This window comes from Martes martes (genome assembly GCF_963455335.1).
Source record: "Martes martes genome assembly, chromosome: 5".
Lineage (NCBI taxonomy): Eukaryota > Metazoa > Chordata > Mammalia > Carnivora > Mustelidae > Martes > Martes martes.
In genome coordinates, this window is record NC_137892.1 from 28744921 (window position 1) to 28817009 (window position 72089).

General features: G+C 42.6%; 1 protein-coding gene across 1 annotated transcript; it reads left to right on the top strand.

Annotated features, from left to right (window-relative positions):
• Positions 1–24127: 24127 nt before the first annotated feature.
• LOC308343431 (zinc finger protein 474-like) lies at positions 24128–54374 on the top strand (the record flags this gene model as incomplete). The annotated part of the gene is made up of 3 exons (XM_080804447.1): positions 24128–25162; positions 51153–51333; positions 54223–54374. 3 exons carry the CDS (start codon positions 24128–24130, stop codon positions 54372–54374), a joined length of 1368 nt encoding a protein of 455 aa, XP_080660573.1.
• Positions 54375–72089: the final 17715 nt, after the last annotated feature.

Sequence of the window (72089 nt, forward strand, 5' to 3'; positions counted from 1 at the left end):
GGGGGGAAGCAGGATCACCATTGAGCAGAGAGCCCGATGCAGGACTCGATCCCAGGACCCTGGGATCATGACCCAAACCGAAGGCAGAGGCTTAACCCATGGAGCCACCCAGGTGCCCCTAAACAAAATATTTTTGAGTAGGATCACTGTATCAGAAGTTTGTTCATTTTTATTGTGGGGTACTATTCTATCCCATGAATATCCCATAATTCGCTTATGCATTTACTTGTTGAGATACGTTTGTGTTGTTTCTTAGATTTTTCACTGTTAAGAGTAAAATCTTTTGTAAACATTCATATACGTCTTTTGTGGACGTATGTTTTCACTTCTGTTGGATGATGATTTAGGGATAGAATGCCCATGTTAGTAGGTAGGTGTTGGTTTAAATTTGTGAGATTCTGCCAAACTGGTCTCCCGAGTGTTTATATATTTCACACTCCCACCAGGCATGTGTGGGAGTTCCGGTTTTCCCACATCCTCACTAACACTCGGTATTAGCAACCTTTCTAATTTTAGCCATCCTCATGTGTGGTATCTCTGGTTCTAGTTTGCATTTTGCTAATGACTAACAGCTAATGATGTTGAATTTTATTTCATGAACTTATTGACTATTTATACTTTTTCTGTTATGCATAATCTATTCAAAACTTTGGCCCATTTTTAAAAATTGGGTTGTTTGAATTATGACCATCTATATATACCTAGATAGATATAGATATATATAATAAATCCTTTCAAATATGTGTCTTCTAAACATTTCTTTCCAATCTATGACTTTGGCTTTTAATTTTCTTGATGGTGTTTTGTTTTTTTAAGATTTTATTTTTTTTATTTATTTGAGAGAGAGAGAAGGAGCAGAGGGAGAGGGACAAGCAGACTCCATGCTGAGTACAGAGCCTGACTGGGGACTTGATCTCATGAGCCTGATATTATGACCTAAGCTGAAATCAAGAGTCAGATGCTTTAACTGATTGAGCCACCCAGGCACTCCTTGATGGTGTTTTTTGTTTTATGGGGTTTTTTTTTTAAGGCTTTATTTATTTAAGAGAGAGAGAGAGATAGCAAGAGAGAGTATGAGTGGAGGAGGAGGGGCAGAGGCAGAGGGAGAAGCAGGCTCCCCACTGAGCAGGGAGCCAGAGGTGGGGTTCATCCCAGGATCCTGGGATCATGACCCAAGCAGAAGGCAGTTGCTTAACCAACCGAGTCACCCAGGTGCCCCTTGATGGTGGTTTTTAAAGAACAGAAGTTCCTAATTTATACAAAGGAAAATTTTTTAATTCTATTTTTTTAAGTTTAATGCTTTTTTGTGTTTTGTCTAAGAAGTCTTTGTATCTACTGAAGTCATAAAGATATTTTTCTTTGCTTTCTTCCTAAAGCTTTATAGTTTTTATACTTGTACGTTTTACATATTATAGTTTTTATATTTAGTTCTATGATCCACTTTGAATTAAGTTTCATGTGTGAAAGAAGAGAATTGATGTTAACTTTTCCCCTACATGTATCCATTTGTTTCACCATCATTTGTTTAAAAGATTTTCTTCCCTCCATTAAATTGTCTTAGCATCTGGGTCAAAAATGAATTGACTGCGTATGTGAACCAACCATATATTTCTGGATTCTATTCTGCTACATGAACCTATTTGTCTATCTTTACTGGCATTGTTAATTTTTAATAAAGCAGCTAGCTCGTCTTGGCTTATAAGTAGTGCAGCAAGTATTAAAAACAAATATACAAGTGGAGTCCTTCCACGATTTCTTGCCACTGGCACTATGCATAAGAGTTTGTATTAAGTTGGACATTTTTTTCTTGCATGTTGTCCAGATTTTTCCCTGGGCAATAATCTGATTTTAAGTGATTCTGTAACAAACAAAACCCAAAAATGTACAGTCATAAATGTATTCAAGAATGATAATCCCAGCAAGAGATGCATTTTTCAAATGTATTTATACAGAATGATATGTGAACTTAATTTTCATTTCTTCCTTCAGTAATTTTTGAGTGTCTCTTATTGCAGGCACGATTTTGGACAAAGCAAGAGGGAAGGAAACTATTTCTTGGTCCATAATTTTTGCAAGGAAACATTCCTTATAATCTCTGTTTCCTATTTAACAATGTATTCCTCACAATTATAGAGAAAAAAATCCGTATCTGATAAAATAAACATCAGGTTAATTGTCTTCATACATTCCTGTGAATTGACAGAAAATTATCGACACTCAAGTGTTTACTAAGGAACATTTCCTCAGGCTTTCCAAGTTTGCTATCCCTGTCAAAAGATATCCATTCCTTCTGAGTCTCAGGATGCAAACTGTCATTTCTTTCAGCTGCATTTTTCAGCTTATTTTAGAATTTGAATTTCATATATTATTTCTAAGAGAGATTTCTTCACAAACTTGGACTTTAATTTATTGTTCCTTCTGGATGCGTAGATAATTTAAATGAATATGCAATATCATCTTAAATAATTTTCCCAACTTCTCTGGTGAATGAAACATTTTCAAGAATACACGCAACTTAACTGACAACATTTGTATTTTTTTAAAAAAATTAGAGGGGCGCCTGGGTGACTCAGTAGGTTAAAGCCTCTGCCTTCGGCTCAGGTCATGATCCCAGGGTCCTGGGATCGAGCCCCGCATCGGGCTCTCTGCTCAGCGGGAAGCCTGCTTTCCTTCCTCTCTCTCTGCCTCCCTCTCTGCCTACTTGTGATCTCTCTCTCTCTCTGTGTCAAATAAATAAATAAAATCTTAAAAAAAAAAAAAGAATACACGCAATTCTTAAAAAACAAAAAACAAAACAAAACAAAACAAAAAACCCAAAACCGTAAATGGTGAAGAATGTGAACTGCTGTGGAACAGCCTTCCTGAGGAAGCGTGTGGTGATTCCCGTGGAGTCTTAAAAACACGGCAGCGTTTTCGGAACATCACAGCATACAAGTATGGCACCAGGCATAGCATGCACCATGTCGGGGCAGCAGGGAGGGAGAACGTATGGGAGGGAGGCAAGCCATTGAGAGATTCAGAGTGGCGACAAGCTGCAGAGAACGTCCCGAGTGCAATACAGCAAGAGATTCTGCTTGTTTTGTTGTTGTTTGAGGGAAGTCTCTGTGAGGAGCCTGACTGAGTCCTATGCAAGCAAGACCTGGTAGAATTCTGCTTACACCGAGCGCTACTTTATAATTCACGTTGATTCGTAATCGGATGTTTCACTGTTAAAATAAAACGGACTCTCCTCTGTAGGCTCTAATTCAGGAGCCATCAAACTTTGGCTGTTCAATGCCCAGATGGTAAATAATTGAGGCCTTGTAGGCCATGTGCTCTCCAGTTGTGGGGCAAGAGCAGCCAAAGCTAAACACAGAAACGAGTAAGTGCGACTTGGTCCAGTAAACCCTTATTTACAGAAAGCAGCAGACAGCTGGCCAGATTGGCTAGCGAGCCATAGTTTGCTAACACTTGTCCAATCTTCAGTTCTGATGAAATAGCTTCCCATCTCATACATGGACATTTAAAGGGCTGTGGCTACGGATCTCTTCTTTCTCTGAGCACCCAGTCCTTTGGGGTTCTCTTCAAAAGAGGTAACACTTTCAAGAAAGTATGAATAAGTTCAGCTCAGGAAAGCCAACTTCTTGGATATTTCTTCAGCTTTCTGCCTAGTCACACAGCACCCACTGCCTGAGCTAGCTAGTTCTGTGTCACCTCTGGTGTGCCTATCAATTATTCCCATTTTTGGAGGAAGCTCCAGGCCTTTGATGTCTGTTGCTTATCACTTGATAAAACTGTCTTTGTCATGAGGGTTTGGTCCAGTACTCAGTCCTTGGATGGATTCTCACTTCTCTCCGATTTGGTAGAGTTACACTTCTAAAGCTAGAATACTAATTCCTAATTTCCTGAGGATTACAAAGAGCAAGGTTAGATGCTCAGGGATCCCCAAGACTTGAGAAAATACTACAAAGCTGGCTGTTAACCCTTCCTGTCCAAAAGTCCTGTGTGTGCACATGTATTTCTATGCGCATGTATATGCCTGTGTGTGCACACATGGACCTTTGCACGTCGGTACGTGTGTGTGTATGTGCATCAGTATGTGTGTTTGAGAGAGAGAGAGAAAGTACTGAGAGAAGCATAGTCAGGATGGCTCTCTTTGAGTTGATGATATGTAAATAGAGAAAATATGAGAAAATTTGGCAAAGAACTAGGGGAAGATTCTAAGCAGTGTCATGAGCCTGAGCAAAGCCCCTTCCAATCCCTTCCCTGACCTACCCTGGAGTGAGAAGGACTTTAGGTTCTTTGAGGATCTGAAAAGTGAACATGGATAAAACTCAAGTGCAAGCAGGGGAGAGTAAAGAGGGACCAGGGCAGAGACTTAAAGAAAGAACCAGGTACAGAGGAACTCTGTGGCTAAGCATTTGGATTTTATTTCAGAGTGGAGGGACAACCATGGAACATTTAACCCAGGGAGGTGTAGGACCTGTTTTGGGATTTAAAGAGTTGAATATGCCTGCTCTGGAAAAGATTGGCACGTGGAAAGGGTTATTTATTCCCCTGCTACCGCTGAAGCAGCCTGTGGCCGGTGAGGCTGGTCCATCTACCTACCCGGTTGCAAACTTAGGCGGGCAGGCCAAACGTCTAGAAGGAATAACCAGACGCATCAACGATGTGGTGTGGTGATGTTTCTATGTGAATTAATGTAGTATCACATGGAGTTACCCAGTATCAAAGGGGTAGGACTGAGATAGGTGGGAAAGAATGGAGGAAAGAAGATGCATGAAGATAAAAATCAGAGATGACAAGAGATGAGAAGGTGAGCAGAAAGAAAGGAGAAGGTGGGTGGAGGGGGATATGAGGTTTACTTCTCTGGCAGATCATTAAGAGGTGATCATACAGAAAATGAAGAATGAAAAGCCAAGTGTTCTAGTGTCTACTAAAGTAGTGCCTTTTACCTCTCCTCTTGCTCTCTCCTCCTCACCCCTCCTCTCCCATGCCAGTCCCCGCTAGGATCAAGAACCTCGCTGGAGAGCCGGGGCAAAGGAAATCACCCTCATGATCATTTCAGCCTGAACTCACCATCGCTGTGACTTCTTCCCAGTCCAGAGATAGGGTCAGGGGCTGTTTTATTAAAATGACTGTGAAACGAATGGAGAGCAAAGTGAGAAGTAATGAGGATGGGAGAAGAAATAAACAATTGTGGATAGAGTCAGAATTCAATTTTCAGCCAATGATTGTCCTTATTAGTACCATCTGACCTGATTCCAATCCAACATATTGTTACCAAATGAGTGTTAGATGGATCCTGGCATCAATTCTTTGCTAAGTGATGATTATGACAATGATTCTCAATATATTCTCTGACCTAGAAAGAATATGTGAAGAGATGTCTGTGTGTTCTGGTGTGTGACCCCCAGTAACATGATAATAAATATAGCTAATAAAAATTCCAGCCTGTTGCTAAGGAACTATATATATATATATATATATATATATATATATATGTATGTATGTATAAATTCATTGGAAAGATAGATATACATACATTTAATTTGTGAAAAACTATGTTATGGATCATTTTAAAGTCATAAATGTGTAAAAAGAAATAAGGATTTACATTATTTGCATCAGTTCATGGCCTTTCCCTTCAAAAATACAAAATGATTGTGCAACATTAGAATAAGATAAATCTTGGATTACTTTGTCTATTTAGTTCCAAGTGAACCATCTTATATATGAAACACATGACATTTTGAGTAACAAAAATTAAAACCACATTTTCCTCTTCAGTTAGCGTATTTCTTATGTCAAAGACTATGTCAAGTGGTGTTTAATTATTTTAGTTATTAGCGTATTTATGGGTGATAAGAAACTTGCAAATGAATTTTCAGCAGACTCCCAGGACAAGCTTATTGATAAGCAGCACTGGAATGCTGCTGTAGCTAAAATGACTTAATTGGATACTATCCATTGGTTTCCTAAATAAAATAGGTCTGAGTGCTTCATGAATAATTTATCTTTTTTTTTAAGATTTTTTTTTAATTTATTTATTTGTTAGAGAGAGAGAGCGCGCGAGCGAGCACAGGCAGAGTGGCAGGGGCAGAGGCAAAGAGAGAAGCAGGCTCCCTGCCGAGCCAGGAGCCCCATGTGGGACTCTATCCCAGGACGCTGGGATCATGACCTGAGCCGAAGGCAGTGACTTAACCAACTGAGCCACCCAGGCGTCCCTGAATAATTTATCTTTAATGTGATGGCAACTCTTTCAATGTTAATTTTGTAACTGGAATTTTACAATTAACCAACAAGGATTGAGTTTGTAGCCTAAAATCATCGTTCCTCTGTACAGTATTTGCAGGATAGATTCTAAATCTATACATCTTCAAATATTGATTCCATAGCATCTCGAGATATGTCATCCTCTTCTCTCTATATATATTTTTAAATAGAAACATGGTATATAAGATCTTGGTGTTTGAAAACTAGGAACATGGTGGTATGAACAAATAAATGAAAACCAGCTTAAAACATTTAAATGAAAGCTTCTGGGGGGAAAGAACATTGGGGGGTGGGGGGCGGGGAGGAAGTAAAGCACTGAGAAATTGCCAAAGCTTGCTGAAAGCCAATGCAGATTTCACTAAGGGTTTCTCAACTGTAGTTGCCCACCCTGGGATCCAGGGTAACAGAATAGTTCTCAAGACAGAGAGGAAGGGAAAACCTTTTTAGGCAACTTAGGAGGCACATGAGAAATTTGACATATTTGTCTCCTAGCGGTACACCCTTTTGTAGATAGGACTTCCCAGCATGAAAACTCAGGAAAAGGAAAGGAAGAGAGAGGAAGAGGATGTTTGTGATGCCTTGTATTGGTGTCTCACAGACGTAGGTTGATGGAATTCTCAGAAATATTTACCTGGGAGCTGGGCCAACTGCGAACCATCGCAGAAAACCTACAGGAGAAGAGCTCAACTAGACCTTAGGACTGGGGATGCTAGGAGTGGCCTATCTGCTCTATAGAAAGACAAGAGAATGACAGTATTTAAAAAATACTGTAGCACTAGTACAGTAGTTACAACTGTGAGGGTAAAGCCAAGACCATCACTGAAGCACCAGGATTGTTGAGCCTCAGATGACTTCCGGACTTCTTACTTTGATAAAAAGATATGCCTCTATTTCATGAAGTGATGGGAGTAGGATTTTCTTTATTTGTAGTGACGCAAAATCTTAAGAATACATAATTGAGGTAAACATGTTGTAAAAACGAGCCTGTTAACTCATGGTTGGAAGGGTTGGACTTATGTCCAACCTTATGTCCAATAAGACTTATGTCCAATAACGTGTTGTTGTTTGTGGTGGCAAAGGGAACTCAAAAATTATGTCACAAAATATCTGTTCTGGACTCTACTGCCAGAGGCAGTATTCTGGGCTGAATGAATTATTAAATTAATCCAGGCAGGCCTTCTTACCAGATTCAAGTACCTCAAACAGTGGGGCATTTATTAGAAGGATACATGCATGGAAATGTAAGGGAATCTAAAAACTAGGCTTCCGGAACCACAAGACCTACCTGTTCCAGGGCACTCCTGAGCCAGAGAGTTGAGTAGACTCTGTTCTCTGTCCCAGACACCAAAATAATTAGTAGGCAGTTTTTCATAAAGTTTCAGAATTCTAGAGGAACATTGAAGGAAATTCTCAACCAGGTTCTTTCTATTTCTACTGAGTAGAGCATTAATAGCCAGATATTACCCCCATTGATTTTCAGACCTATGTTCATCAGGGCTCTTTCTTGAATTGCTGAAATATCTGAGGAGAACTAGAGACCACAGCCTGCTTCCCTTTTAAAGAGAAGTGGAGAAAGAGGCCTGTCCACAGTCAAGCTCCACGAACCCAACGTGGTCACTGCTTTTCCACCTCTGAGGTGAGTGCTTCCTCTTTCATACCTGACATGATTGGCAGTGATGACATCTGAACCTAGTTCTCATTTCTTAGTTGGAACATGGTGACAAAAGCTTCTTCTCATATCTGGTAGGAATGTCGTGATGTTCTGGGAGCACGGATATTCTATACACTCAGAGTGAGATGTAAAGATTGTGAAACATCACATGTCTTCTGTCCCCAAGTAACAATGCAGCTCCAGCTATCCTGTCATCAGCCTGTCATCACCCCCAGCCACTCCTGTGCCCTCTGTTCTGCCTTCCTCCAAGCATCACTTATTTGCTGGGACATGGCAGCTCTCTCTCACTGTCTTCCGGCTTGACCAACCATTACTATTTTTTTCCCCAAGACAGGAACGTGATTGGGCCAGTTCTTTTCCCGTCGATTCATGCATTGGAGCATTTTTTCTAGCACCCAGTTCTGATCCAATCTGCCCATACTGGGGAGGGGGAGTTAAGGGATGATTTCATACTAGTTAGACTTGCTAACTTCAAAAAAGTGCACTCCTTTATCTCCTAAATTTCAGTATTTCTTTCCTTTTTGGGACTACAGGTTAGAATGTCTTTTTTTTTTTTTTTAAAGATTTTATTTATTTATTTATTTGAGACTGAGTGAGAGAGAGACCATGAACAGGGAGGAGGAACAGAGGGACAAGCAGTCTCCCCGCTGAGTGCGGAGCCTGAGAAGGACTCATTCTCAGAACCCTGAGATCATGACCTGAGCCAAAGGCAGACGTCAACCAACTGAACCACCCAGACACCCCAGAATATCTTTTAATAAAATATGATTTGGGGAACCTGGGTGGCTCAGTCAGTTAAGTGTTTGACTCTGGATTTTGGCTCAGGTCGTGATCTCAGGGTTGTGAGACTGAGCCCCAGATGCATTAATAAATTAATAATAATAAATTAATAAAATCTTAAAATCTTAAAAACAAAATAAAATATGATTTCAGTTAGCCAACTCAACTTTGAAATTCCTCATAATATTTTAGCAAAAGGAGAATAATTTCAGAAATCTATAGTTAGTCTCCTAATTACATTTCCCACCTGCTGGGTTTATGAAAATATGGAGAAGCAGACAGACATTAAAGCCATATAGTGACAACGATGATAACATACTTACCACCTACCACACAGCATGCTAACCATTTTCTCTTACTTTTAAGGCTCACAATAACTATGCAAGGTATTATTATCCCACTGAACCTGAGATGAAACTGAGACACCTAGAAGTTACATATCCCAAGATTCCACAACTGATAAGCATTTTGGAGCTAGCACTTCAGGTAGGTCTGGATTTATAGGACTATGCAAAAAGTACTTTGGAATGGAGACCAATAAGAGTATTACTAGAGTCTTTGCTATAAGCTACTTTTTCTTAGTAAATTAGACCTTACCACAGGTTTCATGGTCAGCTTGAACTTGGACTTTTTTCTGAGATGTGATAGTATCAAACTTAAGATCTGAGTGACCTAATCCCAGGCCACACAGAAAGGGGAATGGGAATTGGTTTAGCATCCAAAGGAAAGATGCTTTTTAAAATAAATGCTTTCATTTTTAAAAGTTCTGTCTAAATACAGCAAAAATCTACAGCAGAAGTTCACTTTCTGGTCCAGAAGTATTTGTCAAGATTTTTAACAAAAATATTTAGATATGTGTCAGCTACTAGTAACATAAGATAGGACATGATGGTGACTGTTCGAAACAACATTCAACAGATTTTGAGAACTGGAAGAAACATATACGTCTGGTTTTGTGTAGTACACATGGTTTCAAGAAGTTAGGTACAAATTACATTTTGTCGATCCGGGTGATCTATTTTCCTACTAAATGTTTGCTTTTAGAGAAAATTCTGTAATGGATCCTTTTAGGAAACTAAAGAACTTCCTTTGTGTAGTCTTTAGATGTGAAATGTTGATATTCGCCAGATTTTATTACTCAAGACCTTTTTTCAATCATATGTTGCATGTGTTTAAGAAAAATCTGTAAAGGTTCCTCATTTCCTGTAAGGCAATCAGATTTCCTAAAAGTAGCTATACTACTTTTGATATTTTGTTTTCAAATTACTTTCCTTGTTACTTATCTCTTTTATTCTCCATTCTTTTCCTCCGCCATTTCACCCACATCTTACTACATGTTCACACACACACACACACAACCACTTATATCTGTTTACCAGCTCACATATACACAACCATTTACACACTCACAACCATCCACTCACACCTATCCATGCATCCCAGTCATACTCATCTAAATACAATTTACTCATATGCATACACATGCCACGCTTAATAATTCATATTGATTCACACGCTCACATCCATCTCTCCTTGCATCACACCTATCTCTTCCTATATCCTTACACACACATCTATTCACTCATATTCATATACGACCCACATTCATTCACCCATACCCATCTATACACTCACATACATACATTCTCTGTTATATACACTTGTAGACTCATACGTATTTCCACCCATAATACAGGCCTACCCATCTACTTGTACTGGTCCTCACATACCTACCAACTACTATCCATCTACACACTTACACTCATGTATACGCTCACCCATACATACACTCATCAACTTACATCCATCTACTCACATCTAATTACATCCCCATCTGCTTATAGGCATACACACACTCAGACCCCTCCTCCACAAACTTTCGCATACACCATACATACACCTGTCCTTCCTGCCACAAACCAAAGCCCCACAATTTTTCTAGCACATCATGTTCTTTTAGGTTCCCATTACCTTTGCTTATGGTGCTATCTGTGTCAGCTGGAAATGTCTTTCTCCCTTCGTAACTCCTATTTTTCTTTCACAAACCGGCCCAAATGACATTGTTATTTTACACACAAATGTGTAAAACTTTACTTGTAATAGCCAAACTGTAATCAGCCTGAATGTTCTTGAGCAAGTAAAACAAATTATGGTACATGCCTACCATAGAATAGTACTCGGCCATTAAAAACAGCTAATTGTTGAAACAAACAAAAACTAGATATATCAGCAGGGAATTAAGCTGGGAAAAAAGCCAATCCCAAAAGGTGGCTTACTGCATGATCCTATTTTGAAATGAAAAAAAAAATATATATATATATATATAGGAATAGAGGACATATTAGTGTGTTTAGGAATAAGAGATGGGGACTTGGGGGGGGCAGTGGGAGGGAGAGAGGTGGGTATAAATTAATAACATGAGACATCATATGGTATTGGATCTGTTCAGTATCTTGACTATAGTGGTGCTTATGTGTGTAGGTAGTAAAATTGTACAAAGCTTGATATGCACAGACATGAATACAGATAAAAGTGGATTGTATCAATATCAGTATTCTGATTAAAATACTATATTATAATTTTACACAGTGTTACAATTGAGAGAAATCAGACAAGGGGATAAGGGATCTCTATATTTTTTTCTTAGAAATGCATGTGTATCCACAATTATCTTAATAATAATTGCAATTAAGAATATAATCATATCATCTCCAGACCTAAGATATTAACATTAATTCTTAATATCTAGATAACAAGACACACTTTAAATGGGATAAAACCAAATGGGATGAGATGCACCTAGGAAAATGTAAACTTCTACAATTAGATCTGAATAGTCAATCACATCAGTGCTGACCAAGGGAGACCTAGCTCAGCAGCAGATCACATGGCCACGACTTGGGTTGGGGACACAATGATAATGTAGACCAACCATTCACCACAGCTTTAAACAGCACACTCTGACATTGAATTACCAAGTAGTTCTTTGTGAAGAGCACACAGACAGGGAAACATGAGAGGAAATTCCATATTTTGGGTAGCTACATCATGTTAATGCAGTGACTTATCCAGGGCAACCCTCTTCTACCTATGCAGCACTTCCAAATATGACTCAGTTACTGATCAAACAGTCTCACCTCTGTATTAAAATCAAATCTGCCTCTTTTTTCTGGGCACTACAGGCAATATCTCCAATGTTCCTGTGCTATTTTTACAGTATATTCCAAATTTTGTTTTTGCTTTTCTCGTGTTTATGTAGTGCATATACATGGGTATGAAATGCTGAACTGTAATTGACCATGAACTACTGATGCCATCTAATGGGGTTAAACAAAGTGACATTGGCGCAGCATGTTGGGGGATCATTTTTATCCTAGGGTTCTGTGGGGGAGGAAAAAGTTTCTATACCTTTTTTGGTTCAGTGGCTGGGCCTGCAGAATATTGCTAATAAAAGACAGATTAACAGGCGCCTGGGTGGCTCAGTGGGTTAAAGCCTCTGCCTTTAGCTCAGGTCATGATCCCAGGGTCCTGGGATCAAGCCCCGCATTGGGCTCTCTGTCCAGCAGGGAGCCTGCTTCCTCCTTTCTCTCTGCCTGCCTCTCTGCCTACTTGTGATCTCTGTCTGTCAAATAAATAAATAAAATCTTAAAAAAAAAAAAAAAAGAAAGAAATCCATTTAAAAAAAAAGACAGATTAACAAGAGAAAAATAGAGTCTATTAACTAGTGCCTCATACTTACACACAGGTTGAGAAACTCTTAGGGTGGTCAGAATTTGAGGTTTACATTGCACTTAACAAAAAACAATACATTTGTGGAGGAGTAACAAGGCAAAGGGATTTAGGCTTTTAGGGGTGGCAAAATATAGGAAGTAAATATATGGGGGAAACTAATAGAAAATACAGGCTATTTAGTGATGTTGTGTGTAGCTTTCTCTTGGTGCTTGGCTCTTAGCTGACAAGAGTCTAGAGTTGCCTTTGAGTTTCCCTTCCTGATTTGGGGAAGAGAGACATCTCTATAAATTTATGTCTTGCTTTTAGGCAAATAGAGTGAGAGCAGAGAGCTTTTCTGATATCTTCTTCTTCTCAATTGCCTTCAACTCAAAATAATCCTTATGCCAAAGTGGCATATCTGATGCCCTGCAATTCCAAGTAAGAAATCACTCTACAAAATGGTAATGGCCTTTCAGCTCCGAATCCAAACTGATAATGACCTTTCCACCTAAGAAGGGTTTAACCATCCAGCTCCATCATTTGAGAAGACTGCTTGTGGTCCTCACAACACAGTTGAAAAGAGAGAAGGGGACCCTTGTCATGCAGACTGCACAACCCTTAACACAAAATGGAGTCAGTCAATAAAGACTCTACCTTATGTAATCACGTAGATGCTAAGACAAAGAATACAGTCAAAGAGGAAAGGGGAATACAAGCTTGACATGTAGATGGGGAAGCTATATAGATCATACTGAGGAGAATGTCAAGTCTGAAAGAATTATTTCCCAAGTCACACTGGTTGAGGGTCCTCGCCATAGGTGGAAAGAGATAATGGACTCTCCTGTATAATATTATGTGAATATTAATGCCTTTGTTACCATAAGGTGAATTGTATTATAATTCTCATTCTAGTGGGCCACCTGATGTCCTGGGATAGAGTCCCCACAGTGGTGTTTCCAATGGAGACTAGAGCTGGGTGACTGTGAACTATTAAAATTCTGGAGTACAGTGTGGCCAAAACTAACTGAGTAACATTTTTGCAGAAGTCTGCATTCACAGTGTTGGTCTCTTTCTTTTGGGGTGCTTTAGTTTGCTATTACTGCCGTAGCAAAATATAATAACACTAGCAGCTTAAAACAACCCAAATTCATTATCTCATAGTTCTCTGTGTCATAGATCCAACATGGGTCTCTTGAGGCTAAAATCAGGGTCAGCAAAGCTGTGTTCATTTTTAGGAGCCCTTTTTGGAGGACCCATGTCTCCTTGGTCTTCCAAGCTTCTAGAGGCCATACACATTCCTTAGCACATAGTTCCTTTCCTCCATCTTCAAGTCAGCCATGGGTGGTTGGGCCTTCTTCTTCTTCGGTTGTCCTACCTCTTTCAGGGAAAGACTGTCCACTTTTGAGGACTTGTATCATTATATTAGGCTTATCATTTCTAATCCTCCTTCTTCCAGAAAATAACAGAGTTAAAATATAAGCCACACTTTTCTAGTGTGAGTGGTCAGCACTGTCTTATGGCTCTGGAGCAAATTGACAGTAGAATCAACCATAGGGTGCCCTTCCTAATGGCACCTTCTCTGTGTTGTGTTGGGTTGTCCTTCCACACCTAAAATGGAGACAGACAGACAGCAGAAACAATGAAAGCAAATGCAAGAGAGAGCACAGAAGGCGGTAAAACCATAAGAAAGTAGAAAAATCAATAGTCACACCGTTGATTTTATATTGTGTTCTTCTAATCAGATATCCTGATATTTCTTTTTTTTTTTGTAAGACAGTTTTCTTTTATTAATTTTTCCTAAACTCGTCTGTTTATTTAGAGTTTCCTGATATTTCTGATCCAAGGTATGACCTAAAATACACATGGATCTTTTTTGTGTTTACTAAAGGAAAACAGAACAAAGCAGTTTGACACTCTGACTGACTTCCTTGCTATCTGATAGTTACCAGGCGTGGGGTGGAAAGAGGCTTTCAGTAAATTTTAAACTACTAAGTAGTTTTAAATTTACCAAGTAAATTTAAAAATCAAACTACAAGCTAAGAAGGTTGAAAAATAAAGAGCTGTCACCATTATTTCCTGTTTGGCATGGGCTCTGGGGACAGAGAGGATGGGCAGGTTCCCCCAAGATCCCAGAAGACCCCTTCTAGTGGTTTTCTTCAGCAGGGGATAGCCTATGTAAGATTCCTGAGCAATGAAAGGATGTTGTATGGAGAACTCTGAACCATTAGGGACCTCAGACCATCTGGCCTGTGAAAGAGTGCTTTGTTCATGAGAGTCAGAGATGTCAAATGGAATGACAATAGCTTTTTGATGACTTATTTACATAGGAGGACCAGAGATGTGGGGGGAAGAGCAACAAAGAACCCACGTTCAGAAACAGCCTTCACTCCATGGCCATACATAAACTCCCAGGTCTCCAGAGCCACCACCAGGGAAGTCATGCTGAGCAGACCAGAAAATAGAGGCGCATTCATTACACACACAGTAGAAGCCCAGCCTCATGGGCTCGGCCCTGTTTTTGACTTTCTTCCCAGGGACTTTCCTGAGAAACAGCTTTGGGTGGAGAGAGCATTAACAAAGGGTGTTGATGTCTGCAATGAATGGTAATGACAATCAATTAAAGTGTCAGCCAGGCTCTGGGAGGCACAGACCTCCCGGAGGTGGGTCGCACTAAGGCACGATTTCGAGGCTGTTGTCTGGTAAGTGGGTGATGTGGTTAAGAAAAGGTTCCTCCAGGATACAGGGAGGCCCATCTCCCTTTGGCCAATCTCTCCCTTCAAAGGCAGCTGTATTCTTCTTTGTGCTTCTTTCCACCTGGACACACGAATCCAGTGACTGTCCTTCTGATACTACCACCCTGTGGTTTGCAAGTCTGTGCCAAAGATATCCCACTGGGTAACGCACTGAGATGATAAATCAGGAGCACGAAGACAGTGGGAACACTGTGCAAACATATCAGGTGATGGGGGCTAGGAAACACATGCACCTATTTACAGTTTTAAAATTCTAAAACGATATCTATCCTTTCCCCCACTATGTTTTATCATAATACATCAACTTTAGGCACTTGATGGATATCTGATACCTCATTCTACATTGAGAGGGAATTACTGGCTGTTCTTATACATTTTCAGTTCAAACTAATTTGTAAGTGGTACTTGACAAAATGGCTTGTTTGTCAGAAAGAAAAAGTGCACCAGATTCTGTAATCCATACAGGGAAGCGTAATTCTCTTAGGAAGTATTTCCAGCCCAAATCTTGGAAATCTAGCAATATATTGTTAATGGTTTGTTGATGTTCTTTTGACTGAATGATTCTTTCTTTAGATTAATAACTTAAGCAATCCAACATTCTTCATGTGAGGGATCATTTAATGGTAAATCAAGAACTGTTGGCTTAAGCGGACGAGTAGCTCTTGTTATATCATCGGTAACTAAATAATTATGGGAATGCTTCCAAAAAGTTCAGATGGTCTCCAAACACATTTCTTTTTGTGTTTGTCCTTTTTTCTTTTTTCCTTTCTTTGGTTCTATCATCTCTCTTGTGGCTGACCTAAACACTGGCTGCTTGATTTTTTTTTTTTTTTTTGTCTCTGAAATTAGATGCATCATTTCCTGTGACCCTCCATTAACGTATGAAAATTCCTCCTCAGATCACTGGTTCTTTCTTTTCCCTTTGGATATTTCCTTCCCTCCTAGAAATAAGTCTTTCAGCCTCACTCTGTTGTCATTATGAAGCTTTGTTTCTGAATTTTTACCAATAAATCTGTCATGCTTTTAGTAAATATTTCCCATAGAAAAGCCTTCAACTGGATTCCCAGTTGACTGAGGGCAAGTGCTCCTTAAAGTGGTATTCAAATATTTAATTGAGGAGAAAAATGGGGGAAAGGGATACTTTAAAATGAGGATATGGTCAGGAACTCAAATGCCTTTGAGAATCAAGGATGAATTACAAATAAATAAAGCAAAGGACTGATGAGAAACTTTGGAAGAATGAAGACTGGCTGTCTGACCCACAGGCACAGACTTTATTCAGTATCAGTTAATGTGGGTTGTTGCCACATTGGCATGTGGGCTCTGTATGGCCAGCTCTCCCACTTTCTCAAAAGAAACCAAAATCCTGATTTTATGTGACATCTCCCAACTTTAAAATAATGGCACCTAATTCAGACTTTTGTTAAAAAAAAGATAAACTTTTTTGTTTTAGATAGAGTGAGTGAGAGTGGGGAAGGGCAGAGGGAGGGAATCTTCAAGCAGACTCCCCACTAAATGTGGAACCTGATGTGGGGCTTGATCCCACAACCCCTGAGTTCACAACTTGAATTGAAATCAAGAGTCAGATACTTAAACTACTGAGGCACCCAGGCCTCCCTAAACTTTTTTTTAAAGTAAGTTCTGTGCCCACCGTGAAGCCCAATGTGGGGACTGAACTCACAACCCAAGATCAAGATCAGAGCTGAGATCACAAGTCAGATGCCCAACCGAGACACCCAGGCACCCAAAACCATTTTTAACTCTAGGAAGGTCAAAAAGAACTTACTAATGGGCCAGATTTGGCATATGACCTACTGCCTTAAAGTCTTGTGAAAGAGCTATTTGGAATAGAGCTATTTTTATTAGGATTTTTGCCCAATGCCAGAAAAGATGGTTTGTATGCTTGTTTATGATTCAACAGCTTGACTCCCCCACTGTTTTTTGTCTACACTTTGAATTTCTATACACGATAGGATTCTAATGTGATTGTACTGATGGTTTCCATAACCAGTTCTCCACCCCTCCAAATGTCAATGTTACAATTACGTGGTCATACCTGTGTGGCGTTCGTGACTCTCGAGTACTCTGTGATTTGGAAGCTCAATATAGAGTGAAAATTACAGGCTCGACCTAACAACAGCCTTCATAGAGTGATATTATGAGCTTTAACAACATAAAATGTCCTTACCGAAAGCTCTACTTAGAAGTGTAAAGAGTACATTTCTCCCATTTTCTGTTTGCATGGCTCTCCTAACACCATAGACTATTATGTCTACACACCTGACAATTAGATTGAATGAAGGTGAAGAAACTGACTTCTTGGTTTAAAATTCTTCGCAGTGAAGGAAAGACAAGGAACAGTAAATTTTCATTAGCTATTCAGAATCAGTCTGGAATTGCCAACAGGGACAGCCAGATTCCCTTGAAGCCATATGCCTCAGGGTCAGTGACTTTTCTGAACCATATGTTTTTATTTGTTTACCTTTCAGCGCTGCTCCTGTCTTTCCCAAACCAGTCCACCTCCAGTTCCTAGTTGCTCTCACCTGGTCTTTTGTCACTCTCATTAGAATTTTTGAGGACCACAGGTGCTATTGGCCTAGTCGCTATGCAAAGGGGAGTGCAGGGAATCAACCAGAGTGACCTGGACCACTCCCCTCCCCCGCCTTCCCCAGTCATCCGTGATCTAGGAATGGGATCATTTTGACTCCCTATGTGACAGTGGCGGCCTTATGGCCGGGCAGTCAGCTGCAGAAGACAATCATGTAAAATGAAAGAAAATATGAATATGCTTAAAAAGGTAGATTTCCTCTTTTGATTTCATTCAATTGGTCACAAAAGGAAAAGCAACATTTTCTAGTTCTCGAAGCATGATGATGATGTAAAATTAAAAATTTGTTTTCAGTGGTCTGAAAGTTGAGGATTGAATGTTAAGATAAGCACAGTATTTTCTTTTTTTTTTTATTTTATTTGTTTTTTTTTAAAGATTTTATTTATTTATTTGACAGAGAGAGATCACAAGTAGGCAGAGAGGCAGGCAGAGAGAAGGCCGGGGGATGGGGTGGGAGAAGCAGGCTCCCCGCTGAGCAGAGAGCCCGATGCGGGACTCAATCCCACGACCCTGAGATCATGACCTGAGCTAAAGGCAGCGGCTTAACCCACTGAGCCACCCAGGCGCCCAAGATTTTATTTGTTTATTTGACAGAGAGAGATATAGAGAGAGAGGGAACACAAGCAGGGGGCATGGGAGAGGGAGAAGAAGGCTTCCCACTGAGCAGGGAGCCCAATGTGGGCTTCAATCCCAGGACCCTGGGATCATGACCTGAGCTGAAGGTAGATGCTTCATGACTGAGCTACCTGGGTGCTCAGCACCATATGATTTTCTAAGCTGCTATGGAAGAACTCATTTGAGTTTATATTTATTGTAATACTGAGGAACTATGCAGCTTGAATATCACAGATTCTTATTACTTATTTTCTGAGGGTGGTTGTATCAGTCATAAGACAAGAAACCATGCCAATTATTTGATTACAAGGTCATATAAAGAGTTGTTAACCAGGAAGGAAGTCGTTACGGAGATAGTAACTCGCAGGATAAAAAAAAAAAAAACACAACCCTATGAAGGAGACAGATACCATTCCTAGGGCTCAAGTATCAAAGGGAAGAGGTAAGGATTAATCCTGTCTATTATGGAGCACGTGGAGTCCGAGAATGAGCATAGGGAAGCTGAATACAGAAAAGAGCATTTGGAATACACAGATAATGTTAATAATTGTCACAACAGATGCACTCTAGCTCCTACCAAAGCTTGTGGAAAAAATAAGTTTTTATTTCCCTGAAACAAAATATGTCATTCAAATTTGTTCCCCAAAAAAAGAATTCTAAGAAAGGAAGATCATGAATGAATTTCTTAAGGACCATTGGTTCATATTTATAGTTTCAATTTTTGTATTTCTGATTTTCAGGAAAAAGTATATGTTTAGTAAGTCAATTTTGCCCCAAGGTGTACTATCTCAAAAAAAATTTTTTTTCGCTTTTCATAAAAGTAGACCCTAAAGTTTGAAATATCGCTGTTAGAATTCATTTTATGCTAAGCCAATGGCAGCTATTAAATACAATGGTATCTCATTAGAATTAGGTTCTAGTTATAGTTTTCATGCAAGGAAAAGACTGTTTATAAGTGGCTACAATACTTAGATATTTACTTCTATCTAAATACTTAGATATTTACTTCTCTTATGTAAATAAAGGCCAAGGGTGACACTTGAGAGCTTGTATGGTGACTCCACCATTATTAGGGACTCAAGTCCATCCAGGTGTCTACTCCATCATGTTAAGAGTCACATGAATGTATTCTGGTCCTTAATGGCTGCTAGAGCTCCAGCCATCACATCCATGTTTTAAGTATCCGTTTGAAGGAAGGAAAGAGGAACACACTGTAGACATGTCTTATATAATTCTGCAAAGGTACCTGCACACTTGAAGTTGGGAAATCGTGTGCCCAGCTAAAAAATTGGGGCTCTCTAAATCTGAGGAAGTTGGGCAAAGTTACTACTGGTGGGGGACTAGTTGTCTTTGCCAGACTGTGGGAGGGATATTACCTCATCAGTCATAAGCCTTGGTGTGAATAAGTCTATCAGCTCCTTTTTGAAAAAGGGAAATTTCAAAAGTAAGGAAGACTAGTGAGCATATAAGGACACCAGGCAGGGGAGAATAGAGCCTGCTGAATGGGGTGGATGGAGGATATTGAAGACAAACCTCCTCTATTTTATAATTTTGCTCAGAGCCAGCACCAGTTTAACTGCTTCTTTCTTAATTATTCGTTTGTCCATTCAAAGAATTTGGATTCTATACTAACAGGGAAGGGGGCATGCATTGTTTACATTCATTTTGTTTCAAAAGACTAAATTTTTTTAAAAGATTTAATCCTTTGATTATGCTCTCCCTGCCCACCCAGCTTTTTTAATAGGGAAACACCTTCTATGCCAAGATGGGTTTGGATTTCCATGGTTATTATATTCATCCTTGTGAGTGTCTCTCCCTCCTCGTGAACCCCAAAGGGCATGGAAAAATGGCATCATATTGATAAAATGTGATGCCTTCCAAGACATTCTTTAAATATCCTATGTGCAAATATGGTCAAAATGGATAATTCAGACCAACTGGAGCGAACATTTCTCCACGGTTGCTTGGGGTAGAGCCGGCTGGCTTTGCAAAGTAGTTCTCTTTATAAACTCGCAATGTTGCTTTACGATGTGTCTGTGTGGCAAGCCAATTTCTTAAGTGATTTAACTGTATGTATTTAGTATTTTCCAGTACTTTTGCTTTTAGAACTAACATATAGGGGAGAGTGGCTGGCCATGCTAGGCCTTGCCAGAATCCTGGGTGGAAAGAAACAATGCAAGACTCTCCATTAGATGCTGCGGTTCCCAAAGATTTCACTTCTTCCAGCTACCTCCTCTTTCATACTTTGAAAACTTTAAGCACAGTAAGATAACAATTTTAGGAGGACATTGAGGGAGGAAAGAGATGGTGGAAAAATTTTTAAGATACAGTCAGGAATTTCATGCGCTCTCAGGTTTGTTGCAGAGAAAATATGTATAGCAGGAAAATGCCTGTATGCTGCAAGATCCATCCCTAATCGAAATGGTGAAGGGGCTATGAAGGGAGCAACCATCTGGCCTCTTGGGGCAGCTTTTGCTTTCACCCTGTGCTCATTATACCACCCCATGTCCCCCTGGCCCATCCCCACGTCTAGGTAATAACATAGACTTCTCTCAGGGATGTTGGTGCGATCCGGGATAGGATCTGTATTGCACAGGCTGCAGACGGACAACGTCATCGAGAAAACCACTTCCAGCAAACTAAAATGAGCCCTGTCGCTTCGGGGAAAATGCTGTCTCCAGGAACCCCAATCTTTCTTTCCTGCTTTTTCCGTCACAGGGGCTTGTCCCCCACACACCCATTCCCCGCCCCCTCCGTGCCCTGTTTTCCTCCTCCCTTTGACACTTCCTTCTCCTCAAGGGCAGCATAAAGGCTGGTGGGAGCTTAGTTGCCTTCCCATGAGATGTATGAATCCTACATTAAAACCGGGATTAAAAACTAAAGAGAAGAAGCTCTGTCGGTGGAATTTAAGGCAGAATGAATCATGGAAAGAGCCGACTACTAGAGCCAAAGAGAGCCGGAATGGGTTCCCAGTTCTGTCACTTAAAGATGGACCGTCGTGGGCAAGTTTCTTGTCTTTTCTGACTCATAGTGCCTTCTTTTTGAGAATTAACTGAAACACTGTATATAACAAATTTGTACAATATCTGATGCATAGTTGGTGTTCAGTAAATACTCGTCCTCTCACCTGATCCTAAGGGAGACAGGAGCTGCTGGAGTGAGTTATGGGATCTCCCCAGTATTCTGATCTGCTGGGAGCCGTGTGTGTGTTGTTTCTGTGTGTGTGTGGAGAGAGAGAGAGAGAGAGAGAAACTGTGAGTAAGTTTAGGGGGAGTAAGGTTATGTAATTGCATTGATTTCTCCTGTCTTCTTAAGTCCTTTTGTTATCTGCAGCGTTCTGGTATAAGAAAAATGGAAAACAAAACAAGGATCCTTGATAAACAAGATGTCCGAACCAAGGAAGCAGAGTGGTTTGGAGGTTCTTTCCCCCACGTGCTGATCAAAACCTCATGAAATCATCTTCCTAGGTTCCTTTTGTTTTTTAGACCCCCTTTCTCTTTTGGATGGTGCCAGGCAGGGGACACAGTTTGTTTCTGTGAGCTTCATTTTCTGTGCTGGCTATCCTGGGGCCAGCATTCTTCTGTCACATGTGTTAATATCACTGTCTTAGCATCTGTCAAAATGAAGAATCGCTTGCTTTCTGTGCCAGAGCTGATCCGATAGTCTGTCTTACTTGCAAAGATTCAGACCTTCCTCGGCACCAAAATACAGAAACGAGGCATAGGTCCTAGAGCTCTTTTTGTCCTTCATCAAACGCAATGCCCAGTGTTGTGATATTACCAGCAGCCTGAACTCAGGGGTCTCCTGTGGTCTGCAGGGTCCAGCCTCAGGTCAGGAGCTGCTCCCTTTGTGATGGGGGGTCGGTGATACAGAGCCACTCACCCAGACCCGAATCCCCCTTCAGGAAATGAAGGAGGCCCTAAGATGCCTAATGGTAATCTTTCTTGGGCCCTAGAGAATAATCTTCACCCTGGGTGAAACTGACTCTTGCCTCTCTCCAAGGTAAAAACTCCTTACCCTTCTGCCCATGATGAGATTTTATCACCCTGCCCTTCTGGTTTTTTGGGGAAAATCATGAGCCATATTTTTACAAAAATAATTTTGAAGATAGATAATATCTATCTTAATATCTAGTATGGAATATAATTATGTATGATTAAATATAATAATACATTAATGAATTATTATTGATAATTAACATAATTTAAATTTAAAATAATAAATAATAATTATAATAGATACCATAATAATAAATAATACATAAATATAAAGTATATTTATAGATAACAGATATTATATATATTATCTATCTTCCATATCATAGTTATTATATATTATATATGATAATATATTCTGTAATACATAACTATAATATAGAAATAGGTAATATTTATCCAATTGTATATTATTTGTGTTATCTAATATTAAATTAGTATCTATATTATCTATCAGTATAGCTATAGATACAGATAGAGATAGAGATAATACAAGGAATTAAGTACAATAGTTACATAAAGAACATCAAGCAAAATCTGAGCATCTTCAACCCCAGGAAAATCTACAGACAATTTACCAGGAAAGGTTGTAGGCCAGGGTTGCATTCTTGGCTTGACATCTATGGCCCCAATTTATTCACACTCCATTCCCATCATAAAGAAAAGTGGATACATGTTAGGTTATAAGAAGTTTACCCCCTCCGTGGGTTTTCCTGATAATATTCATAATATTCACTATTGAATTCCAGGTGTTCTTAAGCTTAGGCTAATGGGCATTCATTAAGTCGGGCCTGTTACCATATCTTGAATAAAATACATATTATGACCAAAGATATTTGATCAATTATTTCAATAAAATTAGTTTCACTTGAGATACTAAGATCTTTGCCTTTAATACCACAGGCTTCAGAGAACTGTCAAAAGGATCCATGACACTAAAAAGTTAAGAATGCTGGGGCACCTGGGTGGCTCAGTGGATTAAAGCCTCTGCCTTCGGCTCAGGTCATGATCCCAGGGTTCTGGGATCGAGCCCCACATCGGGCTCTCTGCTCCGTGGAGAGCCTGCTTTCTCCTCTCTCTCTGCCTGCCTCTCTGCCTACTTGTGATCTCTGTCTGTCAAATAAATAAAATCTTTAAAAAAAAAAAAGTTAAGAATGCTTAAGAGAGTAGAAAATGTCTTTCTACATCATCAGCAGTTTCATTAATTGAGTTGTCACAGGTCTTAGTTCTGTCTTCTGTGCTCTCACCATCACGCCTCTGTTGGATTGTGCCGTGTGTGATTGTTGATCTTTGGGCAGAACACTACTTTCAATACAGTAATAGTGCGATTCATAGTGGAAATTTTCTTCAAATTTATTTCAGCATTGACTGAACAGCTCTTATGTGCTAGTTACTATCTAGCCAAAGAGAACACTAGGTCAAAAAAATATATATATTACTGCTCTTTACCGACTTACGATCTAAGGGATGTGTGTGTGTGTGTGTGTGTGTGTATAATGAGTTCTTGATTTATGTTTCCCCCACAGATCTTGGAGGCATCTGAGGTTTAATGAGGACTTTCCAGCATTCCAGACTGCTGCCCTGCAATGAAGCTGTGAGTCAGAGTCTCTGGGTCTAAGAAGTTGGCAACAATGTGGAACCCCAGGACAGCCAACCTGACTAACCTTCAGTCCGAGCAGAATCCCAAAATGAGTCTGGCCTGAAATCAGAGCAAGCCTAGAGAAAGACTTGCTTGTTAATGGAAACAGGAAAGGAGAGAAGGGTTTGCAACAAGTTGCAGCAGACTTTCCACCATTCTAAAGAGCCCACCTTCCTTATCAACCAGGCCCTTCTCTGTGGTGACTCCCATTCTAGCTTTTTGCCAGACACAGAGAATGTCAGTCATGCAGGAAAAATAAAGACAGGACCTCAGAAAACGAGACCTGGAACGGTAATACTCTCAAAACTGTCCGGTAGGAGAATTATGTCGGAAAGTCAGCCCAGCCCCCCGGTGATCCCATCCCGCAGGCCTGGATTCCGGGTGTGCTATATCTGTGGCCGAGAATTTGGGTCCCAATCAATTGCCATCCATGAACCCCAGTGCTTGGAGAAGTGGCGGATTGAAAACAGCAAGTTGCCCAAGAACCTGAGGAGGCCAGAACCCTCCAAACCTCAGCCTCTCGGGGGCAGTGGGTCCTACGATCTTCAGGCACTGAACGAGGCAGCGTTCCAAAGTTCCCAGGCTCAGCTGCTGCCCTGCGAATACTGCGGCCGCACGTTCTTGCCAGATCGGCTTCCCGTTCACCAGAGAGGCTGCAAGTCCAAGGATGACCGGCCCAGAGCACCGACCCTCAGCAGTTCTGATGATCGTACTGGTCCCAGGAAGGCTGCTGGTGGCATCCCAGTCCGACCAAAGACTCTCATCTGCTACATTTGTGGTAGGGAGTTTGGCACTCTGTCCCTTCCCATTCACGAGCCCAAATGCCTGGAAAAGTGGAAAATAGAAAATGACCGGCTCCCCAGGGAGCTCCGCCGACCACTCCCACAGAAGCTGCAGCCACTTCCCACTGGACAGTCCAACCAAGAGGGGCCAAGTCAAACCCAGCTGGTGCCCTGTCCAAACTGTGGCCGGACCTTTGCCCCGGACCGCCTTCTGGTACACCAGAGGAGCTGTAAAGCTCAACCTAGTGGGCCAAAGATTCAGAATTTAACCTTAGGGAGTAAAGATGACCTAAAAGAGTCCGCTAATTCCAAACAGCAAAGGAACATGGCAGCACCCACGGTGACTGATAAGGTAATTCATGCCTCGTGAGATGCATTGGGTGGACCCATGGGTACATTGAGAGAAAACTATCCCCAGGAGATATGAAAGAAATGAGAGAATGAGAGAAAACTATCCCCAGAATCAGCTGCCTCAGCCCCTAGGATGGTTTCTTTCAATGCCTTGCCTCTGCCTCAGTGCAGCCTGTCCTGGTTGACCCCTGTCGGACCCTCTATCTTGGTCGGCAAAGTCGATCTAAGAACATCCCTGCCTGGTGGGTTTGTAGTCCTCTTCCACTCTGCGTCCTCAAAGAAAGAGAGATGGACGTCCTTCTTCCCTGATTCCTCATACCAATAATCCTTGGGAGAGACTGTTATTTGAAAATGAGTCATTAATGCTGTGTCTACATTGCAGAGATATAATTCCCATTCCAACAGCCAATATTTATTACCGGTTTATTTTAGTCATCTACCTTAGGAATTCATTCTTGGCAACTCCGGGTTATGCTGAGTTTATCTTTCTAAAATAGAATCTGTGTCAAAAACCCCAAATGACTTTAGCAACAATTAGGCACTGGAGCCCTCACAGAAAGAGACGTGCTCCTCCAATACAACATGTTTTCTTTTAACGTGATTATGATATGTGGGACATAAGCCCCAGGGCACACTCTGAACCAACGAGGTGTGGGTTCGTGGTTCTGGGAAGGGCTCAGTTCCCGCTGCTGCTCTGTGTCCCATGTTTGGGTTGGCCAGCACTGCTCCCCACTTGGGAACTTGGGAATAAACATGACGCCGTGGGTCCCTAACCCGTACGGTGAAGTATTGTTTACCTGAAGGTTCACCATCCACCATGACTGGGCAAGAATGCTTATGAGGTTGACTCCCCACAAGACGTGGTCCCTGTGCTTTGTCCTGCCATTAAGTCTGTGTGGCTGTGACTGCACCGTTCTGTGTCATACCTTACAGGATGTCAAATCATGAGAAATAGGTAGTGGTAAAAATCTTTTCTCTATGGTTTGCTACCTAGAACACCCCACCTGTAGGGATGCTTTCCTTTTTTTTTTTTTTTTAAGTAGGCTCCACCCCCAATGTGGGGTCAAACTCACGAGCCTGAGATCAAGAGTTACATTCTTTACTGACTGATCCAGCCAGCACCTCTTTCTTTCTTTCTTTCTTTCTTTTTTTAAGATTTTATTTATTTATTTGACAGAGAGAGATCACAAGTAGGCAGAGAGGCGGGCGGGGGGCGGGGGAAGCAGGCTCCCTGCTGAGCAGAGAGCCCGATGTGGGACTCGATCCCAGGACCCTGAGATTATGACCTGAGCCAAAGGCAAAGGCTTAACCCACTGAGCCACCCAGGTGCCCAGGCACCCCTATCTTTAATGGATGGTTTGGGGGAAACAGGTTACCCAAGCTCTTCTAAAAGATTAAACCAGAAGGACTGGGGGTTGGGGGATGGGAAGCAGCCTTTTTTTTTTTACCTTTTACTGCAACTTTTCTTCCTTACTTTTGTATTGCATGACACTGGCAATCTTCTAGTACTTTACTCTCACTTTCGTGTTTAAAATGAAATGATTAGAAACTTACTGGTTTAGAAGATTCCAAGACTATGATCATAAAGCCCAAGAGTCAGACTAAGAGAGGCTGGGCGAGTTTTCCGATGAACATTGAAGAAAGAATGGTTAGTTTCTGTACCGAAATCAAAACCCACACTCTTAACTGTGGCATGAGCTGCAGGCTGGTCTCATAAACATGATCTGTTTTTCCCATCTCCTGGCTGTTGCTTTTCTTCCAAAATGTGTGGGGTCTGGATTCAGAGAACACAAGAATCCATGTCTCAGGGCCACGAATCGGCGAGTCCGTTAGCTCTCTGACTCGCAGCCCTGTTTCCTGAGTGTATGCATTTGCTTCACATGTTCTCAGTACAGATCTTGAGATAGGGAAGAGCGTGGTCAGGATTCCTGTGCTCGTTGTTGTAACACATACTTCGTGCCAAGAGGCTGAGCACAGCGTGTTCTCACTCAGTCGTGACTGCTGAAAGAGGCTGGCCTGGGCTCACGGCTTCCCAGGAAGACCCCTTCTGCCTCAGCCAGGCGTCTGGGGGGGAGATGTCAGAAGAAGAGGCCACAGCGGTGGCCCTCGGTGACTCGGGCGTTTAGATCAAAGCGGGGGCTGTCCGTCAGAACAAAGGCATCTGGAGGACATGGCTGTGTCACAGCACCACCAACCCTGCTCCTGGACCTGCGGAGCTGCGGGGCAGCGGGAAGTTGGCACTCACGGCTGTGAGACGTGTACTGGCCCGTTTGGGGACCACACAGGCTTTCGTGAAGGGCATAGGAAGGTCATCCAACATAGGGTCCCTTTCGTTGCCAGACTTAAAGCAAGCTTGCATGAATTAAAATGGAGAAAACTGGTAGGCTTCAGAGAGGCATAAGATCTCTGGAAGCAACGGACTTGATTTCTTCCCTCGAAGAGATATTTGCCATTCCACAGTGCTTTTCACCAGGAAACCTCTCCCAGGCAGTGTGGTTTTCTCTTTCAGTTACAATTTGATCTATTGCTGTTTTTCTTCCTTTGTGTCATTGAAAATTTAGAAGTACAATTTCTTTGTATCATTCAAAATTGAAATATTATGGAAAATCATCCATTTCCCCTGAAGATCACTGCCTTGTGCACGATTAGATCTCCATATTTCATCTGCCGGTGACAGCCGACTCTTGGCTTTGGGACAGGCCCGTTCTTGTCGCGCTTCAGATGTGCGCTGCTTCTCTTGTCAATCAGAATCTAGAATCCTCGATCTGACGGTGGATCCACATCAGAGCTTGCCTGGTGCTCCCAGAGGGCTCAGTCTCGTAGAGAATTCAGGTGAAGGAGAATGTTTTCAGCACCATGATTGCGGGGCTTGGAAAACAATTCACTCCGGTCGGGCAACAATGACTGTTCCGTTGGCAGAGTGAATTCCGCCTCTGCTCAGAATGTTCCTCCAACATAGACTGGCTCGGTTCTTTTATGACACAGGGGCTGCTGTTACCCTTCAATCAAACCCAAACGCAAATAAATACCGCCTGAGACTAGCTCTTCTCCGAGACTTCCGCGGGCATTTTGCTCTAGCTCTGCTTTGCCCGCTAACCACCTCATGTGCCTGAGTTATCCTGTTGTGTCTCTTCCAGAACACTAGGCTGCATTCACCCTTTCTGATCTCCCAGGCGAGCTCTGAAGCACGCGAAGCAGGATGTAAGAGGAAAAAAACCCTGAGTGAGGATCTTTATTTCGAAGGTGTGACGGCTCTGGGGTCGCTGAACCTGCATGATATGGTTTCATGAGCTGAATCACCCTTTTTTCCTATCCTCCAAAAACAAATGGAAAGGCTGCATAAGCAGTCTCCACCTTAGCAAGATTTTAAAAGTGGTGGTACATCCAGATGAAGTTTTGATGCAAAATATGAAAACCCATAGATTATCCTTTTAAATGTTAATATTGCACTTAGTTCGTCTATTAAATTTTAGTCTCTTTAGTAAGCCTACTGTCTATTTTAGTAAGCAATTTCCTAAGTGAAGCTGACGGGTACAGTAATAGAGGTCATTACTGCTCTTTATTTTAATATGAGTGAATAAGTTTTAGTGCTAGCATTTTAATATTTGGGGGAAAATGTTGCCCTTTTCTAGAACCCGATCATCTTTCATTCTTTGATTTCAGGCCCTTTCTGGCTAATTGAAACCCAGATCAGCAGTTAATTAAATATCACTACAAACCAAAATGAAGCCTTAGTCTCACTATCTTTTATTGGTTAGATAATGCTTGGGGTTATTTTCTTAGAATTCTGCATGTAACCTGTGAAACATTGTTCCTAAAAATCCCATATTATATTACGAAATAGGCGTTCTTTAGGGAAATCATCTCTTTCCGTAAATGATTCTCTCTGAATCTAGTTTTAAGCTACCTTTGCCATCCTAGATGTTTAGATTTGAACTAAGAGCCCATCAGACACATCTCTAGCATCTGGTGCTGCCATCTGGTGTTTTCTTTTAAAGTAAGGTCTCTGTGCTGTCAAAAATACTATTGTTCTCGTCTTACCTCCAAATATATTAGAGAAGGTGTCCTTCTAATAGATGCACATTTGCATCTACTGGGTTAGAAACATTTGGAGTTTAGGTAAAAACACAGAAGAAAGGAAATTGACTTTTTATTGAGTATTGATCAGCCCTATGTATGCATGATCTCCTTTGAATTTTACCATAACACGGATACAGTTTTCCTACTTTCCATCTGGGGAGACTGAGGCGAAACAACCTGTCCAAAGTCACACAGTGGGTTTGCTAGTGGGTGTCAGAACCAGATCTGATTCCAAAGACCCTATCTTTTCAAGTCTAAGAGACACGGTATGTGTGAGATACAAAAAGGGTGTAAGTGTTAAGTCCAACAGAGGATAGAAGTGTGTTTATTCAGCAAATATTTGTTGTTAGGCATTGGGCTGAGTCCTAAATAGAGAGTCATAAAAAAGACACAGTTGTTGATCTCATGGAACTTTTATTCTTATGGAGGAAATAATAGGAACTAAATATAAAATTCCAAATTGTGATATGACAGTGTCTAATGGTGGGAGGTTGACATACAGAATCTTGCTTAGAGAAATCCTCTGGGAGGAAGTGATATTTCAGCTGCACCATGACAGGTAAGAAAGAATTAGCCAGGAGTAAAGATGTGGGGAGTAGGGAATAGGGAGAGGAAGAGACATTCTGGCCGAAGCTCATGTGGCTAGAGCTCGATGAGGGAGGTGACAGGCATACAAGATGAGGCTGTAGAAGCAGTAAGTCCCTGAAGCTGCCCAGCGAACATAGGTCATCCGTTGTGTGGCTCTTGAGGGGGTCCAGCTGAGAGAAGATGAAAGCTTGGCCGAGCACATTGATAGCCAAGATGGAGATAAGGTATAATAGACATAATTTGGCGGCAGTTGGGATGTTGGAAGTGTTGAGAAGGGGTCGAATGTGGCTCCCAGACTTGTAGCTTGAGTAAATGCTCTGGTGCCATTTTCTAAGATAAGTTTGGAGTCAGGGGAGGACCTTGGAGGTTAAGACCAATAGCTCCTTTCTGGACGCAGCAAACTCAAAGTCCTTGTGAGAAATCTAAGTGGGTAAGTCAGGCTGAATATAGAAGTCTGGACCTCAAAAAAGAAGATTGGACTGGGATATATATTTGTGCATTATTAATATATATTTAAAGTCATCAAAAGGAGTTGTGGTTTGGAAAGGAAGACAGACACCAGGCTGAGCCCTGAGGCATTAAATGATGTAGCGGTTAGAGGAGAAGGAGCTGGAGAGTGAGAGCCTGGAGACACTGCAGAAAATGTCACAAACAAGGGTGTGGAAAGCAGTGTGGGATGCTGAGAGGTGGCGTAGGATGAGGGCCAAAAAAATACCTGGCAATGTGGATTGAGTCTCATAACCTTGGAAAGGACACATTCCATGTAGTGCTGGGGGGGGGGGGGGTTCCAGAGTCTGTGAATGGTAAAGATCGTGTCCTTGGGGTATTGTTGCTGTGAGCATCTTTGCCACAGACATCTTTGTCCCAAGTATTTTGCTGCAGACATTTTCACCGTGTAACTCATGGGCTAAACAGCAATTTGGCCGTAAAAGACAAAATAAGTGATTGACAGTTTGGTTCCATTTCTTCATTGACAAAGTTTCAGTTTTTACATTATGTAAATCTTACCTAGCCCTCATAAAGCTCCTTCCAGGGACAAACAGACATGGTGATCTTAAAATAGTGAATAACACCACCATTTGCAGAATTGATAGAAAATAGAGTGATAAAACTTACTCAAAGTGTGAAAAAAGAGAGTGGGAAGCCAGATTGTATAGTATGCTCTACCATACAAGAAAATGATAATACATCAGTGACAATGAAAACCAAGCCCAACAACAAATGCATTACAGCATGAGCATTTCTTTCACATTTCCCATCGAACTTTGGAACATCTACTGACAGACATGTGACAATATGCCAAGAATGAACAGTGTAGAAGGCTTTCACGATGCAACACAAAGCTCAGTTTCAAATACTGCATCCTTGTATTAGGAAAACTGATACATCTGTTAATGAAGGAAGAAATTAATACTTTTATTAGTTTTTTAATGTTTCATTATGTCCTTTTTACTGTCCCTCTTTTATTTTTCATTATTTTATCCCTCACGTCAGAATTGCCTTACCGCCCATTAGGTATGCAGCAAAATGCTTGCAAAAGATGCTTACAGTGAAAACTACCTAGAACCAGTAACAGTAGGGTGCGTTTTGAAACATTTGCCTTGGAAGACCAATGGGTAGGCTAGAAATAGAGATGTCGGGTTAAGAGGGGTTTCTATAGAAGATGGGAAACTCTAGAACATGTATGAATGTTTAGGATCCTGATTCAGTGGAGAGAGAGGGTTGAAAACGCAGGAGAGGTCATAGGGACAAGTGTGAACCCTGGGGAAGAAACACGCAGTAGTGGGTGGGATCCTAGCACACCGGGAGGGTGGGGTTTGACAGGAGGCAACACTTACTCATGTCCAGAGGAGGTTGAAAGCAGATAAGGCAAGTTTGTAGGCTGCTGGTGGGAAGATGAGGTAACTTGGATCTGTTCACTTATATATCATGTTTTCTCAATGAAATACCAGTCAAGCTTATCAAGCCCATTAGATGAGAAAAAGAGGCAGAGGGAGAAAAAGTTTGATTTTAAGAGTCTACTTAGTCATTTGTCTCTTCATGCCTTCAGTTAGACTGAGTTCCTGAAATCAAGACTAAAGCTAGGTTCCTGGAACCATTTACCTCTATGATTCCCAAACACAAGAATATCTTAGAAGTCTTTGGAGATGGTAGATGAAACATTCAGTGGGATCCTTCTGGGGGTTCTTAGCCTTATAATGCTCTTAAGTGGCCTTAATTCACCTCCTCAGCTGTGTTGATGTCGTGAAGACCAGCATCGACCTCACAAACTGCCCCCTGATGATGCTGACAGCTGGACCACTAATGTCCAACTCCATGTGCCATTTCTTCATCTTTCCTTGGTGCCAACCATGCCCGTATACCAGGGAAGCCATTCTTGGATCCCATGACTCTCAGGTGTACCAAGCACAACTGTAAGGTAACCAGAACAGTTCTCTTCTGTACTCTTGATTCTAGAAGCCAGCCCAAAGGAATCTGTGCTTATATATCATGTGTGAACTCTGTGTGTGGTGAGGGTGGGGGAATTACAAATTTCAGAGCAACAGCGTCATCTGTGAGATTGAGGTATCACTTCCTAATATGAAAATGTGAAGAGTAATGCTCGTCTGTACCAATGACAGTTTAACATAATTATTTTTTTAAATCGGCTTCAAATTATAATTGTACATATGGTAGCAGAGACCCTAACAGGGTTACCTCATCCAGAGCCCAAAGACAAGAAATATTAGGTAGTTATTGCACTGGTGTTCCAATATGTGGCTTTCTGCTCCTATATTTGTTTAATAACTATACTGACTGTCACCTCTCTGAGAAGAGACTATCATACAGAATAAATTCTAATATTAGTCAGTCCTAAAATGGACAAATCTACAACACGCCACAGTCTCAGAACAACTAATCCAGCTTAAATAATTTCATACGTCTTTATGTGCTTGCTTTTCCCTGTCATTTCCGTCTCCCTACTTCCAGCCCCAAGCAGACATCCGTATTTTCTGGTTGTAGATACTTAGTAAATTGTTGTGTAATGACTGAATGGATATGCATAGTTCTTAGAAATCCAAATTCCAGGATCAACAACCAAGATCTCTCCCAAGATTCTTAGAACTTCACCAAAGGCAATACAACCTTGAAGAAGTTCTTTCTGAAACAGAGGTGATTCTCCTGTGAGCAGAATCTCACTGCTGAATTGTCAGACAAAAGTTCAGCCTCTGACTTAGGACTCTGTCTCTTGCTTTCCCTTTATATGGTGTAATTCACCTCCTTCTTAACGTCTACTTCCCTTTCAAATATTAACCTCATGAGGTTGTGTTACATATGAAGAAATGTCCTAGAAATTGAAGGAGGGCCTAATACTCCCAGGAACTCAAGAAGTTTCCAATATTTCAATATATCAATATTCTAATATTCCTCTTTGGCCTTCTCTCTGAGCTGCAGGGCCTGTTAGTATATAAGATGGAGACAAATCAAGCATTGGAAATAACCCAGCTTCCAAGTTCCAGGTCGGATAGTATCTATGATTTGCTTTTTTTTTCTCTCTAACTATAAAACCTGGAAAAAACTGAGTGGCTTTCTCTGTTTGTGAGTTTTTCTTCCCTTACTCCCGTTGCTTCCTTGACGGTTCATTTTACCTGTGACCCGAAAGTCTTTGAGGGCCACAAGGTCAGGTCTTATGCAAAACAGAGAAGCACTAGAACTGAACACCAGGGACATCTTCCAAGCCATTTACTTCAAGGAAAGTCAGTCTTGATAATAATTTGGCAAGAGACTTACTTGATCGTACACCTCACCTTCTAACCTATATCCTTCTAAAACATCAGGGGCAAAAGCAGTTTTATCTCGAATGTGAGAAGAAGAAAAAGAAGGAGGAAGAGGAAGAAGAGGAGGAGAAGGAAAAAAACTTCAGCCAAGAAACTGTATTCCTTTCAGAAGCAGAGACCAATTTGGAATTTGTTCTTTGACTTACATTTTTCAGCCTTGTATCTCAGGATGAACACTTAAATAACTAAAATGCTAAGCCTATATTCCAAATACTAGTAGCTCGTTTTTTAAAAAAAATCAGGTACGTGCAGATACTTGCATATTAGCAGCCCTTCCAAATGATTGGCGAAGTCTTTCTTATCGTTCAAATGAGCAAAACAAAAGTCCAGATCATAAGTAACAGACTCTAATAGTGGGCCAGTACACAGGCTGGGTCGGAAAATTCCTTAACGTGGCATCCAGTGATTTCCAAAAACAATTCAGTTTCAAACAACGATCCTTCCAGATGTGACATTTGGGTAGAATTGTTTGAAAACACCAGAAGGAAATGTGAAATACCAGTGGTTTCTAGACAATCAAACTGCCATTGTTGTGGTTTCAGATGGAGCTATACTGTTCCTCCTATACATTAAAATGCTATTTATACTTTGCATGTGTATGGCATGCCCGAGGGAACGGAAACTTTATTATACACATTCAGTCTCTCTCGGGTTTGTTGAAATTCTGCTTTAAATGGCCATAGGCAAAATTCTGACTTTGGGGATGGAGTCTCTGATGAGCCGGTCTCATATTCTGATCTCATTCTACTTGTTAGCGCCTTGGGTACACTCCCTGTCTCTACCTACCCTCACCTCTAGATATCACTGGAAGGGGCTTGGGAGAATCCGAGAAAATCCTTCACAGGAAAATCTTTCATAGGATTATTCGTGTTTTGAAAGAGGATCTGGAAGGAGGGCGGTGTTCAACCCAAAGGAAAGAACATTCAAGGTAGTCAAGAGAACAGACGTGGGAATTGTGCTGGTTTCTCTCAAAACCTACCCAGTGGCTGATTCTGCAGACAAATAAGACTGAGCATGATGCTCTGCTAACCTTTGATGACCTTACCTCCACCATGTTTCTAAAAGCAGCTGGAATCAGACAGACCTGGAATCTGCTAATAGATGAACAATGAACTCACAGAACTTTGAGCCAATTACCAAATTTCCCCAACTTCCGTCCCCCCACTGTGAGAGGCTGAAATGAAAGCTCTCCCACACAGGACCCAGGATGGTGTCTGACAAATCGCCCCTTGTGAGCTCCTTCCTGCCCCTTTGCAGGGGCAGGGGCAGAAGAGCTACTCTCTGAGGGAAAACAAGCTTCACTACTTATTAACTAACTACTCTGTGCCTGTTTCCTGATTTGTAAAACAAGGCTCTGAGTCCTGCCCAGAGGATTATAATGAGAATTATTGGAATTAAAGCATGTTAAGTGCTTAGTACAAGTCCTGGAACTTAGAAAGTGCTGGAGAATGGTTAGCAGCTACTTGGTCAGATATTTTCAATATTGCAATGTTCCTAAGGATTTCTACAAGAGATTCTGTCCTTTTCTTCACACATATGGAGGAGAAAATCTTTCCCTCTTATTTCTCCATCCAAACTTTCTGCCTTTTCTGATATGCTTTGTGCACTTAACCACAGACATTTCAATTATTTGGCCCCGGTGGAAGGAATCAGGAGTGTGGAAAATCTAAAACATCCATGAAGGCCCAACTCCTCTATGTTTAATTTTGTTGTGCAGAAAGAGGAACACGGTCAATGGCATGACACCCATCCAAAGAGCCTCAGAGTCCCGCAGCCTCCGGCAGGACGGGCGCGCCCTGCTTTTGACAGCCAGTTATCAGGAGTGGGGGAAGCAAAACATCCTCCGGCAAGCAGACAACTTGTGGATCATGCCCGGTTCCGGGCGCATGGTTACTATGCGGTCTTGGAAACCATCCTCAGCCTTTAAAGTAAAACCTTCTTCAGACCTCAGGATGGGCGTCGTCAAGACTCCTGTTGAGTTCTGTTGGAATTGCCTCAGGGCTAAATTCAAAGGAAGCAGGGAATTCTCATTGTGACCATCTGTTCATTTTCACTGCACATGCTTTAAAAACAAATAAACAAACAAAAACATCTCCCCTGCGACCTGGAGGGTTTTGAATTCCACAGCCCGAGATTTGGTCCTTCGACTCCCAGCTAAAACGCAAAGATTTCATAGATGGTTAACAAACCCTCTTTAGCTATTGGCACATGAATGCCCATTGACCACAAGTTCAGGTCATTTCTTAGAAATGAGATAGAAGCCAAATGCCTTTGACTGGGGAGAGGTGTGGGGAGATAGCTACTCAGGGCCTTCCCCTCCTCAAGTGCTTTCAGGATTTGGGCAGACTGCCTGGAAGGCAATAGGGAGTGGTGGAGCCTGTGGTATTTTGGAGAGTAAGTCCTCCCCAAAGATATAACATTTAAAACTTTTAAGAACCTCACGCTGGTCAAGTACAACAAGACTGTCTGTTGACTAAGACGGTCATTGGTCCATCAGGTTACAGTCAGAGATCCAGAGTATGAAGCAGAGGGAAGGGAGTTCTCGGGGGAAGCCTGGCCGAGATGCTGCAAAGGGGACAGCCTGAGTCGTGAAGGACCCATGAAGGGATGCACGTAGTTGCATGACAGTTGAGAGCAGGGACCGCTGGCCTGCACATTCCATGCCTGAACACAGGGTAACTTACCCCAGCAGCCAACTGTCATTTGGATCACCCGTGGGAGTCCCCAAAACAAGGAGGCTGTTCTTGTGAGTCAAACATCCAGGAGCCAAACCTAAGAATTTTACAGGGCTACAGAAAGTACAGGACCCTAGAGAGATTCCACAACCTAGAGAGTAGTTTTTAGAACTTAAGAGTCTGAGTTTAAACATATTAGTGGGTGGAGAGGTTAAAAAATGCTTCCTCCACTCAGTGGGCTCCTTTGTCACCCAGACTCTGCTTTTGACTAACTTCACACGGAGTGGGCTCCGGGCATTCCACAGAAGGACCTGTCCGTCTGACCTACTGTCCCAGAGAAAAAGCTCAGGAGAAAGTGAAAAAATATTTCCCAAGTAAAGGTAGGGAATGAAGTATGGTTATCCCAACTATTGGGGCCAGTTCCTGGGTCTGTACCTAGCGTGGTGCCTGGCACCTGGCCTGTAACCAGAAGATTCTTCCCGAGCAACCGTATCTGGGCTACCTCGAATCACCTCCAGACAGACAGCCCAGATGCATTTCCTCCAGATGCATTTCCACATAGGGTAGGTCTCAATCTTCCAAAAGCCTGTGTTTTTAGTAGGTGTCTCCGGGTGCTTTCTGTTCACAGTGCAACTTCAGTATCAATATTTAGAACCTCAGTGCTCTCCCGGCTTTTGTGAAGTTGAAAAAAAGCTGATGAAACCCAGATATTGACAGACTAGCCATACTGTGCTCATTACCAGTCCCACTCCCAGAAACAAAGTACATGTCAACATATAGACGAATGGTCTGCGGCCAAGTCTTGAGACAGGCAAGACTGCCATGCTTATCCCTCCCATGGTCATTACTTTTTAATTTTGCATCTTGTGATTTCTACCATTACAGATTAATGATCACAACCAGATGGTTTGAAAACATGTTAACACGGGGCACCTTTCTCTAATGTACTTACCAAAATCATGGTTTAGACCAATGGAGATGGTTTCTTTTTCAGGATGTTCTCACCTCTGGGTTCCTTGATTCCTCTTTGACTCTCAGGTTAATGAATGTCCCCAAATGGACACAGGACATATGGCTGTTTTCATGCAGGGATGTTATGATACAATCTTTAAAAAAAGGACAATAGCGGCACCCAGGGCACTCTTCACGTTGGTTAAGCCTCTGCCTTCACCTCAGGTCATGACCCTCAGGGTCCTGGGATCAAGCCCCACGTTGGGCTCTCTGCTCAGTGGGGAGTCTGCCTCCCACTCTCACTCTCCCTTTGTACTCTCCCTCTGTCTCTTTCTTTCTCAAGTAAATAATAAAATCTTTAAAAAATAAAAATAAAAAAGGACAATTAAACTTACTACATTTTTAGTTTCATTTCCAAGTAACGTGTGAAGCATGTTCCTTGGAGGAAAAAGGCAGGCATTTCATTTACGTACCTTTTTGGCAATAAAATGACATCTTTTACGTTTTGATGCGGTTGCTTCGGCACAGCCCCACTGAAATGACCTCCTCAAAAGGAACAGGCCAACAGCTTTCATGACGGCGAAGAAATCCAGCAAACAACTGCTTCCCAATGCATGAACGTGGGAGGCTTCCTCTCTCTCTAGTGGCACACAGCTAATTGAACTTGTGATCTTCTAGAACCAAAGCTCTCAGGACTCTCTCTTTCTTTCCTCTTGAGGGAAATGAACTGAGAGGTGATAACTGGAGGCTGGAGGGAGGTCAAGGTCAAGGCCATAGCCAAAGGAAATGTAAAGGCATGGATAGTTTGAAGCAAAGATGGCCTTTGGATATCCCTGACATCACCTGCAGAATGTGACTGACCCGACCTGTTTCCTTTTTGTACACACGCTCTCTCTCGCTCTCTCTCTCTCTCTCTCTCACACACACACGCACACACTCATATACTAAAGGACTTTGAAGTTCCTTTTACTGGAAGATAGAAACTGGCATGAGTGATGTTCCCAACAGACCAGATGCCATGCATATGGGCACAGGAGGATAGCCCTACTTTCAAACTATTCATCTCTGCCCCAGAGTGAGGGCCTGACAGTCTAGAATTGGACTTTCCTGAATGAAATTATATGTGAACGGGGTTGCAGCTCCCCGGTGCATTGTCCCTGTTAAAAATGTCGATGTTCTGTTGGGGGTGGGGGAGGACTCAATAAAATGTTTTCTAATTCTCTCTAGTTCTTTTTCTTTTTTCATTTTTCTTCCGTGATATATTTTTTTTCTCTTTTCAAGAATTTCTTGGGAGACAATTAAAAGCGTACAAACCTAGACGTCTTAACAACAGTCTCTAGTGTCTGGCAAATGTCGCTCTAAAATACATCATTTGATTCTACGATTTCCTCTGACGGGGTGTACTGCTGACTTGAAATTGACTGCAATCCGTGATCACCACAAAGCAAAATACTCCCCCAAATGAGGTCTGCATGAGTGGTTTTTAACCAGCTTTATTGAGGAATGATAGACAAACAATAAACTACGTTCATGAAACTCATGCAATTCAGTGAGTTTTGACAGTTTTATGTACCTGTTATATCACCACCATAATCAAGATACAGAACATTTTCATCACCCCGAAGATTCCTTATACCCTTCATTCTTGCTTCTACCTCCTGGCGACCCCTGATTTGATTTTTTTAATTAATTTTTTTTAAGATTTTATTTATTTATTTGACAGACAGAGATCACAAGTAGGCAGAGAGGCAGGCGGAGAGAGAGAGAAGAGGACGCAGGCTCTCTGTGGAGCAGACAGCCCGATGTGGGGCTCGATCCCAGGACCCTGGGATCATGACCTGAGCCAAAGGCAGAGGCTTTAACCCACTGAGCCACCCAGGTGCCCCACCCTGATTTGATTTTTAAGCACCACAGCTTCGTGTGGATTTTTTCTTCCTGGAATCTGGCAGCAATGGGCTCTTTGATGTCTGGCTGCTCTCAGCCTCATGGCTCTGAGGGCTATCCACGTTGGTACAAGCAGCAGTGGTACTTATTGCTAAGTCCATGCCATGGCAGTGTGATACTTTATCTATTCACGGGTGTTTCCAGTTGCCTTATTTTTTTTTTTCTTAAAAAACATTTTTTATGTTCAGTTAGCCAGCTCATACTACATCATTAATTTTGGATGTAGTGCTCAACGATTCATTAGTTGCATATAACACCCAGTGCTCATCACAACATGTGCCTTACTGTTTTTATTATCACTTAAGAGTGCTTTCTAGGGGCACCTGGGTGGCTCAGTGGGTTAAAGCCTCTGCCTTCGGCTCAGGTCATGATCTCAGGGTCCTGGGATCGAGCCCCGCGTCGGGCTCTCTGCTCAGCGGGGATCCTGCTTCCTCCTCTCTCTCTGCCTGCCTCTCTACCTACTTGCGATCTCTATCTGTCAAATAAATAAATAAAATCTTTAAAAAAAAAAAAAAAGAGTGCTTTCTACTTCAGGGCAGGCAAAACCTATCTGCGTTTTCTCAACAAGAAAGAAATCAAGACGGTTTAATCTGTGAAAAGTATCAAACGCCCCGACGTGATCCATGCCTTCATCTGATTCTGTCTCAAAAGGATGAGGTCCTCATCCTTACACTCGGGTCTCAGTACGATCAAGACACTTTTCATTATTTTTCTCATTGCCTTCCCTCTGTCTGACATCCCAAACAGCCCTGTGCCTTAGCTGTGGCTGATGCCGCTGGGTTGGCAGAGAAAGTACTGGCTGCCGGTCTCTTCTGTCCAATCATGCCCCAGCGCCTAGGCGTGGCTAGTTTCTTGTGGCTGGAAGGTGGAGTCTGGGGTCAGGACCAAAGTGGAAAGGTGGCAGGATGCTTTGAAGAGGTGCCAAGCTCTCGGTGTGCCTATTTTGAATAGACTGATCCTTGCTCTCATACTCTCTCTTATTAGTCTTCATGACCGACTTTAACGTGCTCATATTAACGGACTACAGTAATATTAAACAGTTGTTGAACAGGTCAAGTACGTTTCTACCTATTCAACAGCCCACTGTACTGGCTTCTGGTCAAAACCCTTCCTTCCTTCCTACGGCAGGCTCCTGTGGGGCTCTGTCTATCATGGCACTTAACCAATTTTTCCTTCTAATTGAACAAGTGGTTGATATGCTGGTCTCCATTACTAAAGAAAGCTACGGCTTGGCATTTCACATAACCTCCATCACAGGGAAGATGCTATCCTCCATTTAAACATTTATTGCTGGAAGGAGCAGATGAATAAAGTCATGAAGGTAGGAAAAGTTGAGGATTGTGGGCTCTAGCTTTAGGTCTGGTGTTGAATTTGGTGTGGCTAGTAGACCTGTTTCATAGGTCTAAGGCTGGCATGAATGAAATCAACATGAAACGTTTGGCCTTTCTTCTGTAGCCACGAAAAACCACAGAAATTCTGGATACCACATCAGACACGCCAAGTCTGCACAAAACACAGTCAAGTGCAGAGAAGAGAGGGGGGATCCTGGGAGGCTGAAAATTATATGTTGATTTGTCAGTCCAGCCACAATTGGACAACAGAGGACCCAGGGGATGGTTCAATCCATCCATCCCCCCAAATTATCTCTTTGGCTGCCACTTTTCAGCATAAGATGGCTAATACCATACGGTCCCACTTAGCTATTTCTGAAATCATACTTTGGCTAACACTACCAGGTCAGACAACCAAGGCTGAACAAAATGAAAATATCTGGAAGTGCTGTATTTAGATTATCTTAGGTGGAAACAAACTCATGCTAAATTCTGTCTTCAGATATTTTTTTCTAGGCCTTTTTATCACTTTTTAAAGTAATGGAGTAAAATTCTAGGGCTTCAATTAAGTTACATCATATAAACATGTGACTGATGTATGTTCAACTGTGAACGGCTAACAAAATAAAATGGTACTATTGGAATAATGTAATTTAAGATACTGTAAATATTTTCATTTTGCATTACAGTTTTATTTTATGCTATGCAAAACTATTCATTTATAACATTAATTCTAGGTCCAATTACTAATTGATGACAATACTAGATTGCATTATATACACAGGCTTGATTATACCATCTTTTATCAGTTATTTAAGGAATGTTCAGAAAGTACTTTGGACTCCACTTGATTTTTCCATTTAGGACTAATTGGATTACCTAATCCCAACTGAAGTTTTGACCCTGGAGTTGATATTCTTCTTCTTATTTTATTATTCTTATAAAAATGACACAAGTTTATTATAAAAAAAATTAAAGCCACTAGTAAAGTATAAACTTTGGCATAAAAATTGTTCCGAGCTCCTTTTTGTTTGACCTAAGTGATTATTATTCCAGGAATCTCTCTCTGTGCACAAACATATATAAATAAACAGGCGTGCAGATGTTTTCAAGGGACTAAGGTGGTCATGACTTAGTTATTAATACAGATATTAATAAAGGAAAAAACAGAGATACTATATTTAATTTTACTTGAATTTGACAGAAAGAAACCAAAGAGATGGTGATGGTATTGCTGAATTTCAGATAAATATTTCTTCACTGAAGAATATTCATTTTTAGGGCGCCTGGGTGGCTCAGTGGGTTAGGCCTTTGCTTTCAGCTCAGGTCATGATCTCAGGGTCCTGGGATCAAGGCCCACATCGGGCTCTTTGCTCAGCGGGGAGCCAGCTTCCCCCTCTCTCTGCCTGCCTCTCTGCCTACTTGTGACCTCTCTCTCTGTGTCAAATAAATAAATAAAATCTTAAAAAAAAAAAAGGAATATTCATTTTTAAAGGACCCGCTGCAGTTAAAAAACAAAGATAAGTTACCAGATTAGAAAAAAAAAAACCATGTAACTCTGGGTTTTAATTTTATACTGTTTGAAGTGGTTATTTGTCATGACAGTGAAGAAGTTAGTATCATTAACATCTTTGCCCCTCTCCTTTCTTTCTCAAATTTTGGTAAGTATTTTTATATGTTGAGGAATGTTCTTTTCTTCATTATCTTCTCAAACCCCCAGTTTTCAAGGTCAAAGCCAATCTTAGAGTCACGGCTTTGAGATTTTTGGGCTTGTTTGGTCATTTCATCTCTTGATTGCTTCTGTTTTATTAAATCATGTTTTCCATAAGGGATCAGAAGTAGAGTGATTACATAATTTGTTAACCAAATGGGGACACCTTAGAGAATTCAAGAAGGAGCTATTGTTAATTGTCAAGACAACCGGTATCACAGGGACTGTTTTAGGCAAAGCAGGACTGAAGATCACCCTAAAGCCAGATGTGGTGTGTTTCATAAGTTCTTGCTTCAACTCAGCCCTTTTTTGAGGCATTTTGAGGCATTAAATGGTGCGAAATGGTTCCTTACACAAAGAAGCATCTATTGGGGGAATAAAAAAAGTTTGCTTTGACTAAAGTTCCAAGAGCTCACTTCCTGGGGGTAATGGGTGGGCTTTACAGAGTCCACCAATTGTTCAAAATCATACCCCTAATTCTGTATCCATGGACATTACTCTGGAAAGATGACCACATAACTCATTAGATTTTCAAAGGGGTCTATTGCCCCCACAAGCATCACTAATCTCTGTTTCACCACAAATCTCCAAAAAGCTACCTTTCTGGGTTATGTTCCCCTAATGTAGGAATGATATCACATAAATGTAATTTCACATTATCATTACTTAGTTTTTGTTGTGGGATTAGCATAAGGAAGGACCAAATGTAGAGTTTTTCTGATCTTTTGTAAAATTGCTAGTAATGGCTTTGATTATACTTCTCCGTATCTCTTTCGTTACGATTCATACGCTAACACTTACCATTAGGCATATGTCTCCCCCTCAACCAGTTCTACTTGCTTCTATAAGCTCTATTGCAACTGAGTTGTGCTGTTTACTGGGTTTCCTTTCAGCCTGAGCTGTCAGGGAGGACACTGGGAGCTGTTGGAAGCTTTTGAAATAGATTTCCTAGTCTAGGATTATAGGAATTTTTTCTATTCTTCTTCCGTTAATACCTCATTTCATACCAAAACACTCTCCTGGTTGGTCCTTGTTCCTTTTCCATCGCTTAGATGGTGATATTCCACAGCTATTTATATTTTATTTTATTTTTTATTTTATTTTATTTTAATCTTATTTTAATTCTAGTGTAGTTAACCTACCGTGTTACATTAGTTTCAAGTGTACATTATAGAGATTCGGCATTTCCATGCATTACCCGGTGCTCATCATGACAAGAGCGCTCTTTAATCCCTATCACCGATTTCACGATGAAATCGATTTCACCCATGCCCTTCTGCTCTGATGACCATCAGTGTGTTCTCTAGGGTTAGGAGTCTGTTTCTTGGCTTGTCTCTGTCTCTCTTTTTTCCCCTTGCTCTTTTGTTTTGTTTCTTAAATTTCACTTATGAGTGAAATCATAGGGTATTTGTCTTTCTCTGACCGACTTCACTGAGTGTTATGATCTCTAGCTCCCTCCATGTCACTTCAAATGGCAAGATTTCATTCTTTTTGATGGCTGAGTAATGTTCTGTTGTATATACTATATCACTTTTTATCCATTTATCTATTGAAGGATATCTGGGCTTCTTTCATAGTGTGACTACTGTAGATAATGCTGCTAAACATCAGGGTGCATGTACTGAACTAGAGTGTTTGTATTCTTTGGATAAATACCCAGTAGTGCAATTCCTGTGTCATAGAGTAGCTCTATTTTTAACTTCTTGAGGAACCTCCATACTGTTTTCCAGAGTGGCAGCACCAGTTTGCATTCCCACCAACAGTGTAAGAGGGTTCCCCTTGGGGCGCCTGGGTGGCTCAGTGGGTTAAAACCTCTGCCTTCGGCTCAGGTCATGATCCCAGGGTCCTGGGATCGAGTCCCACTTTGGGCTCTCTGCTCAGCGGGGAGCCTGCTTTCCCCCACCCCCTGCCTGCCCCTCTGCCTACTTGTGATCTCTGTCTGTCAAATAAATAAAATCTTTAAAAAAAAAAAAAAAGAGGGTTCCCCTTTCTCTGCATCCTCGCCAACACTTGTTGTGACTGCTACTTATTTTAAACTGTAAAAGTAATACGTGGATGACCAGTCAGTCCCCCACAGTGACTCAGGAAAGTTGTTAAATGTCCACTTTCCTTTGGCATGCACAGTCCTGGCCCGAAAGATGAAACATGAAGTGTTCTCAGCAGAGAAAAGACATAGCAAAAAGGAGAAGAAAAAAACAAAACAAAACAAAACACTGCATGGAAAATAAAATGATAATGCCAATGGTAGCCAGCAAAATGATTGGAAACATATGAAAGTTAGTGGATTCAAGTTAAAAGAAATACACACATGTGAAAGCTTTCCCTGAAGGGCTCAACGCCCTCTGTCCATCTCCAGCCTCAGTAGACTTTCCCAGGAAATCAGGAAGCGAAAGCAAATTTGTGATGAGCCCTTAAGAAACTTCCTCCCTCCTTCCCCACCATAAAACAGTTCGCACCTGAAAGAACAATTCCGCAGAATCCGGGATTAACTTCTTTAAAAAATCTTTAACCTTAATGTTAAAAAATTAACACCTCACCCCAAGAATATCTGAAATGTTGACAGGAAAACTGTTGATCTAACCGTTTGCTCTGCTGGAATTTTTATCGGCTTCCTCTTTGCCTTCCTTTGATTACGGTTTCCTGGAATCCATGGTCCTGGCAAGACCCCAGGTAGACAGCCCCCGAGCTGCGCTGGGCAAAGCCTCAGTGTGCCTGCCTGCCTTGCTCGGCTGGGCTGTGTCTTGTCATGGCAGACCCTGTGCCCTTCCTCCCCTGGGGCGCTGACTGTCCCCCTCCCCTCTCCATCTTCCCCCCACTCCCAACCAGCTCAAAACACCGGAGAAAAGAGGCTGAAGAGCAAACCGGTGGGGTGGGGGTGGGGGACCAGGGGATGGAACTCTTTCCGCTCTCTTTGTAAGTTTCCGACTGACAATGGTGAAATTAATGAAAAGTAAAAGAGGTTCTCTTATCTCCATTCCACCCCGAGGGGATGCATTTTTCTCTTCAGCTGTGTTCTGGGTTGCTTACACTTCTCTGGAGCAGGCTTAGGAGTAAAATGTTAAAACCTAAGAATATGGAGTGTGTTGCAGGTTCAACTGCAGTTCAACCACAAATATAGAGCATGGACCAAGCTTTGGAAAATATAATATAGAACATCTTAGCCTTTCTATGGTATTAATTTTCTCCCACATCCCTTTAAGTTATTTTGTGCGTGTCTTCTGGCCTCTGGATCTGCCTGTTTTCTTCTAATTTTTCCTTCCAAAAGAAACCTTCTGACAATGTGACATGAACGTCTCCATTAATGACCCGTGCCATTTATCCGGCTAGTATGCTTGGTTAAATACTGGATTTGGCTCATACTTTCCATATGGAATATTAATATTCATTATTCACAAAGTAAAAAGGCAAGCTTCTCATGTTAAACTAAAAAAAGCCTGTATTTAATTAATCTTCAAGTAAATGAACCTGTAAAAAATAGTAAGAAACTGATGGGTATTTTGAAAATTACTGCTTCTGCTTTAGCCTTTCTCTTGGGTCTCGAATTTGCCTGATATTTTTAAAGTCACTTTTCAGGCATTAGATTCTGTTTCACGGCAAATAAAAAAGAAGGCTAAACGCGATTTAGGCATTTTTTGGTGCATGTAGTTTACTGGCATAGTTCAGCATAGAATAATAGAAGAAAAATATTCTACTTCAAATAATGTGCTTTTTAAAAAATGATTCTTTGGGGGCGCTGGGGTGGCTCAGTCAGTTAAGCATCCGACTCTTGGTTTTGGCTCAGGTTATGATCTCAGGGTCATGAAATTGAGCCTCAGATTGGGCTCTGCATGGAGCTCAGAGGTTCCTTGTGATTCTCTCTCCCTCTGCCCTTCCCCCCTGTTCTCCTTCTCTCTAATTAATTAATTAAAAATATTTTTTAAATTATCCTTTTTTAAATTATTGAAGCCTAGTCAGCATACAATATTATACAATGCTGTATTAGTTTCAGGTGTACAACATAGTGATCGGACAATTCTGTAAATTCCCACTGCTTACCCCAGACAAGTGTAGTTACCGTCTGCCACAATACAACGTCACTACAATATCGCTGACCGTATTCTCTACCTGTACTTCTCATTCCCATGACTTCCGTATTTTATAACTGGAAGTTGGTACCTCCAAATCCCCTTTACCTTATTTCGCTCATCCCCCACCCATCTCCCCTCTAGCAAATAACGTGTATCTTTTAGAAAGTGGATCATCTCAGGAGTAACTCCATTTTCCATTTTGCTTGCTGTGCATTAGTGGCTTTACTCATCTAGAATCGTCGTTTCTGTTTGGGTATGCAGAAACCAGAAACGTGTTTTCTTTTTTTCTTTTTTAAGATTTTATTTGACAGACAGAGATCACAAGGAGGCAGAGAGGCAGGCAGAGAGAGAGGAAGGGAAGCAGGCTCCCTGCTGAGCAGAGAGCCCGATGCGGGGCTCGATCCCAGGACCCTGGGATCATGACCCGAGCCGAAGGCAGAGGCTTTAATCCACTGAGCCACCCAGATGCCCCAACGTGTTTTCTTCTTACTGTGATTTTTGCTCTGCCTCTTTGTGCTGCAGGTGTAACCCCCATTCGCCTTTGTGAAAAGCTTGTTGACTCTCAAACATGCACACATTTTACGGTGTCTTATATCCCCAAAGGAAACCACACCATCAATTTAATTTGTTTCTGCTTTTATGTCACCCAGTGCTACTTATAAACACCGGAAAAGGTCTTTTCATCCCACTGAAGTTTTTTGCAGCTCAACCTAACTGGGTCTTAGTATTCTTCCCTAATTGAGTCACTATCAGTATCACATTCTCCTCGGTGCCAAGAGAATCCCAGTTTGTTTTTGCAAAAACCCCCCGTAATTTTTGCTGTTCTGTTTCCCAGAATCTGAATCTGTTCGTTCTCTGAAGATGGTTTGCCTCATGGTTAGAAGACTAAAGTCATCCCGTGGGAGCTCCTCCTTATGCCTCACTTCTTTTTTTTTTTTTCTTTTTTAAAGACTTTTATTTGTTTATTTGACAGACAGAGATCACAAGCAGGCAGAGAGACAGGCAGAGAGAGAGGAGGAAGCAGGCTCCCTGCTGAGCAGAGAGCCCGATGCGGGGCTCGATCCCAGGACCCTGGGATCTGGCTCATGACCTGAGCCAAAGGCAGAGGCTTTAACCCACTGAGCCACCCAGGCGCCCCTGTGCCTCACTTCTTGGCAACCCATTTTTTCTTCTTGTCATCGGAGGCTAACATCTCTAATTACCTCTGAGGATCACATCTCCTCCTACCTCCTCTGAGACATTCCCATACTTAAACTTGGTCTCTCAGTCCTAACCTGTTCTCTGCCTGAGATACTTCTACCCCTAAAATAACAACCAAACAGATCTTTTTTTTTTTTTTTCTTAAGATTTATTTATTTTAGAGGGGAGGGGAGCAGGGAGAGGGGCAGGAAGAGAGAAAGAATCTAAAGCAGATCCTTGCTAAAAGCAGAGCCTGATGTGGGGCTTGATCTCATGATCCTGAGATAAGGTCCTGAACAGAAACCAGGAGTCAGAGGCTTACTGACTTTGCCGCCCAGGTGCCCCCAAAACAGATCTTTCTTCAACTCTACTTATGTCTCAGATTTCCTTTCTGCAAACTTTTTGAAAGTATATTTCTGTTTTCCTTGACCTTAACTTTAAACAGTTTCGTTTTTATCCTTATCCCTCCATTGGAGCTCAACTCTGAAAAGTCGCTGGTACATAATCTGTCGGCAACCCAATCTAGCGACTTTCCTCAAGCCCCCATTACTCCCTGTGGCACTGGACAGAGGTGATGACACCACCTTTCTGGAAACCAGAAGTGTTTCCAGAATTCTGAACGGAGTCTTTTGTCTCCATGCCCTGTTTCTTCAATTACGAACTTGAACCTTTGTCTTTCCAGGCTGTGACTTCCTTTGCCCAATCTCTCTGTTGTAGATATTCTCTCAGGACTTTCCCTCCATACATACTCTATATGCTCCTTTTCTGGATTTTTTTCCAGTTTTTAGACAACATCTCTGTGTGCATAGCTCTGAAACCCATTAATTCTAAATGACAGGCCTCTGTTTGCTGTTTTGGCCGGATTTACGTTTGAATTCTACTACGATATCAAATGCAACAGGTCCAGAACAGATTCCACTTTTTTCCTCCTTCCCTAACCTGCCTTTCCGGATTTCCCCTTTTCCTCAAGTGACATCGCCACTGATGTTCTCTTGGATCCGTGATTTCCGTGGATGCTCAAGCTCTCATAGATAGGCTGCCAGCATAGCCCTTTGAGATACATTATTGCCAAACTAATTTTCGAGAAGTGCAATTATAGGTCATTCCCCTGCTGAATAGCTTCCTACCACTTACAAAACAAAATCCAGATCTTAATAAGGCATTCGTGGTTGTTGATAACATGCCGGAAGCCAAACTATCTGATGATAGTTCTCAAGACCACACTTATCACTGGGCAACTATTGCTTATTATTAATGTAAATATTTTATATTAGTTGCTCTTTTCTCTACTCATCAGGTTCCTGTCCCTGAGACCTCGCTCATGCTGCTTCCTGTCTCCAACACCTTTCGTGATCCAAACTCCGCGCATTCTTCAAATGCTACTTCCTTCAGGCTTCCCTGATCTTTACAACTGGAAGAAACATTTCCAACCTTTGCATTTCATGTATGTGTTACTAATAGAGCCATACTCATCTTCTTTTGCTTAGTGTTTACATGAACCTTCTTCCCCATCCTACTGCTTGTAATCTGTTTGTGTCTTTATTCATACAACATGTTTCTTTTAAACAATATACAGTTGGGGTTTTTCATCTGTAGCTTTTTCTTTAGTCTGTCAGTCCGCATCTTTTAATTATGGTCTTTAGTCTGTTTATATTTGCTGCAATTATTGATATATTTGAGTGTGAATCTATCACCTTAGTGTTTAAATTCTATTCCACTTGTCCTTTTTTGTTTGTTTGTTTGTTTGTTGATTGGTTGGTTCCTCCTTTCCTATCTTTCTTTGACAAGTGGCTAACTTACCTTTTTTTTTCCTGATATTCTATGTCCCATGTTGAATTTTTTTTTGGAAGATTTTATTTATTTCTTTGACAGAGAAAGAGAGATCACTGGTAGGCAGAGAGGCAGACAGAGAGAGGGGGAAGCAGGCTCCCCGCTGACCAGATAGCCCAATGTGGGACTCGATCCCAGGACCCTGGGATCATGACCTGAGCCAAAGGCAGAGGCTTAACCCACTGAGTCACCCAGGCACCACCCACGTTGAATTTTTAGTTCTGCCTCTTTGCATGTATTTGTGGTTTGTGATTACTGTAGAGATTAAAATTTGCATGTTTAACATATCACAGTCTGTGTTTAAAAGATTAGTTTCAGAAAAAATCTAAGAATTCTGTGACAATCTATTTCCAGTGTTTAGTCCTTGCTTTAGGTAAGCTGAATGCACTATAGGCTTTACACCAGTGGTAAGACACCCCTGCCTTGTACTTACCTTGTACATGCCACAAGGCTCTTCCCTTTCTCCTGCTGCACCCTGAGGCTGCTGTGGACCCTTCACACATGCAACACAGAGGGAGTCCCTCCTACTGCCCCCCCCTTTAGTGCCCACCCCTCCCGTCAGCAGTAGATTGTTCTTATCTGGTATCCCGAGCAAGGTCTAATTCTCCAGTTCTACCTTCAGACTTAGGCAGGACCTGCATTCTTGAATTGGTGAGGGTCTCTCTGCTTTGTTAGACTGCCCCCTCCCACTGCCTTACTGTTACTGAGTGTAAGACATGGTGGGTGGGAGGGCTTATGTAGATAGTTCTTTCATGCCTGCCTTCCCTAAGGTTCTCACTCAGCTGTTCTGCCTTTTCTCTCTTACTTGAGGTTACTTACTTGGGAGATATTCTTTTGGTCGGGCTGATCCACTCTCAAACTCAGGCAGTCCTTCTAGTTCATTGAGGTACTTTGAAACTTTGATTCTCCAACAGACTAAGAACTTATGATTCCATAAGTGATCTGATTTGTTCTTATTGCTTAGGGGGGAGCAATCTTTTTTGTCACTTTCTATACCCTGGGCAGAAGCAGAAACTCCCTATTCCATTTTATCCTTCATTCTTCCATAGATTTAGTTCTCTCAGGAACAAGTGCTAAGAAAAAGACTCGAGTTCAAGCAGTTCATTGGAGAGGTGACCCCAGGAAACCCCAGTAACGTTTTGGGAGGAAAACAGGGAAGAGAAGGAAGTCTATATAGGGTGGGAATGAGCAGCTGAGGTACAGTCCTGCAGGGGGCTCTTAGAACACTGCATGGAATCAGCCTGATTGGTGAAGTGGCCACTATCGACCAACTCCCACTTGTGATTGATTAGCTGCCCTGCCTGTGGGTGGAGCCTGTTCCAGGTCAAAAAGGCCTAGAAACACAGGAAGTTGTTCAGGTGAGGGAATGTGGGACGGTACACAGTGTCTCTTCTAGACTCTCCAATGACACTTATGACTTTACTTCTCAGGAATATTGGCCTACTAGAGCCTGATGTTAGTGAAAAGATGATTCATACCTGATTCATTTCCATAGTCTCCCAGCAGGGAGAATGGCCAGAAGATAAGTAAGCAAGAATTATTAAATGAGAAAACACATTTTATAAAGTACCAATTTGTAGAGTTCTGGTCATCTCTTTTTAATTTCCTATCGTCCTCCCAAACCCACACCCTCTCCCCCACCCCCAATCGCTCAGATGACATGGTTTATTCTCTTAATTGCCAAAAATATTTCAGTTTCCCTGACTGGCTGGAACTTTAAAACCTGTGATTGTCTAGCTAATGTGCATGTATTATAATTTTAAAGTGTTATTTCTACACTTGCACTTTATCTAACAGATCTTTTATATTCCCTGTAGCCAACAATGATAAGGCGTCCACCAACAGTTATCTGCTACATTTGTGGTCGTGAATATGGAACAAAGTCTATCGCCATCCATGAACCACAATGTCTGAAAAAGTGGCACAATGAAAACAACTTGTTACCGAAAGAGTTAAGGAGACCTGAACCTAAAAAACCAGAAGTCAGGACCATTACTGGTAAGTTTTTGAAAAAAAGAGAAAAGAAGAAAAGACTTGAGTGTGTAAGGGAGACTTTTCTCTCTGAACTTATTAGAGGAGAGGTATTCCTTTCTTACTTATTCAAACAACTGAAATCAGCAACATTTACTGTCTTGATTACAACCAAATAGGAAAAACAGTTCTAGAATGCCTGACCAAAGGGCCTCAGACACTAAGATGCAAAGCCACTATTGTCAAAACTCTGCAAGGAGGGAGATCCACTGGCACTCCCTGTATTTCCCAAAAGCTACTTTCACGTATTATCAAACTTAATACTTAAGAAGCACGAAGCTTAAAAAATCTTAGAGGGCACCTAGAGACATGTTTTCAAATATGAATATGTCTTAGTGTTCACAGAGCAGCATAGCAGGCACAGTTTGCAGGGTCCACCAGCCAGGGTGCAAAATGAATAAATTGGTCCATGTGTGACAAAAGGGAGGGTGGAGACCATGGTGAGTGGGAGAATGCCAACTCTCTCTAAAGGAGGTCGCTGCTATCTGCTTCCTGCTGTTACTTTTAAGAAGTTTATTCCCATGTGGGCATATTTTTTAAAAAAGATTTTATTTACGTATTTGACAGAGAGAGATCACAAGCAGGCAGAGAGGCAGGCAGGCGGGGGGTGGCAGAAAGCCCGACACGGGGCTCGATCCCAGGACTCTGAGATCATGACCTGAGCCGAAGGCAGAGGCTTACCCCGCTGAGCCACCCAGGCGCCCCTCCATGTGGGCATATTTTTTGATAACACGAAGGAAACTGGAAATCCAGAAATTGATATGCAATGCCCAGATCTTTCAAATTTTGCAATTAATACTTTGTACAGCACGGCACAAGCCAAATGAAACCCTGTAAACTGCTGTGTGCGGCCTCTTTATGGAGGCTTTGTTTGCTCATTTGGGGTGAGAACAAAGTAGTTCAGAAAATGTTTGCCAGACCAACTCAGCCTCGCTCATCTTATTTCTACTGTCATCACTTCCTCAGCAGATCCCCTCAAAGGAAAATCATTCTTGGTTTTAAGAAAATTACCATTCAATTCATTAATCCTCTTTCTGTAACTGTAGATTTGCCTAACTAGAGGGTACCTCCAAGTCATTCAGTATCAATGAGTCCAGAGCACTCTTGTCAGAAATGTGACACGGAAGAGTTCTCTAACAACCCACAGAGTAGAATCTAGGTTGCCATGATAAAGTTCCAGAGGCTGCTAGAACCCGACTCTTCACAGTCCTTGCCAAGAGTAGGGGAATCCATCATTCAGATGGGGAAAGTGTTTAAGGTGAACACATCCATCCATGAAATGAGAGCATTTGCCCACAAAGATGTTGTTTACCTCACTGAAACTCTCTTCCTAGCAATTCTGTGTGGTGTCAAAAATCTGTTCTCTTCACTTCTATCACCTTCTCTGCACAAGTCTAGAGGAGGAGAGAGAACGACTGGTTTGAAGGCCCTGAGGGGTTCATTAATCTGTTACTGGCCACAGGTAGAAATGGTGGGCCCTATCCCTGTACTTCCCTGCAGTCGTCCTCTGGGTGCCACGCTGTTTTTGTTTCTGAAGGTGTCCTTTCATCTTGAGGCCGAGAGAATTCCCATTCCCACCCTATGGACTTGCTGTGGTCATGGGGTCCAGACAACCCTTCCTCCAGATCCAAAGTCAAAGCCCTACTCCAAAACTTTTAGTAATGTGATGAGTCCTCCTCAGTGAGACTCAACGGGTACTCTGGAATTTTTGAATCCATGTTACATCGTATGAGTAAGGAGAAAGTCCACGCCATTCCCTTTTCAATAGTTTTCAAAGCTCTCACAATACACATTCATATCCTGCATGGAAAGTGATACTGGGTTTGTCCAAAGGAGAAAAACGAAGTTGTGCTGGAGTTTAATTTCCCGTGGAGTAAAATCAAGAACATGAGGAGTAGTGGGATGGGAATCTAAAGTTTGCTATGCTTGTGTGAACCATTAGGAAGGAGTCACAGGAGAATTGCCTGGGCTTTAATGAAGAAATATTTGCTGTGAAAATGATAAAAAGAAAAGTATGCAATTTAGGTTTGAGTGCCTGGCTGCACTTAGGGGGGCCTATTTTGGGCGATTCGAAGACACAGTCAATTTAATGTACTAAAGCCATTCTATTTAAATAAGGTTTATTAAAGCTAAATCCCACACTGTTTTTCTAAAATAAAGCCATATGCCTTTTCTCCTATGCTCTGCCAATGACGATTATACATCTCTCAGATGTCTTGGTTGTTTTCTTAAGGACACTTCTTTTCGTCAGATTAACTATTCTGTTCGCATTCTTTGCTTTAATTATTTAAAGAATCTCTGAGTTTATGGCCATGATGAGAAGATACATTTTTAGGATATCATTCATCCTAAATTCACCCTGAACTGTCAGTTTTGGCCTTTCAGAACATTCCACTGAAGGATTACAGAAGAGGAAAACACAAATGCTTGTTCTTTTCCCTTTGTAAGTTTATATTTAGAGTCCATTGAAAGAAAGCCAAGAGTCGTATTTACAAGATAATAATGTGTAAGCAAAGATGTTAATAATTAGTGAAGAATGCATATCATAACACATAAAACAACATCTTCCCCTTTTTAAAATCCAAGGAGTGAAAAGTCTCTGGTTCATAGCTAACTTTTTACTCAACCCTTGAAAGAGGGAGTGGTACTTTTTTTTTTTTTTTGGCAAAAGTAGTATGATTTGTCTAAACCCTCAGTCAACAGGTATTTCCTGAAAATATTTTCCATAAAAAGTAGAGTATGGTTGTCCAGAATAAAAACTGATCCGTGTTTTACCATTTTTCTTTTTCTTTTCTTTCCTTTTTGTTCCTTTTCTTTCTTTCTTTCCTTTTTTTTTTTTTTCCTTTAACTTTCCAGCCAAAGGTTTCTATGATCTTGATGCCTTAAATGAAGCTGCTTGGACCAGTGCCCTGAGCCAGTTGGTTCCCTGTAATATTTGTGGGCGTACCTTCCTGCCAGACAGACTGATTGTTCACCAACGATCCTGTAAACCGAAAGCCGCCAAGTAAAGCCCTCTCCCAGCACAAGTGTTACAGGACTTAGATCCTTCTGAGAGAGATCGGGGTATGGAGAGACGGAGGAAAAGGGGGTAAAGCGAGGAAACAAGAAACCCTGGAAACCACTCGAGGTTGTCTAGAGCGGGAAGCCTCCTCAGGGCTCTGGTGGCACGAGCGTGACCATGACCGTGACGTGGTGGGCCGTCGCTTTGCATTTGCTGAGCAGCTGCGTGCTTGCGCGCAGACACACGGTGGCGAAGGGGAGGGAGGGCTCGTCACACTCCGTGGGGGCAGAGTTACAAGTGGGCTGCAACTCCTCAGGGCTGGCATTTTTGTCTCCAGGAAATTTCAGAGCCAACTGTTGCTGTTTTTCTTCCATTCTCTTCTTCCTGAGCAGGATTTTTGAATTTCACAAGAAGGCCTATTATTTTTCAGGGAACAAGAGGGTTCAGGTGGCGATTTCAGGCAACTCCTTAGTCTCCAGAAAAACTGGATTCCTTCCCATCCTTGTACTTTCTGAAATAAGGTACCACTCCCTGTTTCCTCTAACCCAGGGAAACACTCTTAATTGAACTGTTGATTGGGAATCTTCTTTTCTCTATAAAATCATTGCACAGAAAAGACTTTCAAAAAAGAGCTAAGGAGTTAAAGTACTAAGATCATGTCTAACTCCTTCTCCCTTACCAAGAGCGGGAAATGCTACAGAGAAATTTCAGAATTGGTGCCAGCCTCATATGTCAGAAAACTGCTACAGTGCGATTCATCACATGGGTGGAGGTTAGCGCTTTCCTCCTATAGGAGAAGTCCAGAGAGTTCTCTGTGGCCTCAGAGAGGCTTATAGGTGTTTTATTGTTGAGCTCTAAAAGCCTGCCAGGAAGTTCTGTGCCTCCCCACCCATTGCCCAGGCAATGGCTTGTGCAACTGCTCTGTATTTTAGACCTTGAATGTGCATTCATAGAGGCGGGGCTCTCCTGGGAGGAGGCCAGGGTCAGGAGGTGCTCTGCCCAGGAAATTCTGCTCCCCTGGACAGCGCTGCGTTGCCTGGACTCCTGGCAGTTTTGCTTGAGGTCTTTGTTCATTTTATGGCTGAAGTTCAGAGCCATCCAGGATCCATTGGGTTGCTGCAGACCTTGAATTCATGACCTAACACAGCACAGTCAGCTCCAAATTATACAAGCAAATGTGTTGGACCTAATATTTTAGTCCCACGTCTCCAATTAGAAGAGGTTAGGTTAAGATAATTGCACTAATCAGTCGTTGTTATTGTTTTGTTTTGTTTTTGTCCCAAAGGAAGAAGAGATTAACTTTTAAAATAGTCTTTAGGTACCCTCAAAGAAGATTATCCTCTTGAGAAAGACGCAGCATCTAACACCCTGTTGATGGTTTAGTTCGTTCATTGTGCTAGCACAGATGACAACATCTAATACCGGAGTTAGTGTACTGTCAATCAGCCACTGTGTTTAGAGCCCCTTAGACTGCCATGCGGATAAATCTCCCATCATCCTAGGAGGAGAGGTTATCTTTATTTTATGTCTCAGGAACGGTATTTAAATAGATAACAAGCTAACTCGAGGTCACACTGGGCTTGAGTAGAGGGATGGACTAGGGAAGCAAACTCGTGACTCCCGGAATCCCAGACTCCCACGGTACCCGTGCTATCTGTATGCTACATCTCATCATGGGCTCAATGAACCATGCGAACAAATGATCCGCCATGTGTGATTTTTTTTCTTTTTCTTTTTTTTTTGTACCCAGCGTTAAGTAACTAAGGCAAGTAGGGATTTTAGGATGCTTGTTGTTTGCCTGCCGGTCAGGGTTTCTCTTAAACAGAAGAGGTGAAAATTCAAGTTTGAACAGGTCTTTCAAAAGCCACCCTGCCTTCCGTGGATGTTGAGCAGTCTAGGGGGGAAATACACCAAAAATGCTGACCTCAACTTTGAAATGGGTTGCCACTTGGGGTCCTAACAAGACATTCTGATAGCCATTCCTTTCAAAGCATGACCAAAAAAAAAAAAAAAAAATTCCAAGCCAACTACTCCTCTGTAGGCATTACTAGGTCTGTGAGTCCTTGAAGGGGGAAAGGAACGGGTCTTGCAGGAATCGTGACTTCCCCAGGGAACGGTGAGTTTCCTGGACACACGTCACAGGGCTGGGGGGTTGGGGGGGGCGCCCCTAGCTGGCCTGCAAGTGTTGTGTGGAATTACACCTGGAGCAAGCTCAGCAGGAACGACATCAGTCCGAGTGTTCCTGTCTATCAGCAAAGGCAAGTCGTCAGAACCTCCGCAGGGACAGGAAGGAGCTCGCCCGTTCTCTGCCAGCGGCCCTCCCGCCAATGAATTCACTTCTGTGCCGATATTTGTACCGTGAGAAGAAAATAATCTAACAGTCGTTGGCACCTCTGTGAGCCGTGAATTTGAACCTAGCCGTGGTCCCGGTGGCTACTCTCCTAGATGATGACAAGCAGACCCTAGATGAAGGTACTTGGAGCTCCTAGGCTCCCACGTCCACTCCCAGCCAGGCAGTTACTGGTGTGGGCTGCGTGATTCTTAGAGGCGTGGGCAACACTGCACTGCCCTCCTCCGCTCCACTAACTGGAGCTGCAAACTTCCCTTCGATTCTCCTCTAGGAGGGGAGTGGGGTGGGGCAGGGGTAACTAGGTGCGGGGGGTGGGGGGCTAATGAGAGCAGATGTGATGAGCACTGGGTGTTACAGGCACCTGATGAATCGCTAACCTCTACCTCTGAAACGAATAATACACTCTGTTTTAATTAATGGAATTTAAATTAAATAATAATAACAAATAAAAGTTTAGGAACTGAAAAAAAAATCCCCTCTAGTTAAGGCTACAGGAAGGGTTTCAGGATTTCTGGATGCTCATTTGCATCTTCCATCCGCATCACAGTTGCAGGGGATGTCCTCTCAGCAGAGAACACTGGGGACCCGGACAAGCAAGTCCTAGCAGGGGTGTGGAGAGGAGGGATCTCCTGCTGCGAGTCCCCGTGAAGTGGAAATCTGGTTAGAGCTCCGTTAGAGGGACCCTCCAGGGAGCCTCCTCAGAATATTTTCTGACATACAAGTATTTCTAACTGGGGTCTCAGGGCTGGCTCCTGGAAGACATTGCTTTGGCCTGAGGAATCCTGACCCTTGTCTGTAGAAAAAGAAGCTGTTGTGGCTCTGGGCAGGCAGACTCATTTGCAGAGCAGGGGAGAGAGAGAGCAAGCAGGTATCCAATGTGTCTCCCTCCTGAGAACAGCCCTGGGTCTTTCTGTATTTGTTCCTTTCTGACATTAGTAGCCTTTCTTCTCTACACCCCTATCTGAACCAACCTGTGTGGCTTTAATCCTGTATCAGTTCAGGGCTGAAAGTTCAGCCCCATTCTTTCCCACATCCTGAAGGATCCTTTCTTTCCTATGGCGACCGTCCTCCTTCCTTTACCGTTTACTACTTTCCTAGTGACCCACCATCGGGCCCATATAAAATGGTGCGTCTCTCCTGCCGGTAGGGCCCGCTGTCTGTGAGCACTGTGATCAGAGCCGAGACAGGAAGTTTTCCTGTACTTGGAGGAAACAGACTCCTTGGAGAAGCAGTCAAGTTTCCAGTGGGGGCCAAACTGGGAGGTAGAGGGATAATATATACCAGGACATATATGCTTTATCATAAGATGCTATACCTTTATACTTAGTTCTGCTTACATTTTGTTACAAAAATACTTAAATGAACACAACTCATAGGAAAAGTATAATGAAGTCTTATGTTCTCTACACCCAGGAAAACTCTCTTCTTGACATCTCACTGGAGTCAAACTTGAATGGTTTAAATTTAGCTACTAATTTGTGGGGCAAAAAAACTTAGGGCAAAACATGGGGCAAAAAGAATATTTTGGGGGCTGTTGAGAACATAGGATTCAAGGGTACCTCTGATAACACCTTTCAGTTCTACTTTTGGGAACATGAGATCAAGCCAGCCATGGATATCAACTTCAACTTCAAATGTGATTTAAAAAAAAAGAGAGAGAGAAACCTGCCCGAGGCATTATGGGGCGTGGTCCTATCACTGAAATACCTCGATCACCTTCTAGCCAAGGGTTTTCAGATGATTCTTAGTTGAGAATGTGGTAGGCAAAACAACAGCCCCCAACCCTGGATGGCCAGTCCCCAAACCTTCTGAATATGTTATCTCACATGATACAAGAGACTTCCCAGATGTGATTAAGGTTGTAGACGTAGAGATTGAGAGAGGATCTCACATTATCTGCATTATCTTGGCGGGGGGGAGGGGCGGAGGGGGCGGGGGGAGGGACAATCTGAACCGCATGAGTCCTGAAACGTGGAATAAGAAGGGAAGGGGGTTGGTCAAAGAGGCAGCGGCATAAGAAGGATCCATCATCCCATTGCTGGCAGAGATGTAAGTAACTCTGTGTAAGGACCAGAGAGACATCCTCAGGGACTAAGCGTGGCCCCAGCCAACAGCCAGCGAGGAAACTGGAACCTCAGTCCTACAACCATATGTTCCTGGATTTTATCAGCAACCTCAATGAGCAGGGAAACGGATTCTCCCCAGGAGCTTCCAGGAAGAAATGCTGCCCTGCCCATCCTGTGTTTTTATCTGGTGAATCCAGGGTTGAACTACTGTCCTCAGGAGCTGTAAGAAAACAAAGGTGCAAAAAAAAAAAAAAAAAAAAATGTGCATTGCTCAAGCCAGCAAGTTTGTAGTGATTTATTTTGGCAGCCACAGACGACGAATAGAAGCAACCAGATGGTGTAGGGTAGGACCAGTGTAACTACTGAGCAGAGCCGCAGTGCTCACATCTGTGAGGGACACCGGCCACCTCCATGGCTGGCCTCAGGGAGAGGAGAACACAACCAAATTTGGTCAGGGCAGATTGCCCAAGGAAACTGGCTCCAAGATTTACCACCCCTGAATACACAGGTGTTTCACAACATATCATCATTCGGATGCACATTTTTAATGTTCTGTTTCATCACTGTTAATTTTAATGTCCTGTGAATATTTTAGGGGGGGTGAAGACTTTTATATTAGTAATATATAATGTATTTTTTGTCTCAGGGGTACAGGTCTGTGATTCATCAGTCTTACACAATTCACAGCACTCACCATAGCACCTACCCTCCCCAATGTCCATCACCCAACCACTCCTTCCCTCCAACCCCTGCCCCCAAGAAATCCTGTTTGTTTCCTGAGATTAAGAAACTCTTATGGCTTGTTTCCCTCTCTGGTTTCACCTTGTTTCATTTTTTCCTCTCTTCCCCTATGATCCCGTTAATATTTTTAACCACAAAACCGATTGTCGTACACACACAGTTGTTTTATTTTTTTTATTTTTTTTAATATTTTTTATTTGTTTGACAGACAGAGATCACAAGTAGGCAGAGAGGCAGGCAGAGAGAGAGGGGAAGCAGGCTCTCCGCTGAGCAGAGAGCTGGACGTGGGGCTCGATCCCAGGGCCCTGAGACCACGACCTGAGCCGAAGGCAGAGGCTCAACCCACTGAGCCACCCAGGTGCCCCCACACACAGTTGTTTTAAAACTAATATGTGGACAGATGCCACTGAATTACTTGGTCACTGAGTTTGGTGCCCAAAACCCCAATAGCCTGGCTCTGCCCACCTGTCTGTCCTTTCCATGAACCATGGAAAGAAAAATAACTTCATCATTTGAAATTGTTGCTCTTGTTAGAGGAATCTCTAAGGAAGGTACTGACTGAAAAACAGCTGAAACATCCAAACCCTGAAAGGGCACGTATGGTCACATTTGAACAAATCCCAAAGTTCGCTGATGACTTTCCACAGGGCTCTCCTGAGGGCTGTGGGCAGGTCTAAAAGGTGGGCTGAGCCATCAAAATCACTCACTAAAAATACAGGGAAAGGGTTGACAACTGATCTGGGACTGGTATTCAGCCAAAATTATTGAGTAAGACATTTGCCTTCAATGCCTTCCTCTCCCTTCGTTGAAACTTCTGGTTCTCTCTCAAGGTTTCTCCAGGATCTTATTTATGGTCCCACATCCCACCCACTGTGTCCACTGGAGCAAAAAATCAAGGGCTCCATGCTCCAGATATCCCTCGAGCTCTTCTTCGACCATCTGCCCTTCGACTTAATGGCCTGTGTCCCTTCCACGACTTTTCACTAGACATTTCTGTAGAAAGAAATTTGACAAAGTCATCTCTGCAATGGGGTAATGAAAGGGAATGGTTTTATGTGCTATCTCTTTTAGGTGATGTAGTTTTTTAAAAATTTTAATTCCAGTAAGTAACATCAGGTGATATAATTTTTTAAAAGAGAATCTTCCTAAGAATATTATGGCTTTATCCAAAGTAATGAGATCTGTGTGGTGGGTTTCAGACAGAATGTTGGGATGGAAGTCACAAAGGCGTGGGGGACAGGCCTCTCCTTGATTCTAAATGTCCATCCTCATACCATGCAGACCTCCACTAACTCCACATCTCAGCAGGGGCGTCTCTGACGTATCCATTTATAGCTTGTGTTAAGGGGAGGCTAACTGGGGTACTAGACCCAAAACATGATGACCGAAATAATGCCAAAGTTTATTTCTTGCTTTAAAAGGAGCACTGACCAAGTGGACAATTTAGGGGGTCTCCCGTCTTTGTGAAATCACTCTGGGCCTCAGGCTGATGAAGTCTCTGTAATTTTCAGCATGGACCACTCAAAGGTTGGCCAGGGACAGCCTCTCCTTTCCACTCAGCCACAAGGAGGAAATAGCATGTAGTTAGCAATTTGTCACTTTTGCAGGATCACACCTGGAAGAAATGTTCACCATTCCGCTCACACCCATTGGCTATATCTCAGCCACATGGCTGAGCCTAAGTGCAAAGGAGGCTGGGCATTGTTTGGCAAATTAGGGCCAAAACAGGCAAAAGTTTGAAAATTTTCGATCAGGAGTGCCTGGCTGGCTCAGTCGGTAGAGCCATGGGACTCTCCATCTGGGGGTCGTGAGTTCAAGCTCCATGTCCGGCATGGAGCCTGCTTATTTAAAAAAAAAAAAAAAAAAGGTAAATAAAAAAATTGCAGTCATATGCACATATCAGGATACTAGCAGCATCATTTGATATTAGAAGGAAAGACTCTTTTTATTTGAGAAGACTCTTTAAGGGACTTTTTTAATACACAAAGCTTACCCCTGGTTTCAGTTTCATACAGGTGGTTGTCACAAAGAAGAGAGGAACAATTTGTAAGGGCATGGGAGTGGCCACCTTGACAGAGGACAGAGCTCCAACTTTGGGGAATTGCTACTGTATTTCATCCTCTGGGACTAGCGCGGGACAAAAACGAAATTGAAGTTTTGGACTCAGAACTGTGTCCAGGGGGACTTCCCCTTTTATGAGGAGGGACTGAAATCATAGCAACATGTCCCCACAAGACCGAGGGAGGAGAGAGACATTAAGTAGGGGACTCCATACGTTGGGAGACGGCTGCTGGAGGTGGGAGCAGGGGTCCCTGTTACTAAATTCTGAAGATTCCTGGCACGCATTCCCGTTCTTATTATGTATCCTCAAGCTGCCTTGTTGTTGTCTGTGCTGGGGTGGGGGTTAGATCTGTAAAGTAAGAGGGGAGCCGAAGCCTACACAGGGACAAACGGAGCAGCGAGACCCTTGAGCCTGCACCGCGCATGCCCAGCAGTTAGCAGGATCAGCCCAGCAGGTGCGTCTCGCGGATCATCCTCAGTATCCTCTACGCGGAGGGCGGGGGTTCGTGACGTCATCTAACGAGGACTCAGAGCTTGGTGGTTTCGGCCAAGCCAAGGGGTATGCAGCCCTGTAGGGCCAGAGAACGCGGCTAGAGGATTAAACAGGCTCCGAGGAAACGCGTGTGAATAACCTCAGAGCGCGTGTCCTCGTGCCCGGTGGTGGTGGACGGGCCCTGAGTCCTGCAGCCAAGGTGGACAGGGCAGCCAGCTGACACGCTTAGGAAGACCGCGTAGCCGAGCGACGCCTGAGCTGGCCCTGAGAGAATGAACAGGTAGAGGCAGCTGGGGCACTGAAGGACACCCCAAGGGGGACCCCAAGGACACCCCAAGAAGAACACCGCAGGAACCGTGGGCCGCCCTAAGAATTATGGAGCTCGGAATGTTTGGTTTGCATTCAGATCGGCTTGTTTTTCCTTGTTACTCCTTGGGGGTCTGTCCACAGGATTTCCCGATGACGTGATAAGGCAAGGGCTTTGCCTTAATCTGGGGTGCGTTTTCTAGACCCCAGCTTCCTAACCAGTGTGCTCATTATTGGCCTGCTGACACATTAATCCCTCTGTCCCCCAACCCAGGCTGTCTGCCTGGTGGCGGTGGCCTCTGACTGTGAGCAGCCTCGGTGGGTAACGCCAGTGTGCAGGTCCCCAGTCAGCATTTCCTAGATGTGCTCTAAAGCAAAACACGCAGCTGAGATCTGCAGCCTTTGTGTTGGGAAGTAACGTTGACCCTGATAAAGACCAGGAGGACGGAGCCTTTCGACTGCGGCATCCACGGTAAAAGACGTCATCAGAGTTCACTCTTTATAGTTACTTGCCCTGGCAGAAGGAGCTGTTTCTCTTCTTCTTTCTTTAAACAGCCTTCCTTCCCAGCTTCTATCACCAACGTGGAACCCAGATTCAGCAGGTGGCAAAGCAATTCCATATACCATTCAGCAATGAGGGGAAACCCCTGGTGCCATCCTGGGAAGGCTCCAAGGGGGGGGTGGGGGCGGGTTCCAAAAGCAGGTCTGCTGCCAGTGGAGGTTTTGGGGACAGGGACAAGCACAGCAAGTCAGAGGAGCAGGTGAGGCAGGAGAAAGGGTGCCTGCGGAGTTTATGTGCGAGGGAGAAGAGGGGCCCTGACAGTGGTGCCTTCACTCTTCCAAGCCCTCAGCTTGCAGTAAGCTGCTGAAGCAAAGTCAGAGGGGTTGTAAGACTTGACTGTTTTTCCTCAGGTGGACTTTGGAAAAGATCAAGGAGGAGATCCGGGGAGTCAGTGAAGGTTAGGGGGACTGTAGATGGACCTGTCCCATTTTGTTCCCCCGTTTGTCTCATGTGGCTGGTCATTCCTGCATGGTATCCAGGCCTCTGTTCCCATCTTCTTCCCCAAGCAAGCTCCTGTCTCTCCGCTCCACCAGTAAGCACTCTGGCCAGAAGAGGGCAGCATGTGGAAGCAATGATTATACAAATCCTGACCCTGAAAGACGTGCATGGCCTGGCCAGCGGACTTCTCTGTTCTTGCTTACTCTAGCAGCAAACCTATAAAAGGGACATGAATTTACAGCTGAAGTCATATCGAGTGACTCCCTCATCTCGTCCCCTTGCCAGCTTTTCAAAGAAATCGTAAATATTTAGGGTATAAATATCAACTTGGCTTCACAACAGGCCACGTCTTGGCCGGTTCTCTGAGAAAACTTATGCAGAATATAGAATGCAAAGATCCAGATCTCGTGAGTGATTTGCTTAAACTGTGCCTGCTCTTATAATGCAGTTGGCAAGTCGAATTTGTATTCTACCCAGTTTTTTGTTTGGTTTGGTTTTCAAAAATAATTGCACACATCGCAGATCAACTTTCCCAATACCTACTTTTTGAGTCTCTTTTTGGGGTCCCGTGCTGGCTGGACAGAGGGGGGTATGCAGATGAACACAAGGAGAGGTAACAGGTGATATGGATGGATGGCATGGGTTTGAAAGAAACGGGAGTTTGGGGAAAGGAAGAGAAAGTTCTAAAAAGGGAGAGCACGTGGGAATAAAGAGGACGTTTGCCCCATCCCTAGGCACCGTCGAATATAGGGTATGGGAATCTGGCAGTGTCCTCAGGGGACAGCTGAAAATGAGTTAGGGTATGAAGAAGTCTTTTCAACATTTAGAGAAGAAATTGAGGGACGCCTAGGTGGCCTAGTCGGTTGAATGTCAGCCTTTGGCTTGGGTGATGATCCCAGGGTCCTAGGATTGAGTCCTGTTTCGGGCTCCCTCCTCAGTGAAGAGTCTGCTTCTCCCTTTGCCTGCCGCTCCCCCTGCTTGTGCTTGCACTCTCAGTCTCTCTCTCTTTCTCTCTCTCTGACAAATACATAAATAAAATCTTTTAAAAAAAATAGAGAAGAAATTGAGATTATGTTTTGCTGATAAAAACTATGAGGCAATAAAGAAAGGGTTTAGGGATGAACACGTGGGCAGTCTCCTGAGTGTATCATCTGCACACGGAAGGGACCCATGCTTGCCTTAATGTCTCACTGTCACCATAAAATTCCTACTCATTTTTGAAACAGGGGCCCCACCTTTTCATTTTGCACTAGATTCTGCAAGTTATTATGGGAATCACAGATATGTGCAAGTTTGGGGAAAGTAGGACTAGGGAATATCCAGATCGGTATGTGGGCCCTGGGAAGCCTGAATTTCTGGATAAAGTGTATCAAGTGAATGGGTATAATCCCTAACAAGATGAGTGCTGATGGTCTTTTAGAGAATGGCTGTTTCCACTTCCAATTAAGGAGGCAGTGTTCAAGACCACTTCCTGTTGTGTGGGTCAGGAAAGGTGGGTCTGACCTGGAGTACATGGGGCCTCGCTTAGGTTTAAGGGTACTTGGTTCTCAGTCCTTTCCTTTCTGCACTGTAGTGTGAAGTGTGGTGGGAGATTAAAGGGAGCTTTATGGGCTTTCCTTAAATCCCACAGTAGGCAACCTGTATCTGGAAGAAAGGCATCTTACCAGGAAGTAGTTAAACATCTGAATGTGGTCAAGTATGTTAGACTTAGGCTTACTGAGTACGATGTCAAGCTTAAAAGGCCTCTCCATTCCCCCTGCCCCAAGACTACACAGACTCTTAAATTTCTCCTCCTCTTCTTCTTCTTCTTTTTTTTTTTTTAAAGTAGGCTCCATGCCCAACACAGGGCTTGAGCTCCCCTGAGATCCACACGCTCTAGCGACTGACCCACCCAGGTGCCCCAACTCTTCAATTTCTTCTAACAATATTTAGGGTTTTTTTGTTTGGCCCTTAAATCACCTGCAAGTTTATGATTCTATGGTATATAGTAGGGCTCTAACTTTTTTCTTCAATAAAGTGTTCCAGGATCCTTTACTATTTGATCCCATCTATAAATATGACCATTTTTGATGTGCCATTCTGCTCTACTGATCTCCTTGGCTGTCTCTGCAATGTTATCACACTGATTACCAACTCTGTCTTTCCAGCATATTCTGATGTCATCTAACAAAGACCTCCTTCTTCTCCACAGTTTTGTCAGGTCTTTTCTTCTTCTAGATGAATTCTAGAATCAACCAGGTCAAATCACATAAATAATTTTTTTAGGCTATTATTTTGTGTTGAATCAAATTGAAAACATCCCTTCAGGAAGAATCAGCATTTTTTTCCAAAAGGGACTCTTTCCCAGAAACACAGTATGCAGTTTATGTTTAAAATCACAAATCCTCAACCCTGAGTTCCATTCACCCACCCGTGCTAATTTGTTTGTTTTGCCGATAACAATCTTTTTGCACATTTTCTGCTTTCTGTGGAACCCCTACATCTTGTTTTTCACAGCCATGTGTTTTCACATAACTGAAGGGCAGAGAATACACAACAAATTAAGAGTTTGAAGCCAGTAAAAACTGCATACTTAGGAGTTTTCTAACTACTATGAGACTTTGTTCATTTTTAAAATCTGTATTGTAAATTGTTTATTCTCTTAAGCACTGTGGAAAGATTTGGAATGTTTTGCCTTTGAGCCTGAGGACGTCCGTATCAACAATCCCTCTATAATCAGATGGTTAAAATGTAAAGCCAGATGAAATTAAATGCCAAACATTGCAAATGAATATACAGTTGCAAAAGCATTCCCTATATGTAGCTCACTATATTTTTCAGAAATCCAAAACCTTCCGCAATACCCATCTTGTATAAGGGTATTCAGAAAAAAGTGAATCATTTTTATTCAGCCAGTCGCTTATTCCACTGTCCAAAGCTAATCAAGGCATGTGATTAATAATATTCCCTTAAAATTGCATCGTGGGAAGTGTTTTCACTTAGGTTTAATGAAAAACACTTGGAAGCAATTGAGCGCTGTGGAGAAGTGGTTAGTGATTATCCTTGTTTATGAATTAGCATGACGCTGAAACTTAAATTTTTTAATCTCTTTTTCATAACAGTGTTTCATCGAAACAGAAACAGCAAGATTGACAAATGTCAGAGGGCATCTAGCCTGTGAAAGGAGCCAAAAGCCAGAGATCCAGAGTCTGAGATGGAGGACCTCGTAGCCAGATGGAAACGAGGAACCCAGCAGGGGGCAGTAGAGGCTCTTCTGTCCCCATCCTGGGCAGGCATTTCCAGTTAATCCAGCTTCTGAGCCCATCATTAAGACATACCTAATTCCAATCATCTATGGTCTCCTCGTTGTCATGGAAACGAAGGTAGGCGGAGTCAGAGTAGAACAGGAGGAATAAAGGTTTGTACATAAAATCCAAACCCTTGAGAAGGACTTTGTTTTTCCAAACCACAGGAGACTCCTATTCATAAAGAACGTGTAAGTTTCGATAGCCTCTGGACATGTTATTGTGAGGATTTTTTTCTTTCTCTTTCAGTTGGGAAGGGACAATAAAACTTTAATCAGCAATAGTTTGTAATTTAATAGTGAGGCTCTTGGCAGACTCCTATGGCTTATTAGTTCGAAGGGAGCTCATTGAAACGTTTTAAATACTAATGATGGTTAGAAAAAGCAAAAATTTAAAAATCCCAAGTGTTCTCACGCAGAGCCTCGAGGGAAAGATGTTACTCACAAGAAGGATTAGGAGGAGGGACACTCCAGGAGTATGTTGGATTAGTATTTGCAAGGCACAGCAACGTAATTCTCCAGGGATAGTTCCCAAAGATCTGTCCTGAAAGGAGAAAGGCCTTTCTTTCAGTCTTTATTGTATTTTTAAAGTATAGTTGGTGGAAACAACATGGACTTTGGAGCTTACAAGGTGAACTCGAAGCCCACCTGCACCAATTACTACTACCTGTGGGATTTTGGCTAAATTACTCCTCCTCTTCGTGCCTCAGTTTTTTTTTAATCTGTAAGAGAGTATCAGTATTTACCTCGTAGGATTGTGTGTAATCAGCATGAAGCACTGTGATGCTGTGATTTATAATAAATACAGATTTGTCCTATGTCTCTGTCTCCCCCCCCCCCCTCCAGAGGTCTTAAAAACCTTTGGAATTTCACAAAGGGAAATGGGACCACAGCGGAGTCTCTTATTATGTTAATGAGGTGTCTTTTGGAAGCACTTAAGGGAGAGTTCTGTTGCCAGGAGAACGAACCAGGTGATTTGAGGGTTGGAACTATCAGTCCCACCCCGAGGCCTCCTGGGACAGAGAGGGGCTGGAGCTTGAGTTGGTGGCCAATGGCCAACGATTTCATTAATCCTGTTTGTGTAACAAAGTTTCTGTGAAAGCCCAAAAGGACCAATTCTGAGTGTTTCCTGGTTGGTGAACACAGGGCAGTTTGGGGAGAGAACTATACCTCGCTAGGGCATGAAAGCTCGGAGCCCCTTCCCCATATCTTGCCCTAGGCATTTCTTCCATGTGACTGTTCCTGAGTTCTATCTTTTTGTTAACAACCAGTAATCTGGTAAGTCAACTATTTCTCTGAGTTCTGTGAGCTGCTCTAGCAAAGCTATCTGTCTTAAGAAGTCTTTGGAACTTCCATTATAGCTGATGTGGGAAACAAAGGCAGAAGAAAAATTATTAAATTTCCTTACTACAGGTCCTTGAAACAAGCAGAGTGGCATTTCTCTAGGGACTCAAGTGCCTCGAGGTTAATACTTTGCTAAGGACAAAAGGCATTCCTAGCCTGAGTCTCTTCCCTGCCTTCCCACCCACCTGCAGGATCCTGTAAGTCTACTTTAACATATAAAAATTCCTTTGGAAACTTATTTTATCTCTAAACCCCCAAAGATACGTGTTGGCAATCATCCCCCAAGCATATGACCCACCGATAGATATCTGAAGGGTCCCATGACTAAGGTTTTATTAGATGGTAATAAATGACCTTGTCCCAACAAAAGCTAACCCCCTCAAGGTCCTGGAAACCTTGTTTCCAAAATTCCTTAGAAACTTACGCTATCCCTAACCCCTCTCCAACTTGAGGGTATATAATGGGCCACTCCTCATGACCCCAGTGCAGCTCTTTCTGCCCATGGGTCCTGTCCCCGTGCTTTCATAAAACCACCGTTTTTCACCAAAAACATCTCAAGAATTCTTTCTTGGCTGTCAGCTTCGAACACTAACGTATTTCCTTAAGCTCAGGTGTCCTTCTGGACTTGGCAACGGGCATCTCAGTTAGCGGGGAGGGGGCTGTCTTTTAGGACGGAGCCCTTTACCTGTGGAATTTGGGTAGAGAGTGTCAGAATTGACTGGAATTGTAGAACGCCGAGCTGGTGTCTAAGAATGGTTATTGGTATCGAAACTGCTCCCAACCCCCTCTCCCCCACTCCCGGGGAATTGGGTGCGGGACATTTAAGCGCTTAGAACTGTATAGAAGTACTTAACAGACATTGACTCTTGTGGCAGAGACAATTAGTGCTCAGTACCGATTTATTTGTTCCACTGCATTTCCCAGCCTCCTCTGCATTGATTTTAAGACCATGTGCCTCATCGTAACCCAAGAGCAGCAGGACTGAAGCAGTTAAGAGCCGCTGTGCTTTCATGGTCTCTTTCCTGAGGAAGAAAATGTGGAGGTTACATGTTCCCGATGGTATCGCTCCAAGATGGAGGAAAGCCAGCCAACCCCCATAAAGGTACGATGAAGATGAGAATTGTTGTGTTATGTCCCCGAGATTTCAAGGTTAACTTATTATCACAGCGTAAGGAAGACATGAGACTATTAGAGTTCTTTATAATTACTGTTCGTTCTAGATAATGACTAACAGAATGTTGAGGTAGAATAAGTAGCAGACTGACTTTCAGTTCCTAATTAACAGAATGTAATATTCTTGAGAGTAAGACCTTTTTCTTAATTAGCATTGAAACCCCAGTGCCTAAAATAGTGCTCAGCTAACTAACTGCTGTGTGTGTATTTCGTGTGTGTGTGTGTGAAGACACTGCATATTCCTTGTGCAGAACATTCTTAATAAGTTGTGTAATACATGAGAAATTAAAACCAGGTCTTTGCCCTCAAGAAATATATAATCCATATGGGGGGACAGATGCCCTTTCTCTTCCCTTACTGTTCCCACCCCCCAGGTGCACAAAGCAATGACACTGCTGCTTCAGATGAGATGCCAGATTTAAACGCTAACTGATACCACAGACTGAAGATAGGCAGATAAGGGGACACCCAGCCAGAGTAACAAAAAGCAGGGACCTGAAGAGATAATACCTCAACAGGTTAGAGAAAGAGAGGGACCTGAATTCGAGAAACAGGTTAGTGAAATAGCTGGGGGCAAAGACCTAGGACTCTCAACCGGAGACTACACCCGTTAACGCGGCAGGACCAGACCGAGAGAATAATGCATGTTGGAGAGGGGGAGAGAAGGAAAAGGGATGCTGGGCGCCATGGTGGACCACCCAGGTCCTTGCTTTAAGACTAAACAACCGCTCCCCAAATGCTTGGACTGTTGTCTGTTCAATCTCTCCGCTGAGACCCCTCCAGAAGTTGCTTCCAGCTGAAGGGAGCCCTCTGGGCCAAGGTTCCAACCTTCCTCCAGGGACAGCCTGTATCCAGTAATTGATGGCATTTAAGATACAAGGGCTGGGCCTCTTGCCTCCATGAAGAACCCGTTCTGAGGGTTCATTGCAGCCCCACGCATCCCACGGGATTGTCAGAGGCCTCTGCTCTGACCATGTCACGGCCCAACGTCTCTCGCTGCTTCCCTCATCCGGCTTCCCTCACTTCCCCAAAGATAAGAATTCCCCAATTGGCCCAGTGCTTCCTACATGCAAATCTCCACCTCAAAATCTGTTCGGTGCCAGATAGTAAGGGTGACACAGATGTACGGAGGGTCCCACAAGTCAGAAGGAGCTTAAACTTGTTGCAGGAGGAAAAGAGGGTCTCTGGTGAACTCTGACGAGGAGGAAGAGAGCCTGGGAAGGATGTGGCCTGGTAATGGAGGGTGATTAGAAGCAAAGATCTGTTTGGAAAGGCGAAAAATCACTTTCAAGAATTTTGCTGAACCATCTATGGAGCCCTTCAATGCACTTCCACTGTCTAGACCCCAGGGTACTGGCTGGAATGTGTCTAGTATTTTGGAGTCCACTTAGGACTCTGAGCTACAAGTGTGATGAAAATCAGGGAGTGAAATTCTTTCCTTGGCTCCATTTCCAACAGGGTCATTTGACTAGAGAGGAGTTTGAGGAGTAGCCAGATTTAATGAGAATTCTAGGTTTCTTGGAGAAAAATCTCACCGTTTTGTGACCTTTCACAATGTAGAACTGGGATTCTGAGAAAGAGCCACTAAAAGCAAGACTACATCCTTATATGGTAGAGCTGGCCAGAGCTGTCTCATTCTTCCCAGTCAGGTCTTAGTGTTCAGTGATGGTACTGGCCACAGAATTACAGACTACAGTAGTAGTCTGTCAGGACACATACACACACACACACAAGCACACACACAGAAAAACGAGGGCAGATAGCCAAAAGTAGCTAAGTAGACATAAGCTATGAAAAAAACATTTATCAATTAATGTTGATTGTGTGATGTGGTTGCATTTTCAGACATAATTTATGTAACATTTAGTAAATTGTCTGTACGCAAATAAGACCTTTTCTCTCTGCTCACCTTTCTTCTTAATTCTTAGTTCTTGCTTTAAAGATGGTTGTGAGACACTGGGCAGTACCGGAACTTCATGTCTTAAATCTGATCGCTCTGAGAATGATGTTCATTTGACAGAAACCATGTGCAGATCTAATAAATGTTATCAATGGGGTCTTGGGAAACGGCCATGTTGACTGGAGCAGTTTCTAGGAGTGTTGATTGAATATTTAAATAAGAATTTTGGGAAAAAGCTTAACCTTCTAAAATGTTTTTATAATGGGGCCATTAGCTCCAGTGAGTTTGGCATGGTATATTGGTGATCACAGGCTGATGAAGCAGATGTTCTAAGGTGTAAATGTGGGAATTTATGTGTTCAAAGGAAAGCACAAAGACGGGACATCCTAAAGACAGGATGTGTGCCATGAATGGTTTGGACGCTAATGAGCCCAGTAGGGTAGGAATTGTCTGCTTTCTAAACTCATTCAGCAAATATTTCTGGAGGCTTCACCCTGTGCCAAGCCCTGCATGGGAGGGTGTTTGGCAGATTTAGAAAGAATTAGAAATGATAAGGCTTTCTGAGTTCAGAAAGATGAGGGCAAAAAAGGCAAAAGAAATGAAGGGTTTGGGGAGAGGACTAAAACTTGTAACTGACGAATTAAGAGAGTTGAGTGTGGCGGTGGGGTTAACAGCAGCACCTGCTGCGATTGTTGCTAGAACTTAATAAAACAGTTCATGTAGAATGTTCTATGCTATGCCTCGCATTCCCACAAAATCCTTGAATTGAGGTGTGTGTGCTCTGTGACGGTGCGTGTACTGTGTATGGGGAAATGAAAAGGTACCTGTCCTTGAGATGCAGTCCTTCCAGAAGTCCTGCCTATGTTCTCCAGGGGATGAGAAGGGAGAAATCACCCAGCCCAGCAGCATAAGGAACAAAGCTGAGCCGCATTCTCTTAGGACTGCTTCATCTCGCCACAGCTGTCTATACAGACGTGCAGTTTCTTTTCCCGGTGAGTTTGTAGG